The sequence below is a fragment of the Centropristis striata genome, chromosome 17, assembly GCF_030273125.1.
Source record: "Centropristis striata isolate RG_2023a ecotype Rhode Island chromosome 17, C.striata_1.0, whole genome shotgun sequence".
Taxonomy (NCBI): Eukaryota; Metazoa; Chordata; class Actinopteri; order Perciformes; family Serranidae; genus Centropristis; species Centropristis striata.
This window is the reverse complement of record NC_081533.1, coordinates 6745575-6801305: the sequence shown is the minus strand read 5'-3', so window position 1 is coordinate 6801305 and position 55731 is coordinate 6745575. Positions and strand designations below refer to the sequence as shown.

General features: G+C 42.0%; 1 protein-coding gene and 2 long non-coding RNA genes across 4 annotated transcripts; 2 read left to right on the top strand and 1 right to left on the bottom strand.

Moving 5' to 3' along the window:
- Nucleotides 1-834: 834 nt before the first annotated feature.
- Nucleotides 835-12047, top strand: mogat3a (monoacylglycerol O-acyltransferase 3a). The gene is made up of 9 exons (XM_059355621.1): nt 835-1064; nt 1237-1415; nt 1488-1548; nt 1641-1784; nt 3117-3247; nt 8950-8993; nt 9104-9194; nt 9309-9417; nt 11682-12047. The coding sequence occupies exons 1-9, from the start codon at nt 971-973 to the stop codon at nt 11834-11836; spliced, it is 1008 nt and encodes a 335-aa protein (XP_059211604.1). The 5' UTR covers nt 835-970; the 3' UTR covers nt 11837-12047.
- A 6310-nt stretch (nt 12048-18357) lies between these two features.
- On the bottom strand, nt 18358-19206 carry LOC131989830 (uncharacterized). Of its 2 annotated transcripts, none has more exons than XR_009395993.1 (3): nt 18936-19206; nt 18734-18791; nt 18358-18660 (listed from the first exon to the last, which is right to left on the bottom strand). It is a non-coding gene; the product is annotated as an uncharacterized LOC131989830 (long non-coding RNA). The 2 variants fall into 2 exon arrangements; XR_009395992.1 differs by having other exon boundaries at nt 18358-18791; nt 18936-19051; nt 19133-19177.
- A 1919-nt stretch (nt 19207-21125) lies between these two features.
- LOC131989808 (uncharacterized) lies at nt 21126-25369 on the top strand. Its single transcript, XR_009395990.1, has 5 exons — nt 21126-21270; nt 22222-22262; nt 22554-22623; nt 22846-22923; nt 24118-25369. It is a non-coding gene; the product is annotated as an uncharacterized LOC131989808 (long non-coding RNA).
- Nucleotides 25370-55731: the final 30362 nt, after the last annotated feature.

The window sequence follows — 55731 nt, the reverse complement described above, 5'->3', positions numbered from 1 at the left end:
TGAAAACTCACTTTGTTGTTCCTTTCTATTTCTTGTTTCTGAACATTTAATATTTATATATATTTGATGCTGTTTGTGATCTTTTAAGCTTCTGTCCAGATTACACCAGAAACATTATAAACAGATGAGACTGTCCCATGTTTGACTTTCTGACGGTCGCTGAACGCAACACTTGAAACAAACACTTCAGGAAAACAATTCAGTTAAAATGTTATGTTGTAATGTTGTATCTCTTACAGATACATACAATGTATATTTCAAGGATGCAGAGGGGAGGCTTTGTTGGAAATGCAAAGCAATTCTATGAAAGTTAACCTTTGATAATGCTGAGAAATTGATTTCTGGTCAAAAAGAACCAAAGACCACTGGAGGGTTAACAGAGGTTAAAAGGATTCTTACTAGCAGAGCTACAAACACTTTTTAAAATTAATTTTAACAACAATAACAATAATAATAATAATAATAGTAATAATAGTAATAATTATTATTATTGTTATGATAATAAAATAATGATGATAATAATATATATAATAATACATTAATATATAATAATAATATTAATAGTAATACTAATACTAATAATAGAGGTGATGATTTCAGTGAGTCACGAACAGTTTCTTCAGATTCCGTTAAGTTTTGACATTTCAGTAAAAGTTGTGAAACAGAAAAAAAAACTGGAGCAGGAACCCGTGCACGCGCCTGCCTTCAGGCTCGCCCGTGACATGTTTCGTACTAAGCTCTGATTGGCCGAGAGGATTCCACCCATCAGGGAGGGTCCGGTACGCATGCGCAGTGGGGGAGGGAGGGGGCGCGTGTTTGTAAAGTTTGGGGAGAAGTTCACTCCGAAATCTGGTTATTCTGCAGACGGGCAGGTCACAGAGACACGCAGTAGGACTCCAGCTCCGACCTCCAGGAGACACACCAGGAGGTCGCAGCGCTCCGAGCCGACCCGAGGAGCCTGACCGCCGGCATGAAGGTGGAGTTCGCCCCGCTGAACATCCCCCTTAGGAGAAGACTACAGACCGCCGCCGCGCTGCAGTGGGTCTTCTCCTTCCTGGGACTAGGTACCTGTCTGTCTGTCTGTCTGTCTGTCTGTCTGTCTGTCTGCAGTGGGTCGTCTCCTTTCTGGGACTAGGTACCCGTCTGCCTGTCACCTGCCTGTCTCTCACCTGTCTGTCCCTCAGCTCAGTGCTGTTTGTCTCTCACCTGTCACTCTCTCACCTGTCTGTCTCTCAGCTCAGTGCTGTCTTGCAGCCTTCGTGCTCCTGGCTCTCTCTGATTGGTGGATTGTGGCGTTGCTGTATGGTGGTTGGCTGTGGCTGGATTGGGACACGCCCTCCTCTGGGGGTCGGAGGTCACCATGGATCAGGAGCTGGAGGGTCTGGGAGTACTTTAGGGACTACTTCCCACTGACGGTGAGACGGATCCCTCAGATCTGATCTCTGATCTGATCTCCCTGATTATTGATCTCTGAATTTTGTTTCCAGTTGGTCAAAACTGTCGATCTGGATCCAAAGAAAAACTACATCTTCGGATTTCATCCCCACGGTGAGAAACACGTCTGTCTGTCGTCTGTGTGTCTGTCAGGCGTGCTGGTGGCCGTGTTGACCTGTCTCTCTGTAAACCTGTCTGTCTGTCAGGCGTGCTGGTGGCGGGGGCGTTTGGGAACTTCTGCACAGAGGCGACGGGGTTCTCTCGTCTGTTTCCTGGACTGAAGCCTCACCTACTGATGCTGCCGTTCTGGTTCAGAGTCCCCTTCTTCAGAGACTACATCATGTGTGGAGGTGTCTGTCTGTCTGTCTGTCTGTCTGTCTGTCAGATCAGGTCAGATCAGGTCTCTGTGTCTCAATCAGCTGTCTGTAAACACTGGGTCACAGGTCAAAGAGCTGTGCTCTGATTAGCTGTTGGAGTGAGATGGGTTCAGTTTCATCACTGATCCTCAGAGAGCTCTGAACCTGTCTGTCTATCTGCCTCTATAAACATGTCTGTGTGTCTGCATGTCTCTCTAAACCTGTCTCTCTCTCCCCTGTCTGTCTGACTTCATGAACCTGTCTGTCTCTCCACTGTCTGTCTGACTTCATTAACCTGTCTGTCTCTCCCCTGTCCGTCTGACTTCATGAACCTGTCTGTCTCTCTCCTGTCCGTCTGACTTCATGAACCTGTCTGTCTCTCCCCTGTCCGTCTGACTTCATGAACCTGTCTGTCTCTCCCCTGTCCGTCTGACTTCATGAACCTGTCTGTCTCTCCCCTGTCCGTCTGACTTCATGAACCTGTCTGTTTCTCCTCTGTCTGACTGACTTCATGAACCTGTCTGTCTCTCCCCTGTCTGACTGACTTCATGAACCTGTCTGTCTCTCCCCTGTCTGACTGACTTCATGAACCTGTCTGTCTCTCCCCTGTCCGTCTGACTTCATGAACCTGTCTGTCTCTCCCCTGTCCGTCTGACTTCATGAACCTGTCTGTCTCTCCCCTGTCCGTCTGACTTCATGAACCTGTCTGTCTCTCCCCTGTCCGTCTGACTTCATGAACCTGTCTGTTTCTCCTCTGTCTGACTGACTTCATTAACCTGTCTGTCTCTCCCCTGTCTGACTGACTTCATGGACCTGTCTGTCTCTCCCCTGTCTGACTGACTTCATGAACCTGTCTGTCTCTCCCCTGTCTGACTGACTTCATGAACCTGTCTGTCTCTCCCCTGTCTGACTGACTTAATTAACCTGTCTGTCTGACTGACTTCATGAACCTGTCTGTCTCTCCCCTGTCTGACTGACTTCATTAACCTGTCTGTCTCTCCCCTGTCTGACTGACTTAATTAACCTGTCTGTCTGACTGACTTCATGAACCTGTCTGTCTCTCCCCTGTCTGACTGACTTCATTAACCTGTCTGTCTCTCCCCTGTCTGACTGACTTAATTAACCTGTCTGTCTGACTGACTTCATGAACCTGTCTGTCTCTCCCCTGTCTGACTGACTTCATGAACCTGTCTGTCTCTCCTGTCTGTCTGACTTCACGAACCTGTCTGTCTCTCCCCTGTCTGTCTGACTTCATGAACCTGTCTGTTTCTCCACTGTCTGACTGACTTCATGAACCTGTCTGTTTCTCCCCTGTCTGTCTCTCAGGTCTGGTGTCCTGCAATAAGTCCAGCCTGTCTCACCTGGTCAGTCGTCCTGCCGGGGGGAACGTGGCGGTGGTGGCGGTGGGCGGAGCTACGGAGGCTCTGGACGCTCGACCCGGAGCTTTGACTCTACAGGTCAGATCAGTTCCTGTTTCTGTCAAAATTAAACACACAAGTCTTTGAATCCCACAGTCTATAATAACAATACAGGGAGTGCAGAATTATTAGGCAAGTTGTATTTTTGAGGATTAATTTCATTATTGAACAACAACCATGTTCTTAATGATTCCAAAAGACTCATTAATATCAAAGCTGAATATTTTTAGAAGTTGGAGTGGGGCTTTTTTAGTTTTAGCTATTTTAGGAGGATATATGTGTGTGCAGGTGACTATTACTGTGCATAATTATTAGGCAACTTAACAAAAAACAAATATATTCCCATTTCAATTATTTATTTTCACCAGGGAAACCAATGTAACAGCTCAACATTCACAAATGTACATTTCTGACATTCAAAAACAAAACAAAAACAAATCAGTGACCAATATAGCCACCTTTCTTTGCAAGGACACTCAAAAGCCTGCCATCCATGGATTCTGTCAGTGTTTTGATCTGTTCACGATCAACATTGCGTGCAGCAGCAACCACAGCCTCCCAGACACTGTTCAGAGAGGTGTACTGTTTTCCCTCCTTGTAAATCTCACATTTGATGAGGGACCACAGGTTCTCTATGGGGTTCAGATCAGGTGAACAAGGAGGCTGTGGCTGTGACGCTGTGGAGTACTTGGATGCGTGTGATGGAGCATTGTCCTGCATGAAAATCATGTTTTTCTTGAAGGATGCGGACTTCTTCCTGTACCACTGCTTGAAGAAGGTGTCTTCCAGAAACTGGCAGTAGGACTGGGAGTTGAGCTTGAGTCCATCCTCAACCCGAAAAGGCCCCACAAGCTCATCTTTGATGATACCAGCCCATACCAGTACCCCTCCTCCACCTTGCTGGCGTCTGAGTCGGACTGGAGCTCTCTGCCCTTTACCGATCCAGCCACGGGCCCATCCATCTGGCCCATCAAGACTCGATCGCATTTCATCAGTCCATAAAACCTTAGAAAAATCAGTCTTGAGATATTTCTTGGCCCAGTCTTGACGTTTCAGCTTGTGTGTCTTGTTCAGTGGTGGGCGTTTTTCAGCCTTTCTTACCTTGGCCATGTCTCTGAGAATTGCACACCTTGTGCTTTTGGGCACTCCAGTGATGTTGCAGCTCTGAAATATGGCAAAACTGGTGGCAAGTGGCATCTTGGCAGCTGCACGCTTGACTTTTCTCAGTTCATGGGCAGTTATTTTACGCCTTGGTGTTTGGCAGGCTTTTGAGTGTCCTTGCAAAGAAAGGTGGCTATATTGGTCACTGATTTGTTTTTGAATGTCAGAAATGTATATTTGTGAATGTTGAGCTGTTATATTGGTTTCCCTGGTGAAAATAAATAATTGAAATGGGAATATATTTGTTTTTTGTTAAGTTGCCTAATAATTATGCACAGTAATAGTCACCTGCACACACATATATCCTCCTAAAATAGCTAAAACTAAAAAAGCCCCACTCCAACTTCCAAAAATATTCAGCTTTGATATTAATGAGTCTTTTGGGTTCATTAAGAACATGGTTGTTGTTCAATAATGAAATTAATCCTCAACAATACAACTTGTCTAATAATTCTGCACTCCCTGTACATTTCAAAATAAAATCCCTCAGGTTAAATATCATGACATGGAGACAGACAGACTGGTGTCTCTGTTGGAGACAGGCAAACTGATGTCTCTGCTGGAGACAGACAGACTGATGTCCCTGCTGGAGACAGGCAGACTGATGTCCCTGCTGGGGACAGACAGACTGATGTCCCTGCTGGGGACAGACAGACTGATGTCTCTGCTGGAGACGGGCAGACTGATGTCTCTGCTGGAGACGGGCAGACTGATGTCCCTGTTGGAGACGGGCAGACTGATGTCTCTGCTGGAGACAGACAGACTGATGTCCCTGCTGGAGACAGACAGACAGACAGACAGACTGATGTCCCTGCTGGGGCCGGTATTTATAAAGTGATCAGATAGGATTATCCTGGTCGGACAGGATTAAATCTAGATCTGATCTGAAAACTGGGTATTTCAAACTCGGATCCAGATAATCCTGATCCTGAAGATCACTCCGGTAATCCAATCCTCCCTTGAATCCAGATAAAAGGCTGGATTTGGGGATTTCAAAACTTGAGGCAGATATTTGGATCAACTTGATACCAACATTTCTGGATCATTCTGATCCCACCTCAGAGGTGGATTTCACTTGGATTGACAAAGTCTCAGCTCCACTTCTCCTAGATATTTTTACTCAAGATGTACACTACACATAATCAAGTGTTCAAGGTATATTTTCATGCTTCTGATTTATTGAAGACAAATTCTGTCAGAAACTTAAAACTGCACTTTTAAAATGTCTGGAAATAGCTTGAATGTGATTTTTAAAACATGCAGTAAGGTGTTCGTGTAAAAAACTGATTATTCTACTTCATCAAATCAGATGCTATTTTGCTATAAATGACCATAATTATGTTTAGTGAGAGTCTTCTATATAAGGGAGACAAATTAGGGTGAAAAAATGTTTCCAATTGTGTCACTGTCCAAGCTATATAGCATGAAAGTAATGCAATTACAATTTCAAGCAGTTTCCAGCACTTTATTCAGAATCCAATAACTTAAACATTGAACAAAAGTGTTTCCAAGGATTTCAAGCACTCATATGGACCAGTTGTCCTTAATAGCTGAGGGGTCCATGTCTGTGAGTGACTCTGAAAGTAGAAGAAAGAGAAGGTGTATGAGTATATCTTTAGGTACACAAAGCATGACATCATCACTAGCATTACTGGAGCATTCTGACACTTGTGAATGAACCGTATAGTTAATATTGTAAAGTTACATTTCCTAACTACGTCCTGCAGCAGTCTGCTTTGTTCACATAGATCAGGGTTGGGCAACTTAAATGCTGCAGGGGGCCACAATTTTTCATTGACACTACCACAGGGCCACATATAGGACCGTGCACTTAACCAGATATGATGAAACTGCAATTTTAAATAAGTTAACAGTGCAGTAACTTAACATATTTCATGCTGAAATGCATGTATAACAGTATAAATAGGAATACAAAAGGTTTGAAGTAGGGCTGCAACTATTTTCATTATCGATTTATCTGTCGATTATTTAAATGATTAATCAATTAGTTGTTTGGTCAATAAAATGTATAGAAATATCAATCAGTGTTTCCCAAACCACAAGATGATGTCCTCAAATCTCTTGTTTTGTCCACTAACCAAAGAGATATTCAGTTTATTGTCATAAAGGAACAAAGAAACCATAAATATTCACATTGAAGAAGCTGAAATCAGAGAATTTGAACTTTTTGTCTTTAAAAAAAACTGCTCAAACCAATTATTCTATTGTCAAAATAGTTGACGATTAATTTAATTATCGATAATTGTTCGATTAATTAAATAATTGTTGCAGCTCCAGTTTGAAGCAAATAAAAAAATAACCACTTGCTGAGCACTGCAGAAGTAATTTTGTACATTTTTACACTGCACTTTTAAGATTTCATGCTCAAATGCATGTAGTTGTACTGAGGGCTACTTCAAGTGAGGGTGCGGGCTGTATGCGGCCCCCAGGCCTCCAGTTGCCCATCCCTGACATAGAGCATATTTTTTAAGTCTGCTGTGTTGCCAATGACGTAACGCTAATAAACTCTGAACAGGTTGGTGTTAGTTTAAAGAGTTATGGTATGATGTACGTCTGATTAGTTCCTTTTGTAAATTAAACCATAGACTAAAATTAATCAACAAAGCAGCTACCTCATTGGCCAGCTAGCTGCTTAACACACAAGTCAATGATGCGGAGTTAGCTACCGTTAGCACGGTCGCGTCTCAATTAGAGATAGGCTGGTTTTAATTAGGTGACAATTCAAGAAGTTGGCTAGCGTGATATGTTGGTAGGCGTTCACATGGTCTTAAAACCGCTACACATTAGAGGACGTAAACTTACACTTTTGACGTGAAGTCCGTATCTGCCCAGATCGACATCACGGTGATCCGTCCTGCCAATGTTTTGAAATACTCAGCAGGGGAAAAGGCTCCTGGGGCCGGTATTTCAAAACCTGTAATCAGATCAGGATAATCCGGATAACGAAATCCTCCTTTTCTTAGTCATGGATCAAGGGAATCCTGCTGCCTTTATCTGAGTATTTCAAAACATTGGCGGAGTGGATCACCTTGACGTCGATGTGGGCGGATCTGGATTTCCTCAGCCTCTGGGATCGAAACATGGCGGACTACCTGATGAAAGGAGCAGGGAGCACCACTTTCACGTCAAAAGTGTAAGTTTACGTCCTCTAATGTGTAGCGGTTTTAAGACCATGTGAACGCCTACCAACATATCACGCTAGCCAACTTCTTGAATTGTCACCTAATTAAAACCAGCCGATCTCTAATTGAGACGCGACCGTGCTAACGGTAGCTAACTCTGCATCATTGACTTGTGTGTTAAGCAGCTAGCTGGCCAGAGAGGTAGCTGCTTTGTTGATTCATTTTTGTCTATGGTTTAATTTACAAAAGGAACTAATCGGACGTACATCATACCTTGACTCTTTAAACTAACACCAACCTGTTCAGAGTTTATTAGCGTTACGTCATTGGCAACACGGCAGACTTAAAAAAAAAAAAAAAATCTGCTCTATGTGTACAGGGCAGACTGCTGCAGCAGTACTTAGGAAACGTAACGTTACACGGTACAAGTATTAAGTATACGGTTCATTCACAAGTGTCAGAATGTTTCAGTAATGTTAGTGATGATGTCATGCTTTGTGTACATAAAGACATAATCATACATCTTCTCTGTCTCCTTCTTTCAGAGTCACTCACAGCCATGGACCTCTCAGCTATTAAGGACAACCAGGTCTCTATGAGTGCTGGAAATCCTTGGAAACACTTTAATTATATTGATCCATTCAATGTTTAAGTTATTGGACTCGGAATAAAGTGGTTGAAACTGCTTGAAATTGTAATTGCATTACTTTCATGCTATATAGTTTGGTCAGTGACAATTAGAAACTTTTCATCCTAATTTGTCTCCCTTATATAGAAGACTCTCACTAAACATAATTATGGTCATTTATAGCAAAGTAGCATCTGATTTGTTGAAGTAGAATAATTAGTTTGTTCACAAACACCTTGCTGCATGTTTTAAAAATCACATTCAAGCTATTTCCAGACATTTTAAAAGTGCATTTTTAAGTTTCTGACAGAATTTGTCTTCAATAAATCAGAAGCATGAAAATAAACCTTGAAATGCTTGGAAAGTGCTTCAATGTGCAGCATGATATATTTACAGTAGTTTCAGAAAGTGGGTTCAAATATTTTACTATGCTTTAAATTTCTTTTAAATTAGGCTACTTTAATTATTAAAAGTAAAACACTAACACTTGATTAAGTGTAATGAACATCTTGAGTAAAATTATCTATGAGAAGTGGAGCTGAGACTTTGTCAACCCAAGTGAAATCCACCTCTGAGGTGGGATCAGAATAATCCGGAAATGTTGGTATTAAGTCGATCCAGATATCTGCCTCGTATTGAAATACCCAGTTTTCAGATCTAGATCTAATCCAATCCAACCAGGATAATCCTATCTGATCACTTTTGAAATACCGGCCCCTGGAGACAGACAGACAGACAGACAGACTGATGTCTCAAACTCGTCCTCAGTGTTTGGGACGTTGATTTAAAGCTGTGTTTTGTTGTTGCAGGTCCTGAACAGAAAGGGCTTCATCAAACTGGCTCTGAAACACGGGTAGGTGGAGCTAAAGGAGTGGGTGGGGCTCTGAGGGGCAGAGCTACAGACAATAACTGACGCTGTGTGTGTGTGTGTGTGTGTGTGTGTGTGTGTGTGTGTGCGTGCAGAGCTCAGCTGGTTCCCGTCTTCTCCTTTGGAGAGAACGAGCTCTTCGATCAGATGGAGAATCCGTCGGGCTCTCCTCTGAGGAGGCTGCAGGTCAGAGGAAGGTCAGAGGTCAGAAACGCCTACACCTCAATGACAACAAGTTTCATTTTGTGTGTGTGTGTGTGTGTGTGTGTGTGTGTGTGTGTGTGTGTCCATGTCCAACAGAACCGGCTGCAGAGCATAATGGGTGTAGCGATGCCGCTGTTTCACGCCAGAGGAGTTTTCCAGTACAGCTTCGGACTGATGCCCTACAGGAAGCCTATCCACACCGTTGGTATGACCACAACAACTACATGTCAACAACAACATCCACACATCGTTAACCCGATATTACAAACATCAACACATCAATAACCCGATGATACCGACGTCAACACGCCGTGAACCCGATATTACAGACGTCAACGCGGCGTCAACCCGATATTACCAACGTCAACGTGCCATCAACCCAATATTACCGGCGTCTACACGCCGTGAACCCGATGTTACAGACGTCAACGCGGCGTGAACCCGATATTACCAACGTCAACGCGCCATCAACCCAATATTACCGGCGTCTACACGCCGTGAACCCGATGTTACAGACGTCAACGCGGCGTGAACCCGATATTACCGACGTCAACGCGCCGTGAACCCGATATTACAGACGTCAACGCGGCGCGAACCCGATATTACCGGCGTCAACGCGCCGTGAACCTATTACCGACGTCAACGCGGCACGAACTCGATATTACCGACGTCAACACGCCGTGAACCCGATATTACCGACGTCAATGCGCCGTGAACCAGGCTTGGAATTTCGTCATTTTAGGGGCAAGGCCATTTCGCCTTCCCGTTCACATTTTTTTAAGGGCACAAAGGCCACATGACAGGGCACAAAGGCCGTTTGGTTAAATTACGCTGGTTTTACCTTTCAGATTAATACATTAACATTCTCATTCTCACCAAGACACATTAATTATGTATTAAAACATTTGTTTTAATTTAAAAACATTGAAAAACATATCATATTGTGAATGTGAGAGATAATGTGAGTGAGAGGCTGAAACAGTGTTAGAGCCTGGCCATAGAAGTGAGAAGGTACAGACAAATACTACTACAGAAAGACAACAGCCAACACTGTGACCTAAACACAGAAGTATCAGAGATACACTTTCTCCTGACACAGTGCAGTGCACAATATATTAAATATATTAGAAAGAACATTTTTGGGAAATGACAAATGAACCTGTTTTGAAAAGATGGCAAATACATATATTTTGAAAAGATGGCAAAATGAATCTCCTGCCTGAGTTCATCTAAGAGTAAGGAAAGAGAAATGCCTTCTCCTTGTCATTAAAAAGGAACCTGCTGAGGTGAAATTTACATCAGCTAAATATCGACCGCTTGTCCCTGAGGTACGGAAGACGTTAGCGATATCCCAACTAGCTAGCTATCGCTAGTTTTCATGACGCAAAAATGTAACGTTAACGAGACGACATAGTTCAGTTACAACATATCAAAACAGCTTGTCCCGCTAGCTTACCTGTGCTGCGCATCAACACATGGCTCATTTTAATATTCAAATGAGCCATGTGTTGATGTGCGCATGTCTTGAAGGACGGAGAGTTGGTCGGAGTTTGACCACTAGGATGGCTGTATAATTCCATAAGCCCACCACGCGTCACTAGCATTGTGTTTATACTGGAACTTTTTTACAGGGGCGCAAAGGCCACCTTGGCCGTAAATTGAAAATTTTTTCACAGGGCATCAAGGCCAAAGTGCGGGGCAACGACAGCCATGGCCGTCGTGAAATTCCCACCCTGCCGTGAACCAGATATTACTAAAGTCAACGCGACATGAACCTGATATTACCAACGTCAACACGCCGTGAACCCAATATTACCAACGTCAACGCGCCGTGAACCCAATATTACCAACGTCAACGCACCGTGACCCGATATTACCAATGTCAACGCGCCGTGAACCCGATATTACCAACGTCAAGATATCGTTATCCAGATATTACCTCACATTAACTAAACATGAACCTGCCCGTGACGTCACTCTACGCGGCACGTTTAGCGCCGGCAGCGCGGAGACGAGGTGTCCACCGGCAGCCGCGCCCGACTCATACGGGCCCGATGAGGGCATCCACCCACCCGGTTTCTCCCCTGGTGCATCTGAGATGTTCTGCACCCCTACTGGACAGTGATAAGGCCAATATACTGAGGTGACCTGCCTCCATCATGTTTGTTGTTGTTGTTCTGTGGCAATTATATGACGTCAGACGCTCTGACGCCGTTACTATGGCAACCTGTCAGATCAGTCAAGAATGTGGCCCAGTCTGAACAGAGCCATATCCGATTTGGACACTTGCTAAAAACAGTGTGGACAGTCAGCCCTAAAAATCGGATTTGAGTAGGAATCTGATTTGAATCAGATTCGCCTGCAGTGTGAACGCAGCCTTAGTCTTACTTTAACAGTAATCTACCATTAACCTGATATTGATTATTGATGGAACAGTAATCTCACATGCAGCTCCTCTCTGTGTTTCAGTGGGGAAGCCGATCTCGGTGGTGCAGACTCCCAGTCCCAGCACTGAGGACATCCAGAGTCTTCATAATACTTACATGCAGAGTCTGACTGAACTGTTTGAACAGCACAAACACAACTACGGCCTTGAGGAACAGCAGCACCTGACCTTCATCTGACCTTCATACACACACCTGACCTTCATTGGACCTTCATATACACACCTAACCTCTATATAAAAGGCAGTTTACTGTTTTTTAAATACTTACTGAAACGGTTTGACGGAGAAAAAGAGCGTGGTAAACTTTCTGATCTGTTTCTCTGTAATGATCACATGATGATTGACAGGTGTGACATCACAGTGACAATAAAGATAGATGAAAAGTTGAACTCTGATTGGTTCATTTACATTTGGAAACAGAGCGAGGCTGCAGTGACGCTAACAGACCACCAGAGGGCACCACAATCAAAGAGCAGAGCTCAGAGCTAATGGTCCGTTAGAGACGTGACAGTTCCAGAAGTCTCCCTCATATTGATTGCAGCTCCCTGACGTCCACAAATGAGATCCAATCTCCTGGAATCTGGAGCAAGACCACAACAACGCGAGCGTGCGTGCGTGCGTGCGTGCGTGCGCGTGTGTGTGTGTGTGGCGCGCACGTGCGTGCAAAGTGTCCAGTAGTGTTCAATATAAAAGCAGTCCAATTAATCCAGGTTTTTAGTATATTTTTTATTGCTACATGACAAACAAGGTACCAACCATGTAGCATGTCAGTAGGTGCAGTAGATTCTCTGAAAACCAACAAGACCCAGCATTCATGATATGCAGCTCTTGAATCTTATTATTGAATCATTCATTACCATTAACCGCTTATCCGCAATCGGGCTGTGGGCGAGAGGCAGGGTAGACCATAGAGACAGACAACCACAATCATTCACATTCACACTCTAAATTGCCCGTAGCAATTTAGAGTCACCAATTAAACCTAAGTGCATGTTTTTGGACTGTGGGAGGAAGCCGGAGAACCCACGCTGACACGGGGAGAACATGCAAACTCAAAAAAGAAAAAAAGAAGAGCCGCAGGCGGGAGGCGAACCGGTGACCATCTAGCTGTGGGGTGAGAGCAGCGGAACAGATTATAAGTTTTCCCCTCTCCAATCAACTTTTTAAAGAGGTGCAAACACTTATAGGCTGTTCAGCTAAAATGATCTCCAATGCTTTAAAATGGAGAGCAAAACCAGAGACACGTGGCAGAAAACGGAAGACAACCATCAAAATGGATGGAAGAATAAGCAGAATGGCAAAGGCTCAGCCAATGAAAAGCTCCAGGATGATCAAAGACAGTCTGGAGTTACCTGTAAGTGCTGTGACAGTTAGAAGACATCTGTGTGAAGCTAATCTATTTACAAGAATCCCCCGCAAAGTCCCTCTGTTAAAATAAAAGGCATGTGCAGAAGAGGTTACAATTTACCAAAAAACACATCAACTGGCCTAAAGAGAAATGGAGGAATATTTTGTGGACTGATGAGAGTAAAATTGTTCTTTTTGGGTCCAAGGGCCGCACACAGTTTGTGAGACGACCACCAAACTCTGAATTCAAGCCACAGTACACAGTGAAGACAGTGAAGCATGGTGGTGCAAGCATCATGATATGGGCATGTTTCTCCTACTATGGGGTTGGGCCTATTTATCACATACCAGGGATCATGGATCAGTCTGCATATGTCAAAATACTTGAATCAAATCAAATCAAATCAATTTTATTTATATAGCCCAAAATCACAAATCACAGATTTGCCTCAAAGGGCTTCACAGACTGTACATGGTACGACACCCTCTGTCCTTAGACCCTCACATTGAAGAGGTCATGTTGCCTTATGCTGAAGAGGACATGCCCTTGAAATATGTGTTTCAACAAGACAATGAGCCCAAACACACTAGTAAACCAGCAAAATCTTGGTTCCAAACCAACAATATTGATGTTATGGCGTGGACCTTAATCCAATTGAGAACTTGTGAGGTGACATCAAAAATGCTGTTTCTGAAGCAAAACCAAGAAATGTAAATGAATTGTGGAATGTTGTTAAAGAATCTTGGAGTGGAATAACAGCTGAAAGATGCTACAAGTTGGTTGACTCCATGCCACATAGATGTGAAGCAGTTATAAAAAACTGTGGTCATACAACTAAATATTAGTTTAGTGATTCACAGGATTGCTAAATCCTAGAAACAAAAAAGTTTGTACAAAATAGTTTTGAGTTTGTAAAGTCAACGGCAGACACTGCTATTTTTTTTTAACACACCCCTTTCAACTAATTGCCCAATTGCACAGCCTTAAGAGTGTGCATATCACAAATGCTGGGTCTTGTTGGTTTTCTGAGAATCAACAGCACCTACTGGTAAATTGTTTGCCATGTAGCAATAAAAAAATATACTAAAAACCTGGATTGATCTGGTTAGTCACATTGGACTGCTATTATTTTGAACACTACTGTAGCTGTGTGTTGGCTATTATTAGACTGATCCGCCCCACTGTCCCCCCAGAAGGAGACAAACATCTCCGGTATAACAGGATTAATGTTACCATAGTTAGACTCATTTACATTACATCAGTGGTGGAAGAAGTATTCAGATTACTTCTACACACACTGTTAAATTACTTCCACTCCTGCATTCAAAACGTATTGAAGTAAAAGTACAAAAGTATATATGTTTGCAGTTTATACAAACATATATATACAAATTCACATTTAGTCTGCTGTTTTTCATTTGTGATCTGCTTAATACAGCATTAAAGCATATACATCAGGTCAAATATGTATAAATGATATGGTTAAACAAAAGTAACACAAACAAACAAGAAGTAATTAAATAATAAACTGTGTAAATGGAAATAAGTCAAATTAAATGAAGTGAAATAAAGTAAAATAAAATAAATAATAAATAATAAAACATGAGATTATTGCATTAATATGGTCATGGCAGGTCTCCATCTGTTAACAAATACATCTTTTTGAAGCCTCAAGGAGTTAGAAGTTATTTGTTCCATGTGATAGATTTCCCAGACCTTCTCAATCCACATATTGGCCCTCATTTATCAAGTGAGCGTAGAAACGAGCGCAGATCTGAGTGTATATTTCGTCTTAGGACAGGGTCCACGTGTGATTTATCAAACGATCGTATCTCTCCAATCACAGCGTAAGAATGATCGGCTGTTGATAAATGTGGCGGCTCGAAACAATCGTCATTTAAATACCACGCCCTAATATATACCAGATTCAGAAGGCTCGCCTTCAGAGTTTACGACACCGAAGGGCGCAATACGGCCAAAAAGGGTTTTTTCACCCCCTAAAGTGAACTTTATTAGCAAAGTGCACCGTTACAAATGACAATAGGGGCAATATAGACATATTACAGAAATACGCAGCGACGGAGGTTTATGAAATAAAAGTACTTACAGTTATAAACTCAAACAAGTTCACTGAATATTTTACATTTGGAGCACGGACTTAGAAGTTTTCAGCTTTTTGGTTGAAGGAGGTAAACAATGTTTTAAAGTAAGTTTTAATTAAAAAAAAGAGGAATTTCTCAATCAGAAAGTGAAACGCTGACGTCCAACAGCTGCAACACAAACTGGTTTTGTTTGGCAGCATAAAAAGTGAAAAAGAAGGAAATCAGTGGTGCTGTCAGCAAAGTAGCGGACTATTAAACTCCCGGCGAGGTTTGAGTAATTCCATGGTGTTTTTAAAGCCTAACAATCTATATAATATCCGAATATTGCTATTATTATGATGGAGATATATTATTCACCTCTTTACATTTACTAATAATGATGTCCTAGTCAGAGGAGCGCGTGGCAGCGGTGATTGGAAATGTTTCTATTCGGGCAGCACCGCTGGTAAAAGAGACGACGACGCTCCGGTGTGGGAGCTGGATAACAGTAAACAGCAGTAGACAACAACATTTAATATCCTCGGCTGGTATTCTGTTTCAAGAATTTCACGATCGCAGGGTGTATTTATTTTTGGATTATGTTTTAATGATAAATTATGTAGTCTAAACATGTTTTGCTTTGTCACCATTAAAAATCAAAACACCAAAGAGTTTTATCAGCTCCAGGCATCGATACTATAGTCTAAGATCAATTCTCCGACTCAGACGTGTGGACTTCACGCTGACTCAAACCTGTGTACACGAGCTGAGAGCAGACTGAGATCTGATCGTACCCTCCGCTCACGTCCACATTGATAAAGAGGCTTGCGTAGAAATCATCTTACGCCCACTTTACGCTCACTTTCTGACGTACGCTCGTTTGATAAATGAGGGCCATTGTATGTTGGAGGGTTTTAACCATTTAACAGTATTACATTTAAGAGCTGAAATCAGTAACATTTGTAAAATATATTTTCCCCCCTTTCAGTTATGTAATTTGGTATTAGTCCAAACATTACCATCTTGGGATCTTTATTAAAACTTTTCTGGAATACTGTTCCAAGTGCATCAAAAACCTCATCCCAGAATTTTTTCAGTTCAGGGCATGTCCAAAATATATGAATATGGTTACCAATGTGTGTACCACAACTTCTCCAGCATTTATCTGAGTGTGTGAGCCTCATTTTAAATATGATTGCTGGTGTCTGTGGGAGCGGGGGAATATACTAAGGTTGCCTTAGTCCTAAAATTATGACCTGGGTTACTCACTGACAGGACTGGGTCATTTAAGGATAGGAGAGGTCAGAGTTCAGGGAAGGTATGCATGGGGGAGAAGCAGAATAAGCAAGGACAGGATGTGAAAGCTTCAGTAGACAACAAAACACACACATAAAGTTTGAAAGATCAGTGAGATGTACGATCTCCAGATGCTTGGTTAAGGGGTGGTAACCAATGCATATTACAAACAAATTGACCAATTGCGTTAAAGAGCCCACCCACTGGACGGAGTTTCGCCAAAATACAGCAGTACTGTACCAGTGCAATTAGATTCTTTTCAAAATCGTGTTCATTTCATAATCATTTATAAGTTAATTTACATGGAAACAAGGTGACAATGTGACAGTGGGCTCTTACAGGGCTGCAGAGCAAGGGTCCTTCCTCATCTCACATTTGGAACTCTGCGATAATTCCCATAACTTGTTCTCAATTTATTCCAAAATGATCATCATTCATCAAATCGGTCATTCGCTCCATTCCAAGGAGATCAAAAAATTCAAGTAACCATGTTTCTTTTGAAAAACAATTTGTCTTACGTGTCTTTCAATTCATCAAAATCATTCTTTTAGCAACCAAAAAGCCTAGGCCTGCTATTTTCCTATCTCTCTTTGACCTGAGTTGTGCAGCCCTGTACCCCAACAAACAAATGAGAGGACGAGGACAGAGTTCCATCTTCAGCATGACTGACATTGAATGGACCACATCCTCCCAGAAGGATTTAACTGCCGGACAATGCCACAACATGTGGATCAGAGTTCCTACCTGACCATTTGTATTCTTCAATTGTAAAAATGTTAAGCTTATATATGGCAATGAAGCACTTCATTTTAACATAGTCATGGAAAAAATGTTTTCTTCAGCATCTTGTTCATTTTAATGCCTCGTACAACTAAAGGTACATTTGTTTGGACAAATAATGACAAAGATATATATTAATTTAAGAGCTGATATCTAGACATTTTTCATGTTTTCTTGATAACCATGATTCAGGGTCTTTTTACCACTGTGACCAAAGTCTCTATTTCAGTCTTCACCAGCAGCAGAGAAAATTTCCACTACAATTTGGTGTAATCCCAAAGTGGGATCCCTTGAGTGATCGTCTTGGATGGGACGCGGACATTGACGGGCCATCCTGGAAGAAAACACTTTCAGTCTCCAACCTCGAAAATCCCCTTCTGAGAAGGGAGAACTGACCGCAAACGCCCCGGATCGTCACTGATGGGATTTCCAAGAACGCAATTCAGCTAAATTCATCAGGTGAGCACTGAAATATTATTTTTTTTTTTTATTATTACAGGTTATGAAATTACAAATATTAACAGCTTCATCACATATTCAATTCATCCTGCCACATTTATGCATTTTTTACAAGAGGCAATGCAAAAAGAAGTAAATAAGATATTCATTTTTAATTGTTTGCTTATTCAATGAATTGTTTCATTAAAAGAAAAAAAACAAAAACACAGGGGGGGTGGAAGACTCCACGCACCGTTCTAGTTTTCCCCACTCCATTTACTCCAGTTTTTTTAAATTCTTCTTCTGTTTCTTAATGTGTAGGTGATTCTTTCCATTTCCTTAATCTCATCTACTGTTATTTTCCATTTGTTGATGGATGGTGAATTAACATCCAACCAATTTCGTGTGATCTGTTTTAATGCAGCTATACAAATGTGACCAGGGCAACTATAAGCCCCCCGACACTGGATGTGACAACGCCACCCTGGGAGTTTCACCCAGGGAAATACACACTTACTATCTAGGTTCTTAATAAAAAGGAGGAGCAGAGACGTGCGTTTCCAGGTATAGACAAATGAGATTTTATTTAAATATAAAATAATGCACACAATACTAAAAATGCGCAACAGTGACAGGCTAAAATGGCTACCAGTACAAGGGAGGGGGTATCAGGGAAGTCTGCAGGAGGGAGTGAGTGAGGGGAAGGGGGAACCACCACCACCAGGCCGGGATAAAGGGAAGTCAAATGCACTGCAACACAAAAGACACGCAATAAGTTTCACACAAAATCAAAATAATCATGCAAAATGCGGTAAATTAGACATGCAAAACACAGGCAGGGGAGAAGCAGACAAAAAGGAAGACCTCCACCATGTGACCCACCGCCTACAGAAATATGGCAGCCCACCTGTACTGGCACCAACAACAACTATATATTAAAAAAAAAAAAAAAAAAAAAAAAAAAATCACTCACAGGTAGTATAATAAAGCAAAATAACCCAAAAAAATATACAAAGTAAATTAAGTAGGGACAAAAACAGCAGTAGGTCAGAGCTCCTCCTAATAGGGCAAAAATAAACCATATTAACAAAATAAATAAGCCACAAAATTGCTACTGAAGGTATTGCATTACCTTGGCAATTGTCTTACAGCAATTAGGTCATGCAGCAATCACCATCATCATCTCAATCCTGCCACGAGAGGTAAGTAGTTACATTAAACATGATGGCACACAACTCAAATGTGAATGTAAAAGCTAACATTTGTTAAAAGGAGGAGGAGTATCTGAAACACAACCATGGTTAAAAAAAAAATATAACAAATTACCATTTTACCTGAGAGTTACAGGTTACTGTCTGCATGTGATCTGGAATACAAATGCACTAAGTGCTACACAGCGCAAGGAGGGGAGGGGAGCAGCCACTGCGTCCACATATAGCTCTGATCCTTCCTGCAACAATTTACATGAATAAAAAAATACTTAAGTCTGTGCTAAAAACATACTTCATACCCATGACAGTGCGCACCTTACCGGGACAATATTGCTCCACCAGGACGGTCAGGTAGAGAGCGCAAGGCCAGCCTGCTGCAGGCTGCTTGCAGCTACATTTAAAGGGACTGTGAGGTGATTAGCACTCACCTGTTATCAGTTAGGCTGATTAAGGGGTGTGGCTGCACTGACAAGAGGAAGGGGAGAGCCCTACTCATCACACGTATCACTGTATACAGATATTTATCTCCTTTCTTCTCAATTTTGGATGGAATAATACCTAAAAGAATATTAAGTGGTTTTAATGGCTTCTTTAAATAAAATGTACTGATGATTTTCTCCTGAACTGCCCTCCAGAATGTTTCTAACACTGGACAGAAATAAAAAATATGTGCATGGTTAGCTTCTTGTTCCAGACATTCCCTCCAGCATTTTGCACTTCCTGATGGACTATATTTTGATTTAATGATTGGTGTTACGAAGAGCTTCATGTTAATTTTCCAGGCAAATTCTTTCCAATACTTTGATTGTGTTGTCTTAAATATTCTTTTACATGCTTCTTCCCATTCTTCTTCTGATATTGTTATTGCCAGTTCCTTTTCCCATTTTTCTTTAGTGTTATCTACAGATTATTTTGTTTCCTGTAGAGTTTTATACAGTTTAGAGATTCCAGTATTAAAGCTATTTCTATTTTTGTTGATGAATTCCAATAATGTATGTTTTCTCTGAATCTGTTCTCTCTGCTCTTCCATGAGATAGCTCCTTATCTGGAAATATTGAAATAAATCCTTATAGTCTAAATTAAATGTTTTTGCTATTTTATCAAAGGGGTCTAGCACAGTATTTGTCATCAATTGTGAGTACAATTGTAACCCCTTCTCTGCCCAGCCTTCTAATACTGTATACATTTTACTAGGCAAAAAGTCTGGATCATTCACCATCTCTCTAAAGTAAACACATTCTTTATCAAAATTATACATTTTCCGAATACATCTCCAATTTTTTAATGTGCTCTCTACACATCTGTTGTTTTTATTGTATTTGTGCATTTCTTTTAAACTTAGGAAGGGTAGTGTTCCAATTTATATTGATGTTGATTGTTTTTCTATTAATTTCCATTTACCTTTTACCCCATTGTTCATCCATTTCATTATAATATCTATTAGAGTAGCATGAAAGTAAGTCATTAAATCTGGGAAGCTAAGCCCACCCTTTTCTTTAGGTTGGGTTAACGTACTTAGTTTTTTCCTTTTCCTTTTGTAATTCCAGATATAATTTGACAATATTATATTCCACCTTTTAAAGCTGCTTTTGGGGATATATATTGGTAAGGTTTGAAATAAAAACAAAAATTGTGGTAAAACCATCATTTTTACAACCTCTACTCTGTTCAATATTAATTTGGTATTGTTTTCCATCTACTGAGGTCTTGTTTGAGTTTATTTTCTAAAACTTGATAATTATCTATGTATAGACTATTTAAGTCTTCGGTAAGGTAGATTCCCAAGTATTTAATTTTCTTTAAATCCCATTTCAATTTATATCTCTCTTTAACTTCTGGCGATATTGAATTTTGAAACGTTAATACTTCACATTTACTTTCGTTCAGTTTGTAGCCTGAATATTTACTGTACTCAGAGATTGTTTCCATTAAGTTTGGTAGAGATTGATCTGGGGAAGTTAAATAAATAATCACATCATCTGCATGTAATGCCAATTTATGTTGTTCTTCTTTTATAACTACACCTTTAATGTTATTATTTCTCCTTATACTTTCTGCAAGTGCCTCTATGCAAATTGCAAATATAATTGGTGAAAGAGGGTCTCCTTGTCTTGTCCCTTTATGGATTGAAAACCTTCTAGACAGTGTGCCATTCACCTTCACTCTAGACATTGCACTATAAAAAAGGATTTTTGTGGGTAGTAAATATAATCCATTCAAATTGTCTAAATTATACCCAAAAAAATCGGTCAGCACGTGAACTGTATTATATTGGGTACATTTGACCTTCTCTACCCATTTTTTAACAGTAACAATTTCCACACAAATAAACTGAATAATATCTACCCAGAGATTTTGGGTGTGCACTGAAGGGTGCGCATGCGTGGTCACTTCTTCTTTGCTGTGGACCGTTGGTTGGCGGGACGTCTCCGGTTGTGGTTTGGCATCGTGGTTGAAGGTAAGATTGATATAGATCATAAAACTGTGTTTCTTTTGATGAATGACAATGTGAACACATGTATAATTCTGATAAATCGCAAGATTAATCGGGAACGCTCGGTATTAAACACGAAATTACGGCTAATTGAGCACAAGCAAGGTCTTCTGGAACGCAATATGAAAGATGCTAGTAAGAATGTTAATTTCTAAGCTAAATTAGCTACATAGTGGATATGATATGATGTTTAATTGGGGGATACGCTTACAGTAAACTTCATTTTCTAACTAACTTGGCCCATATTGTTACGGCATAATGTCGCATTTTTCACTGCATGTCCCTCGTCGGACTCGTACACCGTTGCCACCGTTACTATGGTGGCTCTTCTTCTTTTTTTTTTTTTTTACAGCATACGGCATGGGGTTCTCGGGGGACACAAATAAGTGATGCACATAAATTATATGTACCCAGCGTTAGCTTTAAGCACGGTACAATGATACAAACACAGAAAGACGGGAGAAACATTGAAACAGGTGTATAGAGAGTTGATACCGCTCATAACAAACAGCTCTGTGCGTCGCGAGTTACGGAGACAAGCTGATGTTTACACTAACGGACAGCTGTCCGACCGGAGCAGAAATAGGAGGTGAAGTAACGTTAGTATTATGCAGTGTTTATTTCACGTTGTCAACCAAATAGCACAACAGGTACTTAAAACTCATTCGAGTCTGTGTGTATTGCCTTCTTCTGGGCAAATGTTAAGGTTCAAATACTTTTACTCAATTATTAGAAGCTAAACCATGAGTCTCCAATTCAAAGGGTTAATGTAAATACGCAGCACGTGTGTAATGTAGGTGCATCAACATGCTGCTTATCTGTTATGCCAAACTGTCATTAGGCATTTTATATCTTTTCTAAATCTTAAAGTTTTAACAATCAAATATTCTGTGTTTCTTTCTTTTGATTTTACAGCAGGATCTATGAAAACGTGGAGACCAATTTGAAAGCATAAGGTATGTCAATTTAAACGAAAGATAAATATGCTTTAGATACATCAACTGAATGCAAAGCCTTCTGATTTAAAGGAAATATATGTGTATACTTGTTTTTAGCCACATTACATCACTCTAATTTTAATAGCTGAAGAAAATATCTCTTTTTTTTACTTATTAAAATGCTGTTCACGTAATGTGTGTGTTCTTATGTGCTAAATTACATTGATCACATTTTCTGCCTATTTATTGATAAATTAGCACTTTTTAAATGTGTAGAATATTGTCTGACATTCTGTTAATCTTTCACAGCTGGATCTATATTAAGCCAATGAACGGCTACTTGACCAGCCCACAACCTCATCTGTTTGAATACAAAAAGGTACGGTTTCATAACATGATTTTAACGGACCATAATTGAACGCTTTATGGACACATTCAACTCAGGAATATAAGGGGCATTATACCTTACTCTCAATGAATTGGTTGTGCAAAACATGTAGATTTTGTACATCAAAACGCTTGGACCTTCTGAAACACTATCGATTACAACATGAAAACTGTTTGCAGACATGAGTAGTAACTTAAATTCATGTCATTGCAGTTCCTCAGGGATGTGGTTGTCAGTTGCCTCATCGAGTACCTTGGAGAACAAAAGGAAGATCTGTTCCAAGACTGCCAGGTATGGTATTAAACAATAGTCAACTCGGACACAATTTTTACATTTCAGAGAACTTAATTTTATTAAATGGATTGAGTATGACTGAATATATTTTTTTATTTAAGTATACCCATATCCAAAGACCTCTGGATTGCCTTAGTTTGTCACCTGCTTGTAATGAACAGGGATTAAAGTTCTCCGTCGCTATGACGAACTTCCGTCAATTTCAAAATTGCAATATTTTTTGTCTGTCAATCAGACACAGCAACAAGCAAAATGCTATTTTTAGGTTATAAAATATAGTACTACATGAATTTATAGAAGTCTTTGGGTTTGTTTGCTAGTTACTTCTCAGATTCAGATTTATAATGAAAAATAGGATGAATACACTTTTTGCCAAAATATCTTTAATATATTCCCTGGGAATTCACAAGGTATCCAGCCACAGTTATGTAAATAGGATTAGTTCCAACTGTAGCAATGACAATAACATGTGGAACACATCAATGCATTAAAAATTTATACATATAATTTATATTCTGTAAAAGGTACATTTTTGCAAAATAACTATATTTTATCTGTTACTCCAGACTACAGTCTTCTAACTTGTTTGAAGGTATGTCTGTGTTGTTATGTGACTTTATGCAGCTTTATGTCAAGAGTAGAGTAGGCTTCTTATTCCACTGTCCTAATTAATATATAATTACTTATTATCTATCTCAAAATGCTCCAAAAAGCTTAATTTTAATGTTAGAATAGCTAGATTTTTCCACTGGGAGACATTCCCCGAGACCCCCCTAACTTTATTGACTTTTTTATACTCTAACTTATTCAAAGTTTTATATAAAACACCTGTTGCACCTGTTACTCTATATAGGCATAAATTTCACTTTACTGTAGGTCAAATTTGTTAAAAAGAGGCAAGTTCATATCTGTCAGCCCAGATCTTTAGCTTCAAAAAAGAGAAACATGTCAGTTTTATTCCTAAAAAAGAAAACACTTCTGTTGTTTATACATTGAACATTTTTAGTCAAAATGTTTTTTTTGTTGTTTTTTTTTGCTTTAATCCCTGAATAAATTACTGATCAACCTAAATATCCGTTTTTTTCTTCCGTTTAAAAAAAAAAAATTCACAATGAACACTTTAATGCAAGCACTCTACTTGTATGCGTAACTTAAATAAAAGTCCTTATTCTTTGTTTTTGTTTTTTTCAGGAGGACATAGCTGAGGACCACACAGACTAAACCATGAAGGTGCTCGTGATCCATAACCCCATAGCTGAGGTGGATCCAGCGGATGTTTCTATCGTGATAGAGGGCGACAAGGTACTGAACGGATGTGGAAATCGAACCAAGGCCTGTATGCTGTTGATGGGTTTGATTTACGCTCTGAACCTTGAGTATCCCAAGAGTCTGAAATACATCTTTGAAGTATTCCAGAAACTATTTTTGGAGCTTGATGGAGCAAAGCTGCTGAAGAAGGTGCACAGTCTCAAAAGTAAGCTTGTAGAATGAAATTTTGTACATGCCTTTTTGTGCTAATGAATTCTCAAACCTGATTGGAAGAGATGTGTCCTGTGAATTGAGATCAGCCTTTTTTTTTTCTGGGAAGCAGGGCCGCGTTATATTTATCTCGATTCAGACAATGTTTCTCTTTTTGTTTGTTTGTTTCTTAGAGAAAAGTTTTGTTTAGCTTTAATTTTGTCTTCAGCAAGAAAATACTTGAAAATCATTTTTGTTTTTTGTTTTTTTCATATTCAGAAAAGCAGCACCTCAATATTTGTCTAAGATCATCCTTTTTGTTTCTCAGGGGAAAACGACTCAGATATTTGCCTGGTCTAGTATGTTTGATTACTGAACACAAAAAAGAAGCTAATCAAACACATTTCATGTTTTCAATATTGCTCAGGTAGATTGCTTATGTAACCTGATTCCATGACCAATATTGTTTCAGTTTAATCATTACATGTTTTAGATCCCATGACAGAAATAATTGTGGACACTTGTGTGCTAGCTCTTGATTGAATTTTACTTTTATTTATTAAATTTGCACACTATTTTATTTTATCAAACTATTTAGCTTAACATTTTGCCACATAACATATTTTTGGGGGTCTCATTACCAACTTCTATGGTGTAGCACTTTATGTTTCACCTAAATTGTATCTTAATTCTTAAAAGATACTTGACTTGTACGTGTGTTCTTCAATAATCAGGTTATACTGTACTTCAACTCATACTTTGAGGGGGAGAAAGTTTTGTTTGTTTATGTTAAATATTTCGGGCTCAATGCTACTTGTCAAATGTTTAATGTGATTTTTAAAAAAAGGTCAATTAATAAAGCAATTGACTGGATCAATATTGCCTCTTGTGTCATTAACGTTTGGGTTAATCAAGCATGCTTTTTAAAAGTATTAATTGATTAGTTATTTTAATTAATATGTACTAAAAAAAATTAGGTAAAAATAATAAATATCCCCTACTACAAATACTCTACAATCATGAGTAAATATTACTCATTTGTAATAGGTATTTAGATGTAAAATCTATTTCAAAAGGTTAAGTAGACTTTACCCAAATTATTTGAGGATATAATTCTTGATACATTTAGGTAGAACGTACTCAAAAAAAATGGGTAAAATTTACACAATCAAACTGAGTGCAAATTGTTACCTCAATTTTATTGAGTAGATTCTATAGATTCTTTTTTATAGTGTGGGTTTTTATACATTCCTTTGATCCACTTACAAAACGTTTCATGAAAACAAAAACTATTTAGAATCTCAAACATAAATGGCCACGAAACTCGATCAAAGGCTTTCTCTGCATCTAACGTTAAAAGTAAAAGATTTATATCACTGTTCTGTGCATAATCTATTATGTTTAAAGTATGTCTGATGTTATCAGACAACAATCTACCTGGTATGAAACCACATTGATCATCATCTATTATATCAGGCCCAATATCTTTCAGTCTATTAGCTATAATTGAGGTTATTATTTTATGATCAGTGTTTAAAAGTGATATAGGCCTGTATGAGGAGAATTCTGTAGCATCTTTACCTTCCTTATAAATCACATCAGTTATTATAGATGAGTTCCAAGTAGTTGCCCGTGTTCCAGTTTGTAAAGCAAAATTATATACCTGTAAAAGTAATGGTAACACCTGTATTTTAAGAGTTTTATAGAATTCATTAGTATACCCATCATCTCCAGGTGTTTTACACGTTTTTAGTTTATTTATCTGTTGTGATATCTCCTCTGCTGTGATTTCTTTGATTAATCCATGATTTGCCTTCCCTGATACCTGTTTTAAATTAAGTTTGTCTAAAAATACTTTCATTCGATTCCTGTCTAAATCCGCTACATCATTTTCGTATAGCTTTTCATAATATCTTGCAAATTCTTCAGAGATTTTTTCCTTTTCCGTTACCATTTCTTGGTTGCCTCCTGTCTTTAATTTTGTAAGATAAGCTGCCTTACTCTGTTTTTTAAGTCTATATGCCAAGAGTTTTAATGAATTTGGCCCTCCATCATAGTATTTCTGTTTTGCATGTCATTAACTTCTCAACTTCCTCTGTACGAATCCCATCTAACTCTTTGTATTTCTTTTTCAATTCAGTTTTAAACTCTATTTCATTTGTATTTTTATGTTTTTCTTCTAAAAGTTTTATTTGTTGTTCGAGTGTCTTCTGTTTTTGTTGTTTTTGTCTTTTCTTAAATGAAGAATATGCTATTATGTGTCCGCGTAGAACGGCTTTAGCTCCTTCCCATAAAGTGATTGGATTAATATCCCCAGTATTATTAATCTCTATATAATCTTGGAGTATATTGTTCATCTTATCTACAAATATTTTATCCTGCAAAAGACAGTTGTTTAACTTCCATGTTTTTTCTCCTTCCTTTATATTAAGGTTTATATTTATACTCACTGTGGCCTGATCTGATAAGTCCTTTATCCCTATTGTACATGTTTCAATTAACTCTACATCTTTTTTGAACATAAAAAAATAATCTAGTCTATTATAGGTTGAGAATCTACCTGAATAATATGTGTACATTTTTTTTGTTTGATTTAACATTCGCCATGCATCAACCAATCCAAGCTCTGAAATTGCTCCCCTTAGTATTGTCAGCTCTATGTGGTTTATTGTTTGAGGAGTCCAATCTCGGATTTATTGTAAGATTCAGATCTCCTCCCATTACTGTAATTCCTTTACATTTTGTCATTAACAGTTCAATTATTTCTGACATGAATTCTGGGCCTATTTCTGGCGGGTAGTATACATTCACAAAGGAGACCATAATTAGGGACCGAGCACTAACGGTGCGAGGACCCTATTGTAATTGGTCTGTCTATTATTAGGGACCGAGCACTAACGGTGCGAGGACCCTATTGAAATTGGTCCGTTTTTTATTATTATTATTATTAGGGACCGAGCACTAACGGTGCGAGGACCCTATTGAAATTGGTCCGTTTATTAGGGACCGAGCACTAACGGTGCGAGGACCCTATTGAAATTGGTCCGTTTTTTATTATTATTATTATTATTCCCAAAAGTAAATCGCCTTTTTGGGGGCTTTATCATATTCAAAAACGTCCCATATTTGGAATATACATAAATCTCTGGTGAAATTTACGTATTCTAGTGGTCGCGGGAATGGGCGTGGCAAAATGACTCAACAGCGCCCCCTTGAAAGTCAAGAAAATTCAGCCCCTCGCACAGGAATGTCGTAGAGATACGAAATTTGGTATGTACATGTATCATGGCAAGATGCACCAAAAAGTCTCAAGAACCCATACCCTAAAACGTACAGGAAGTCGGCCATCTTTGATCGAAAATGGCGTTTCCTGTTGTTTTTGCCCATTTCCATGCCGCATACTTTAACGAACTCGTCCTACAGATTTCACCCGATCGACTTCACATTTGGTCAGTACCATCACAAGGCCTTTGGGATCAAAAGTTGTATAAAGCTTTACCGCCGGTCAAACTATGTGGGCGTGGCATGGCGGCAAAAAATGGCGTCTCGCCATAAAACACGAGATCGTTATAACTTCCACATACTTTGTCCCATCTGGTCCAAACTTGTCATGCTTCATCAGAGTCCAGCCCTTAACACTTCCACACAACAATATTTCATAAAGCCCCGCCCGTTATGCTTTATCCACGCCCCCTTTCACAAAATAACCACGTTGCGTACTTTACATAACTCCTCCAACAGATTTCATCCCATTGACTTCAAACTTGGTCAGTACCTTCACAAGGCCTTTGGGATCAAAAGTTGTATAAATCTTTACCGCCTGTCACACTATGTGGGCGTGGCATGGCGGCAAATTTTGGCGTCTCGCCATAACACACAAGACTGTATAACTTGACCATACATTGTCCAATCTGTCCCAAATTTCACATACGTGATTAGGGTCCAGCCCGGGACACACCCACGGGTCAATAGTGACACACAGTCATAGCGCCCCCTGCTGGCTACAGGAAGTAACATGTTTTACACCTACCACAAGCACAGTGGTAGGAGACACGCAATTTGGTACGCATAGGGACTGAACCAACAGTGCCACGTCCGACGTGCCCTCCCCTGACGGCGCCTCCCCCGACGGCTCCACTTTGCGAGGGCCCGTTCAGTACTGCGCGCAGTCCTAGTTATTATTATTTTTAGGGAAAGTAAATCGCTTATTTGAGGCCTTTAGCATATTCAAAAACTCACCATATTTGGAATATACATAAATCAGATTTGAAATGTACGTATTCTGGTATTCGCGGGAATGGACCTTGCAAAATGACTCACTAGCGCCCCCTCAAAATTTTCAAAACATCCTCACAATATAGGTTTTTTTCACGTAGACACACAAAAGTTGGGACATATGTGTATCATGGGAATACGCACCAAAAAGCCTCAAGAACCCATACCCGAAAACGTACAGGAAGTCGGCCATCTTGGATTGAATATTGCACTTGTCATCGTTTTTGGCCATTTCCAGGTCGCATACTTTAACGAACTCCTCCTACAGATTTTATCCAATTGACTTCAAACTTGGTCAGTACCATCACAACGACTTTGGGATCAAAAGTTGTATAAAGCTTTACCGACGGTCACACTATGTGGGCGTGGCATGGCGGCAAAATATGGCGTCTCGCCATAAAACACAAGATTGTTATAACTTCTCCATTCTTTGTGCCATCTGGTCCAAACTTCTCATGCTTCATCAGAGTCCAGCCCTTAATACTTCTAAAAGACAATATTTCATAAAGCCCCGCCCCTTATGCTTAATCCACGCCCCCTTTCATAAAATGACCACGTTGCATACTTTAACGAACTCCTCCGACAGATTTCATCCGATTTACTCCAAACTTGGTCAGTACCATCACCAGGGCTTTGGGATCAAAAGTTGTATAAATCTTTACCGCCTGTCACACAATGTGGGCGTGGCATGGTGGCAAAATATGGCGTCTCGCCATAACACACCAGACAGTATAACTTGCCCGTACATTGTCCCATCTGTCCCAATTTTCTCACAGGTGATGAGGGTCCAGCCCTGAACACACCCACATGTAAATATTGACACACAGTCATAGCGCCCCCCGATGGCAACAGGAAGTAACAACTTTAACGCCTCGCCCCAGCAGTAGGTTTCACGTAGAGATACGAAATTTGGTACACACGTGCTTCATGTGGAGACGCACCAAAAAGCCTCTTGGACCCATACCTCAAACCCAACAGGAAGTCCACCATCTTGGATTGACTATCGAACTTGTCATCGTTTTTGGCCATTTCCAGGTCGCATACTTTAACGAACTCCTCCTACAGATTTTATCCAATTGACTTCAAACTTGGTCAGTACCATCACAAGGCCTTTGGGATCAAAAGTTGTATAAATCTTTACCGACCGTCACACTATGTGGGCGTGGCATGGCGGCAAAATATGGCATCTCGCCATCTAACACCAGACTGAATAACTTGACCATACATTGTCCAATCTGTCCCAAATTTAACACACGTGATTAGGGTCCAGCCCGGGACACACCCACGGGTCAATAGTGACACACAGTCATAGCGCCCCCTGCTGGCTACAGGAAGTAACATGTTTTACACCTACCCTATTGAAATTGGTCCGTTTATTAGGGACCGAGCACTAACGGTGCGAGGACCCTATTGTAATTGGTCCGTCTATTCTTATTATTATTATCCTGGAATTGGAATCGCCTTTTTGGGGGCTTTATCATATTCAAAAACTCACCATTTTTGGAATATACATAAATCTCCGCTGAAATTTACATATTCTAGTGGTCCCGGGAATGGGCGTGGCAAAATGACTCAACAGCGCCCCCTTGAAAGTCAAGAAAATTCAGCCCCTCGCACAGGAATGTCGTAGAGACATGCAATTTGGTGCATACATATATCATGACCAGACGCACCAAAAAGTCTCAAGAAGCCATACCCTAAAACGTACAGGAAGTCGGCCATCTTGGATCGAAAATGGCGTTTCCTGCTGTTTTGGGCCATTTCCACGTCGCATACTTTAACGAACTCCTCCTACAGATTTCATCCAATTCTCTTCAAACTTGGACAGTAGCCTCACAAGGCCTTTGGGATCAAAAGTTGTATAAAGCTTTACCGATGGTCACACTATGTGGGCGTGGCATGGCGGCAAAATATGGCGTCTCGCCATAACACACGAGACTGTATAACTTGACCATACATTGTCCAATCTGTCCCAAATTTCACACACGTGATTAGGGTCCAGCCCGGAACACACCCACGTGTCAATATTGACACACAGTCATAGCGCCCCCTGCTGGCAACAGCAAGTAACATCTTTTACGCCTAGCCCCAGCAGTAGGTTTCACGTAGAAACACGAAATTTGGTACACACGTGTTTCATGTGGAGACGCACCAAAAAGCCTCTTGGACCCATACCTAAAACCCTACAGGAAGTCCGCCATCTTCATTTGAATATCGCACTTGTCATCGTTTTTGGCCATTTCCAGGTCACATACTTTAACGAACTCCTCCTACAGATTTTATCCAATTCTCTTCAAACTTGGTCAGCACCATCACAAAGCCTTTGGGATCAAAAGTTGTATAAATCTTTACCGACGGTCACACTATGTGGGCGTGGCATGGCGGCAAAATATGGCGTCTCGCCATGAAACACAAGACTGTATAACTTGACCATACATTGTCCAATCTGTCCCAAATTTCTCACACATGATGAGGGGCCAGCCCTGGACACACCCACGTGTCAATATTGACACACAGTCATAGCGCCCCCAGCTGGCTACAGCAAGTATTATGTTTTACACATACCCCGAGCACAGTGGTAGGAGACACGCCATTTGGGACGCATAGGGACTCCCCCGACGTGCCCTACCCCGACGTGCCCTCCTCCGACGGCTCCACTCTGCGAGGGCCCGTTCAGTACTGCTTGCAGTCCTAGTTAGGGACCGAGCACTAACGGTGCGAGGACCCTATTGAAATTGGTCCGTTTATTATTATTATTATTTTTAGGGGGAGTAAATCGCTTATTTGAGGCCTTTATCATATTCAAAAACTCACCATATTTGGAATATACATAAATCAGATTTGAAATTTACGTATTCTGGTATTCGCGGGAATGGACCTTGCAAAATGACTCACTAGCGCCCCCTCAAAATTTTCAAAACATCCTCACAATATAGGTTTTTTTCACGTAGACACACGAAAGTTGGTACGTATGTGTATCATGGGAAGGCGCACAAAAAAGCCTCAAGAACCCATACCCGAAAACGTACAGGAAGTCGGCCATCTTGGATTGAATATCGCACTTGTCATCGTTTTTGGTCATTTCCAGGTCCCGTACTTTAACGAACTCCTCCTACAGATTTTATCCAATTGACTTCAAACTTGGTCAGTACCATCACAAGGCCTTTGGGATCAAAAGTTATTGAAAGCTTTATCGACGGTCACACTATGTGGGCGTGGCATGGCGGCAAAATATGGCGTCTCGCCATAAAACACGAGATTGTTATAACTTTCCCATTCTTTGTCCCATCTGCTACAAATTTCTCATGCTTCACCACAGTCCAGCCCTTAACACTTCTACATAACAATATTTCATAAAGCCCCGCCCCTTATGCTTTATCCACGCCCCCTTTTACAAAATGACCACTTTGCGTATTTTACATAACTCCTCCAACAGATTTCGTACCATTGACTTCAAACTTGGTCAGTACCAGTACAAGGCCTTTGGGATCAAAGGTTATTGAAAGCTTTACAGACGGTCACACTATGTGGGCGTGGCATGGCGGCAAAATATGGCGTCTCGCCATGAAACACGAGACTGTATAACTTCACCATACATTGTCTCATCTGGCCCAAAATTCTTACACGTGATAAGGGTCCACCTCTGAACACACCAACATGTCAATATTGACACACAGTCATAGCGCCCCCAGCTGGCAACAGGAAGTAACAACTTTAACGCCTAGCCCCAGCAGTAGGTTTCTCGTAGAGACACGAAATTTGGTACACACATTAATCATGTGGAGACGCACCAAAAAGCCTCTTGGACCCATACCTCAAACCCAACAGGAAGTCCGCCATCTTGGTTTGAATATCGCACATGTCATCGTTTTTTGCCATTTCCAGGTCGCATACTTTAACGAACTCCTCCTACAGATTTCATCCTATGGACTTCAAACTTGGTCAGTAACATCACAAGGCCTTTGGGATCAAAAGTTATTGAAAGCTTTACCGACGGTCACACTATGTGGGCGTGGCATGCCGCCAAAATATGCCATCTCGCCATAACACACGAGACTGCATAACTTGACCATACATTGTCCAATCTGTCCCAAATTTCACATACGTGATTGGGGTCCAGCCCGGGACACACCCACGGGTCAATAGTGACACACAGTCATAGCGCCCCCTGCTGGCTACAGGAAGTAACATGTTTTACACCTACCACAAGCACAGTTGTAGGAGACACGCAATTTGGTATGCATAGGGACTGAGCCAACAGCGCTGCGTCCGATGTGCCCTCCCCTGACGGCGCCTCCCCCGACGGCTCCACTCTGCGAGGGCCCGTTCAGTACTGCGCGCAGTCCTAGTTAGGGACCGAGCACTAACGGTGCGAGGACCCTATTGAAATTGGTCCGTTTATTATTATTATTTTTAGGGAAAGTAAATCGCTTATTTGAGGCCTTTATCATATTCAAAAACTCACCATATTTGGAATATACATAAATCAGATTTGAAATGTACGTATTCTGGTATTCGCGGGAATGGACCTTGCAAAATGACTCACTAGCGCCCCCTCAAAATTGTCAAAACATCCTCACAATATAGGTTTTTTTCACGTAGACACACAAAAGTTGGGACATATGTGTATCATGGGAATACGCACCAAAAAGCCTCAAGAACCCATACCCGAAAACGTACAGGAAGTCGGCCATCTTGGATTGAATATTGCACTTGTCATTGTTTTTGCCCATTTCCATGCCGCATACTTTAACAAACTCCTCCTACAGATTTCACCCGATTGACTTCAAACTTTGTCAGTAGCATCATAAGGCCTTTGGGATCAAAAGTAGTATAAAGCTTTATCGCCGCTCACACTATGTGGGCGTGGCATGGCGGCAAAATATGGCGTCTCCCCATAAAACACGAGATCGTTATAAGTTTTCCATTCTTTTTCCGATCTGGTCCAAACTTCTCATGCTTCATCTTAGTCCAGCCCTTAACACTTCTAAGTAACAATATTTCTGACAGCCCCGCCCCTTTTGCTTAATCCACGCCCCCTTTCATAAAATGACCACGTTGCATACTTTACATAACTCCTCCAACAGATTTAATCCCATTGACTTCAAACTTGGTCAGTACCATCACAAGGCCTTTGGGATCAAAAGTTGTATAAATCTTTACCGACGGTCACACTATGTGGGCGTGGCATGGCGGCAAAATATGGCGTCTCGCCATAACACACCAGACAGTATAGCTTGCCCGTACATTGTCCCATCTGTCCCAATTTTCTCACAGGTGATGAGGGTCCAGCCCTGAACACACCCACATGTAAATATTGACACACAGTTATAGCGCCCCCCGATGGCAACAGGAAGTAACAACTTTAACGCCTAGCCCCAGCAGTAGGTTTCACGTAGAGATACGAAATTTGGTACACACGTGCTTCATGTGGAGACGCACCAAAAAGCCTCTTGGACCCATACCTCAAACCCAACGGGAAGTCCGCCATCTTGGATTGACTATCGCACTTGTCATCGTTTTTGGCCATTTCCAGGTCGCATACTTTAACGAACTCCTCCTACAGATTTTATCCAATTGACTTCAAACTTGGTCAGTACCATCACAAGGCCTTTGGGATCAAAAGTTGTATAAATCTTTACCGACCGTCACACTATGTGGGCGTGGCATGGCGGCAAAATATGGCATTTCGCCATCTAACACCAGACTGAATAACTTGACCATACATTGTCCAATTTGTCCCAAATTTCACACGCGTGATTAGGGTCCAGCCCAGAACACACCCACGTGTCAATATTGACACACAGTTATAGCGCCCCCCGATGGCAACAGGAAGTAACAACTTTAACGCCTAGCCCCAGCAGTAGGTTTCACGTAGAGATACGAAATTTGGTACACACGTGCTTCATGTGGAGACGCACCAAAAAGCCTCTTGGACCCATACCTCAAACCCAACGGGAAGTCCGCCATCTTGGATTGACTATCGCACTTGTCATCGTTTTTGGCCATTTCCAGGTCGCATACTTTAACGAACTCCTCCTACAGATTTTATCCAATTGACTTCAAACTTGGTCAGTACCATCACAAGGCCTTTGGGATCAAAAGTTGTATAAATCTTTACCGACCGTCACACTATGTGGGCGTGGCATGGCGGCAAAATATGGCATCTCGCCATCTAACACCAGACTGAATAACTTGACCATACATTGTCCAATTTGTCCCAAATTTCACACGCGTGATTAGGGTCCAGCCCAGAACACACCCACGTGTCAATATTGACACACAGTCATAGCGCCCCCTGCTGGCTCCAGGAAGTAACATGTTTTACACCTACCACAAGCACAGTGGTAGGAGACATGCCATTTGGTAAGCATAGGGACTGAGCCAACAGCGCCGCGTCCGACGTGCCCTACCCCGACGTGCCCTTCCCCCGACGGCTCCACTCTGCGAGGGCCCGTTCAGTACTGCGCGCAGTCCTAGTTATTATTATTTTTAGGGAAAGTAAATCGCTTATTTGAGGCCTTTAGCATATTCAAAAACTCACCATATTTGGAATATACATAAATCAGATTTGAAATGTACGTATTCTGGTATTCGCGGGAATGGACCTTGCAAAATGACTCACTAGCGCCCCCTCAAAATTTTCAAAACATCCTCACAATATAGGTTTTTTTCACGTAGACACACAAAAGTTGGGACATATGTGTATCATGGGAATACGCACCAAAAAGCCTCAAGAACCCATACCCGAAAACGTACAGGAAGTCGGCCATCTTGGATTGAATATTGCACTTGTCATCGTTTTTGGCCATTTCCAGGTCGCATACTTTAACGAACTCCTCCTACAGATTTTATCCAATTGACTTCAAACTTGGTCAGTACCATCACAACGACTTTGGGATCAAAAGTTGTATAAAGCTTTACCGACGGTCACACTATGTGGGCGTGGCATGGCGGCAAAATATGGCGTCTCGCCATAAAACACAAGATTGTTATAACTTCTCCATTCTTTGTGCCATCTGGTCCAAACTTCTCATGCTTCATCAGAGTCCAGCCCTTAATACTTCTAAAAGACAATATTTCATAAAGCCCCGCCCCTTATGCTTAATCCACGCCCCCTTTCATAAAATGACCACGTTGCATACTTTAACGAACTCCTCCGACAGATTTCATCCGATTTACTCCAAACTTGGTCAGTACCATCACCAGGGCTTTGGGATCAAAAGTTGTATAAATCTTTACCGCCTGTCACACAATGTGGGCGTGGCATGGTGGCAAAATATGGCGTCTCGCCATAACACACCAGACAGTATAACTTGCCCGTACATTGTCCCATCTGTCCCAATTTTCTCACAGGTGATGAGGGTCCAGCCCTGAACACACCCACATGTAAATATTGACACACAGTCATAGCGCCCCCCGATGGCAACAGGAAGTAACAACTTTAACGCCTCGCCCCAGCAGTAGGTTTCACGTAGAGATACGAAATTTGGTACACACGTGCTTCATGTGGAGACGCACCAAAAAGCCTCTTGGACCCATACCTCAAACCCAACAGGAAGTCCACCATCTTGGATTGACTATCGAACTTGTCATCGTTTTTGGCCATTTCCAGGTCGCATACTTTAACGAACTCCTCCTACAGATTTTATCCAATTGACTTCAAACTTGGTCAGTACCATCACAAGGCCTTTGGGATCAAAAGTTGTATAAATCTTTACCGACCGTCACACTATGTGGGCGTGGCATGGCGGCAAAATATGGCATCTCGCCATCTAACACCAGACTGAATAACTTGACCATACATTGTCCAATCTGTCCCAAATTTAACACACGTGATTAGGGTCCAGCCCGGGACACACCCACGGGTCAATAGTGACACACAGTCATAGCGCCCCCTGCTGGCTACAGGAAGTAACATGTTTTACACCTACCACAAGCACAGTGGTAGGAGACACGCAATTTGGTACGCATAGGGACTGAGCCAACAGCGCCGCGTCCGATGTGCCCTCCCCCGATGGCGCCTCCCCCGACGGCTCCACTCTGCGAGGGCCCGTTCAGTACTGCGCGCAGTCCTAGTTAGGGACCGAGCACTAACGGTGCAAGGACCCTATTGTAATTGGTCCGTTTTTTATTATTATTATTATTATTATTATTATTATTCTTCTCCCAAATGAATTGCCTTCTTGGGGGCTTTATCATATTCAAAAAGTCACCAAATTTGGAATATACATAAATCAGATTTGAAATTTACGTATTCTGGTATTCGCGGGAATGGACCTTGCAAAATGACTCACTAGCGCCCCCTTGAAATTTTCAAAACATCCTCACAATATAGGTTTTTTTCACGTAGACACACAAAATTTGGTACATACGTGTATCATGGGAAGACGCACCAAAAAGCCTCAAGAACCCATACTCGAAAACGTACAGGAAGACGGCCATCTTGGATTGAATATCGCACTTGTCATCGTTTTTGGCCATTTCCAGGTCGCATACTTTAACGAACTCCTCCTACAGATTTTATCCAATTGACTTCAAACTTGGTCAGTACCATCACAAGGACTTTGGGATCAAAAATTGTATAAATCTTTACCATCGGTCACACTATGTGGGCGTGGCATGGCGGCAAAATATGGCGTCTCGCCATAAAACACGAGATTGTTATAACTTCTACATTCTTTGTCCCATCTGGTCCAAACTTCTCATGCTTCATCAGAGCCCAGCCCTTAACACTTCTACATAACAATATTTCATAAAGCCCCGCCCCTTATGCTTTATCCACGCCCCCTTTCATAAAATGACCACGTTGCATACTTTACATAACTCCTCAGACAGATTTCACCCCATGGACTTCAAACTTGGTCAGTAGCATCACAAGGCCTTAGGGATCAAACGTTGTATAAATCTTTACCGACGGTCACACTATGTGGGCGTGGCATGGCGGCAAAATATGGCGTCTCGCCATAACACACGAGACTGTATAACTTGACCATACATTGTCCAATCTGTCCCAAATTTCACACACGTGATTAGAGTCCAGCCCTGAACACACCCACGTGTCCATTTTCACAGACAGTCATAGCGCCCCCTGCTGGCTACAGGAAGTAACATGTTTTACACCTACCACAAGCACAGTGGTAGGAGACACGCAATTTGGTACGCATAGGGACTGAGCCAAAAGCGCCGCGTCCTATGTGCCCTCCCCTGATGGTGCCTCCCCCGACGGCTCCACTCTGCGAGGGCCCGTTCAGTACTGCGCGCAGTCCTAGTTATTATTATTCTTCTTCCCAAATGATCGCATATTTCACTGCCTGAACATACCCCAAAACTCATGAAACTTTAAATATAAGTCACACCTGGTGAAAAATTTTATAATCTATTGTCATCCTGAATTTCCACCACTAGGTGGCGCTATAATAAAGGAAAGTGTGTTTTGGCTAATAACTCCCACATACTTTATCGCACATTCAAAAAACTCATATCCACGCGTTCACTGAGTTGTGCTGAATCTCGTGATATAGGCCACTCCCATTTTCGCCTACCGTTTTTTTTCGCAAATTCGCGAAATGTCGCAAACCTACTTTTTCGAACTCCTCCTAGGCAATTTCATCGTTTTGCACCAAACTTTGCACACAGCATCTATGGACCCTCATGACAAAAAGTTATTAAAAGAATTTTGATTACCCAAAGAATACTCAAGTTATTAGATAACAACTTCCTGCAGGTGGCGCTATTATCAACACAAAACACGAAGTGTTGCATATCTCCACATTGGTGTGTCTGAATGACATGAACCTCAGGTTACTACTTCCCCATGAGCCCCTGAGGCTCTCTGCAAAATTTTGGACGATTACCACTAGGTGGCGCTCTTTAAATTGAAGTATTTTATATCTCCAAATCCGTTGGTTGGATTAACACCAAACTTGGTATACTTATTGTCAATGCCCTCCTGAGGATAACCCTTAAAGATTTTATTGATCGGCCCCTAGGTGGCGCTCTGGCGGCAGTTTAATTTAATAAGTGTCACTGTGCCCAGACCATAAGACTTAAGGCAATGAAATTCATAGGGGTGGTGTAGACTGGCCCCTGTAACGCACAAACCCCAACGGTAGCATGCCCCGACATGCGTGTACTGCGAGGGCCCGTTCAGTACTGCGCGCAGTCCTAGTTAGGGACCGAGCACTAACGGTGCAAGGACCCTATTGTAATTGGTCCGTTTTTTATTATTATTATTATTCTTCTCCCAAATGAATTGCCTTTTTGGGGGCTTTATCATATTCAAAAAGTCACCAAATTTGGAATATACATAAATCAGATTTGAAATTTACGTATTCTGGTATTCGCGGGAATGGACCTTGCAAAATGACTCAGTAGCGCCCCCTTGAAATTTTCAAAACATCCTCACAATATAGGTTTTTTTCACGTAGACACACGAAATTTGGTACATACGTGTATCATGGGAAGACACACCAAAAAGCCTCAAGAACCCATACTCGAAAACGTACAGGAAGACGGCCATCTTGGATTGAATATCGCACTTGTCATCGTTTTTGGCCATTTCCAGGTCGCATACTTTAACGAACTCCTCCTACAGATTTTATCCAATTGACTTCAAACTTGGTCAGTACCATCACAAGGCCTTTGGGATCAAAAGTTGTATAAATCTTTACCGTCGGTCACACTATGTGGGCGTGGCATGGCGGCAAAATATGGCGTCTCGCCATAAAACACGAGATTGTTATAACTTCTCCATTCTTTGTCCCATCGTGTCCAAACTTCTCATGCTTCATCAGAGTCCAGCCCTTAACACTTCTACATAACAATAATTCATAAAGCCCCGCCCCTTATGCTTTATCCACGCCCCCTTTGATAAAATAGCCACGTTGCATACTTTACAAAACTCCTCCTACAGATTTCACCCAATTTACTTCAAACTTGGTCAGTACCATCACAAGGCCTTTGGGATCAAAAGTTGTATAAATCTTTACCGACCGTCACACTATGTGGGCGTGGCATGGCAGCAAAATATGGCGTCTCGCCATAACACACAAGACTGTATAACTTGACCATACATTGTCCAATCTGTCCCAAATTTCACACACGTGATTAGGGTCCAGCCCAGAACACACCCACTTGTTTATATTGACACACAGTCATCGCGCCCCCTGCTGGCTACAGGAAGTAACATGTTTTACACCTACCACAAGCACAGTGGTAGGAGACACGCAATTTGGTACGCATAGGGACTAAGCCAAAAGCGCCGCGTCCTACCTGCCCTCCCCTGACGGCGCCTCCCCCGACAGCTCCACTCGGCTCGGTCCCGTTCAGTACTGCGCGCAGTCCTAGTTAGGGACCGAGCACTAACGGTGCGAGGACCCTATTGTAATTGGTCCGTCTATTATTATTTTTCTCCTTCTCCCAAATGAATTGCCTTTTTGGGGGCTTTATCATATTCAAAAACTCGCCAAATTTGGAATATACATAAATCTCACGTGAAATTTACGTATTCTGGTATTCGCGTGAATGGGCGTGGCAAAATGACTCAACAGCGCCCCCTTGAAAGTCAAGAAAATTCAGCCCCTCGCACAGGAATGTCGTATCGGCATGAAATTTGGTACATACATGTATCATGGCAAGACGCACCAAAAAGTCTCAAGAACCCATACCCTAAAACGTACAGGAAGTCGGCCATCTTGGATCGAAAATGGCGTTTCCTGCTGTTTTTGCCCATTTCCATGCCGCATACTTTAACGAACTCCTCCTACAGATTTTATCCAATTGACTTAAAACTTGGTCAGTACCATCACAAGGTCTTTGGGATCAAAAGTTGTATAAATCTTTACCGCCGGTCACACTATGTGGGCGTGGCATGGCGGCAAAATATGGCGTCTCGCCATAAAACACGAGATTGTTATAACTTTTCCATTCTTTGTCCAATCTGGTCCAAACTTCTCATGCTTCATCAGAGTCCAGCCCTTATCACTTCTAAATCACAATATTTCATAAAGCCCCGCCCCTTATGCTTTATCCACGCCCCCTTTCATAAAATGACCACGTTGCATACTTTACATAACTCCTCCGACAGATTTCACCCCATGGACTTCAAACGTGGTCAGTACCATCACCAGGCCTTTGGGATCAAAAGTTGTATAAATCTTTATCACTTGTCACACTATGTGGGCGTGGCATGGCGGCAAAATATGGCGTCTCGCCATAACACAAGACACTGTATAACTTGACCATACATTGTCCAATCTGTCCCAAATTTCACACACGTGATTAGGGTCCAGCCCGGAACACACCCATGTGTCAATATTAACACACAGTCATAGCGCCCCCTGCTGGCTACAGGAAGTCACATGTTTTATACTTAGCCCTCGCAGTAGGCTTCACGTAGAGACACGAAATTTGGTACACACATGAATCATGTGAAGACACACCAAAAAGCCTCTTGGACCCATATCTCAAACCCAACAGGAAGTCCGCCATCTTGGTTCGAATATCGCACAATTCATAATTTTTACCCATTTCCACGCTGCATACTTTAACGAACTCCTCCTACAGATTTTATCCAATTGACTTCAAACTTGGTCAGTACCATCACAAGGCCTTTGGGATCAAAAGTTGTATAAATCTTTACCGACCGTCACACTATGTGGGCGTGGCATGGCGGCAAAATATGACATCTCGCCATCTAACACCAGACTGAATAACTTGACCATACATTGTCCAATCTGTCCCAAATTTAACACACGTGATAAGGGTCCAGCCCGGGACACACCCACAGGTCAATAGTGACACACAGTCATAGCGCCCCCTGCTGGCTACAGGAAGTAACATGTTTTACACCTCCACAAGCACAGTGGTAGGAGACACGCAATTTGGTACGCATAGGGACTGAACCAACAGTGCCACGTCCGACGTGCCCTCCCCTGACGGCGCCTCCCCCGATAGCTCCACTTTGCGAGGGCCCGTTCAGTACTGCGCGCAGTCCTAGTTATTATTATTCTTCTCCCAAATGAATTGCCTTTTTGGGGCCTTTATCATATTCAAAAACTCACCAAATTTGGAATATACATAAATCAGATTTGAAATTTACGTATTCTGGTATTTGCGGGAATGGACCTTGCAAAATGACTCACTAGCGCCCCCTCAAAATTTTCAAAACATCCTCACAATATAGGTTTTTTTCACGTAGACACACGAAAGTTGGTACATATGTGTATCATGGGAAGACGCACCAAAAAGCCTCAAGAACCCATACCCGAAAACGTACAGGAAGTCGGCCATCTTGGATTGAATACTGCACTTGTCATCGTTTTTCGCCATTTCCAGGTCGCATACTTTTACGAACTCCTCCTACAGATTTTATCCAATTGACTTCAAACTTGCTCAGTACCATCACAACGACTTGGGGATCAAAAGTTGTATAAAGCTTTACCGCCGCTCACACTATGTGGGCGTGGCATGGCGGCAAAATATGGCGTTTCGCCATAAAACACGAGATCGTTATAACTTCCACATACTTTGTCCGATCTGGTCCAAACTTCTCATGCTACATCAGAGTCCAGCCCTTAACACTTCTACATGACAATATTTCTGAAAACCACGCCCTTTATGCTTTATCCACGCCCCCTTTTATTATATAGCCACGTTGCATACTTTACATAACTCCTCCAACAACTTTTATCCCATGGACTTCAAACTTGGTCAATACCATCACAAGGCCTTTGGGATCAAAAGTTGTATAAATCTTTACCGACGGTCACACTATGTGGGCGTGGCATGGCGGCAAAATATGGCGTCTCGGCATAACACACGAGACTGTATAACTTGGACAGACTTTGTCCAATCTGTCCCAAATTTCACACACGTGATTAGGATCCAGCCCTGAACACACCCACGTGTCAATATTGACACACAGTCATAGCGCCCCCTGCTGGCAACAGCAAGTAACTTGTTTTATACTTAGCCCTTGCAGTAGGTTTCACGTAGAGACACGAAATTTGGTACACACGTGCTTCATTTGGAGACGCACCAAAAAGCCTCTTGGACCCATACCCTCAAACGTACAGGAAGTCGGCCATCTTGGATTGAATATCGCACTTGTCATCGTTTTTGGCCATTTCCAGGTCGCATACTTTAACGAACTCCTCCTACAGATTTTATCCAATTGACTTCACACTTGGTCAGTACCATCACAAGGCCTTTGGGATCAAAAGTTGTATAAAGCTTTACCGACGGTCACACTATGTGGGCGTGGCATGGCGGCAAAATATGGCATCTCGCCTTAAAACACGAGATTGTTATAACTTCTCCATTCTTTGTCCCATCTGGTCCAAACTTCTCATGCTTCATCAGAGTCCAGCCCTTAACACTTCTACATAACAATCTTTCATAAAGCCCCGCCCCTTGTGCTTTATCCACACCCCCTTTCATAAAATGACCACGTTGCATACTTTGATGAACTCCTCAGACAGATTTCACCCCATGGACTTCAAACTTGGTCAGTACCATCACAAGGCCTTAGGGATCAAACGTTGTATAAATCTTTACCGACGGTCACACTATGTGGGCGTGGCATGGCGGCAAAATATGGCGTCTCGCCATAACACACAAGACTGTATAACTTGCCCATAAATTGTCCAATCTGTCCCAAATTTCACACGCGTGATTAGGGTCCAGCCCGGGACACACCCACGTGTCAATCGTGACACACAATCATAGCGCCCCCTGCTGGCTACAGGAAGTAACATGTTTTACACCTACCACAAGCACAGTGGTAGGAGACACGCAATTCGGTACGCATAGGGACTGAGCCAACAGCGCCGCGTCCGATGTGCCCTCCCCTGATGGCGCCTCCCCCGACGGCTCCACTCTGCGAGGGCCCGTTCAGTACTGCTTGCAGTCCTAGTTATTTTTCTCCTTCTCCCAAATGAATTGCCTTTTTGGGGGCTTTATCATATTCCAAAACTCACCAAATTTGGAATATATATAAATCTCATGTGAAATTTACGTATTCTGGTATTTGCGGCAATGGGTGTGCCAAAATGACTCAACAGCGCCCCCTTGAAAGTCAAGAAAATTCAGCCCCTCGCACAGGAATGTCGTATCAGCATGAAATTTGGTACATACATGTATCATGGCAAGACGCACCAAAAAGTCTCAAGAACCCATACCCTAAAACGTACAGGAAGTCGGCCATCTTGGATCGAAAATGGCGTTTCCTGCTGTTTTGGCCCATTTCCACGTTGCATACTTTAACGAACTCCTCCTACAGATTTCACCCGATCGACTTGACATTTGGTCAGTACCATCACAAGGCCTTGGGGATCAAAAGTTGTATAAAGCTTTACCGCCGCTCACACTATGTGGGCGTGGCACGGCGGCAAAATATGGCGTCTCGCCATAAAACACGAGATCGTTATAACTTCCACATACTTTGTCCCATCGGGTCCAAACTTCTCATGCTTCATCAGAGTCCAGCCCTTAACACTTCTACATAACAATATTTCATAAAGCCCCGCCCCTTATGCTATATCACGCCCCCTTTCATCACATGACCACCTTGCATACTTTACATAACTCCTCCAACAGATTTCATCCCATTGACTTCAAACTTGGTCAGTAGCATCACAAGGCCTTTGGGATCAATAGTTGTATAAAGCTTTACCGACGGTCACACTATGTGGGCGTGGCATGGCGGCAAAATATGCCGTCTCGCCGTAACACACGAGACTGTATAACTTGACCATACATTGTCCAATCTGTCCCAAATTTCACACACGTGATTAGGGTCCAGCCCGGAACACACCCACATGTCAATATTGACACACAGTCGTAGCGCCCTCTGCTGGCTACAGCAAGTAACATGTTTTACACCTACTTTCAGCTGAGTAGTAGGAGACACGCAATTTGGTACGCATAGGGACTGAGCCAACAGCGCCGCGTCTGATGTGCCCTCCCCTGATGGCGCCTCCCCCGACGGCTCCACTCTGCGAGGGCCCGTTCAGTACTGCTTGCAGTCCTAGTTTATTATTAGGGCCCGAGCAGGCAACGACCTGCGAGGTCCCTATTGTATTTCGAATGATTATTCTTTTTATTTTTATTTTTCTCGTGACGAAATGATCGCACATTTCACTGCCTGAACATACCCCAAAAGTCATGAAACTTTAAATATAAGTCACACCTGGTGAAAATTTTTATAATCTATTGTCATTCTGAATTTCCACCACTAGGTGGCGCTATAATAAAGGAAAACACGTTTAAGCTAATAACTCCCACATACTTTATCGCACATTCAAAAAACTTATATCCACGCGTTCACTGAGTTGTGCTGAATCTCATGATATAGGCCACTCCCATTTTCGCCTAGAGTTTTTTTTCGCAAATTCGCGAAATGTCGTAAACCTACTTTTTCGAACTCCTCCTAGGCAATTTCATCGTTTTGCACCAAACTTTGCACACAGCATCTATGGACCCTCATGACAAAAAGTTATTAAAATAATTTTGATTACCCAAATAATACTCAAGTTATTCAATAACAACTTCCTGCAGGTGGCGCTATTTTCAGCACAAAACACAAAGTGTTGCATATCTCCACATTGGTGTGTCTGAATGACATGAAACTCAGGTTACTACTTCCCCATGAGCCCCTGAGGCTCGATGCAAAATTTTGGGCGATGACCACTAAGTGGCGCTCTTTAAATTGAAGTATTTTATATCTCCAAATTGGTTATTCGGATTAACACCAAACTTGGTATACTTATTGTCAATGCCCTCGTGAGGATAACCCTTGAAGGTTTTATTGATCGGCCCCTAGGTGGCGCTCTGGCGGCAGTTTAATTTAATAAGTGCCACTGTGCCCAGACCATAAGACTTAAGGCAATGAAATTCATAGGGGTGGTATAGGCTGGTCCCTGTAACGCACAAACCCCGACGGCAGCATGCCCCGACATGCGTGTCCTGCGAGGGCCCGTTCAGTACTGCGCGCAGTCCTAGTTATTTTTATTCTTTGTCCAAAATGATCGCATATTTCACTGCCTGAACATACCCCAAAACTCATGAAACTTTAAATATAACTCACAACTGGCGAAAAATTTTATAATCTATTGTCATCCTGAATTTTCACCACTAGGTGGCGCTATAATAATGGAAAGTGCGTTTTGGCTAAAAACTCCCACATACTTCATCGCACATTCAAAAAAACTTATATCCACGCGTTCACTGAGTTGTGCTGAATCTCGTGATATAAGCCACGCCCATTTTCGCCTGGAGTTTTTTTTCGCAAATTCGCGAAATGTCGCAAACCTACTTTTTCGAACTCCTCCTAGGCAATTTCATCGTTTTGCACCAAACTTTGCACAGAGCATCTATGGACCCTCATGACAAAAAGTTATTAAAAGAATTTTGATTACCCAAAGAATACTCAAGTTATTAAATAACAACTTCCTGCAGGTGGCGCTATTTTCAACACAAAACACGAAATGTTGCATATCTCCTCATTGGTGTGTCTGAATGACATGAAACTCAGGTTACTCCTTCCCCATGAGCCCCTGAGGCTTGCTGCAAAATTTTGGACGATTACCACTAGGTGGCGCTCTTTAAATTGAAGTATTTTATATCTCCAAATCGGTTGGTTGGATTAACACCAAACTTGGTATACTTATTGTCAATACCCTCCTGAGGATAACCCTTAAAGATTTAATTGATCGGCCCCTAGGTGGCGCTCTGGCACCAGTTTAATTTAATAAGTGCCACTGTGCTCAGACCATAAGACTTAAGGCAATGAAATTCATAGGGGTGGTATAGACTGGCCCCTGTAACGCACAAACCCTGACGGCAGCATGCCCCGACACGCGTGTACTGCGAGGGCCCGTTCAGTACTGCGCGCAGTCCTAGTTATTATTAGGGACCGAGCACTAACGGTGCGAGGACCCTATTGAAATTGGTCCGTTTTTTATTATTATTATTATTATTATTATTCCCAAAAGTAAATCGCCTTTTTGGGGGCTTTATCATATTCAAAAACGTCCCATATTTGGAATATACATAAATCTCTGGTGAAATTTACGTATTCTAGTGGTCGCGGGAATGGGCGTGGCAAAATGACTCAACAGCGCCCCCTTGAAAGTCAAGAAAATTCAGCCCCTCGCACAGGAATGTCGTAGAGACACGACATTTGGTACGTACATGTATCATGGCAAGATGCACCAAAAAGTCTCAAGAACCCATACCCTCAAACGTACAGGAAGTCGGCTATCTTTGATCGAAAATGGCGTTTCCTGCTTTTTTTGCCCATTTCCATGCCGCATACTTTAACGAACTTGTCCTACAGATTTCACCCGATCGACTTCACATTTGGTCAGTACCATCACAAGGCCTTTGGGATCAAAAGTTGTATAAAGCTTTACCGTCGGTCACACTATGTGGGCGTGGCATGGCGGCAAAATATGGCGTCTCGCCATAAAACACGAGATTGTTATAACTTCTCCATTCTTTGTCCCATCTGGTCCAAACTTCTCTTGCTTCATCAGAGTCCAGCCCTTAACACTTCTACATAACAATATTTCATAAAGCCCCGCCCCTTATGCTTTATCCACGCCCCCTTTCACAAAATGACCACGTTGCGTACTTTACTTAACTCCTCCAACAGATTTCATCCCATTGACTTCAAACTTGGTAAGTACCTTCACAAGGCCTTTGGGATCAAAAGTTGTATAAATCTTTACCGCCTGTCACACTATGGGGGCGTGGCATGGCGGCAAAATATGGCGTCTCGCCATAACACACAAGACTGTATAACTTGACCATACATTGTCCAATCTGTCCCAAATTTCACATACGTGATTAGGGTCCAGCCCGGGACACACCTACATGTCAATATTGACACACAGTCATAGCGCCCCCTGCTGGCAACAGCAAGTAGCATGTTTTACACCTACCACAAGCACAGTGGTAGGAGACATGCCATTTGGGACGCATAGAGACTGAGCCCACAGCGCTGCGTCCGACGTGCCCTCCCCCGACGGCTCCACTCTGCGAGGGCCCGTTCAGTACTGCTTGCAGTCCTAGTTATTATTATTATTCCCAAAAGTAAATCGCCTTTTTGGGGGCTTTATCATATTCAAAAACGCGCCATATTTGGAATATATATAAATCTCTGGTGAAATTTACGTATTCTAGTGGTCGCGGGAATGGGCGTGGCAAAATGACTCAACAGCGCCCCCTTGAAAGTCAAGAAAATTCAGCCCCTCGCACAGGAATGTCGTAGAGACACGAAATTTGGTATGTACATGTATCATGGCAAGATGCACCAAAAAGTCTCAAGAACCCATACCCTAAAACGTACAGGAAGTCGGCCATCTTTGATCGAAAATGGCGTTTCCTGTTGTTTTTGCCCATTTCCATGCCGCATACCTTAACGAACTCGTCCTACAGATTTCACCCGATCGACTTCACATTTGGTCAGTACCATCACAAGGCCTTTGGGATCAAAAGTTGTATAAAGCTTTACCGCCGGTCACACTATGTGGGCGTGGCATGGCGGCAAAAAATGGCGTCTCGCCATAAAACACGAGATCGTTATAACTTCCACATTCTTTGTCCCATCTGGTCCAAACTTCTCATGCTTCATCAGAGTCCAGCCCTTAACACTTCCACATAACAATATTTCATAAAGCCCCGCCCCTTATGCTTTATCCACGCCCCCTTTCACAAAATGACCACGTTGCGTACTTTACATAACTCCTCCAACAGATTTCATCCCATTGACTTCAAACTTGGTCAGTACCATCACAAGGCCTTTGGGATCAAAAGTTGTATAAATCTTTACCGATGGTCACACTATGTGGGCGTGGCATGGCGGCAAAATATGGCGTCTCGCCATAACACACGAGACTGTATAACTTGACCATACATTGTCCAATCTGTCCCAAATTTCACACACGTGATTAGGGTTGAGCCCGGGACACACCCACGTGTCAATAGTGACACACAGTCATAGCGCCCCCTGCTGGCTACAGGAAGTAACATGTTTTACACCTACCACAAGCACAGTGGTAGGAGACACGCAATTCGGTACGCATAGGGACTGAGCCAACAGCGCCGCGTCTGATGTGCCCTCCCCTGATGGCGCCTCCCCCGACGGCTCCACTCTGCGAGGGCCCGTTCAGTACTGCGCGCAGTCCTAGTTATTATTAGGGCCCGAGCAGGCAACGACCTGCGAGGTCCCTATTGTATTTCGAATGATTATTTATTAGGGCCCGAGCAGGCAACGACCTGCGAGGTCCCTATTGTATTTCGAATGATTATTTATTATTATTTTTTTTATTATTATTCTTCTTCCCAAATGATCGCATATTTCACTGCCTGAACATACCCCAAAACTCATGCAACTTTAAATATAAGTCACACATGGTGAAAAATTTTATAATCTATTGTCATCCTGAATTTCCACCACTAGGTGGCGCTATAATAAAGGAAAGTGCGTTTAGGCTAATAACTTCCACATACTTTATCGCACATTCAAAAAACTTATATCCACGCGTTCACTGAGTTGTGCTGAATCTCGTGATATAGGCCACTCCCATTTTCGCCTACCGTTTTTTTTCGCAAATTCGACAAATGTCGCAAACCTACTTTTTCGAACTCCTCCTAGGCAATTTCATCGTTTTGCACCAAACTTTGCACACAGCATCTATGGACCCTCATGACAAAAAGTTATTAAAAGAATTGTGATTACCCAAAGAATACTCAAGTTATTAAATAACAACTTCCTGCAGGTGGCGCTATTTTCAACACAAAACACAAAGTGTTGCATATCTCCACATTGGTGTGTCTGAATGACATGAAACTCAGGTTACTACTTCCACATGAGCCCCTGAGGCTCTCTGCAAAATTTGGGGCGATGACCACTAGGTGGCGCTCTTTAAATTGAAGTATTTTATATCTCCAAATCGGTTGGATGGATTAACACCAAACTTGGTAGACTTATTGTCAATGCCCTCCTGAGGATAACCCTTGAAGGTTTTATTGATCGGCCCCTAGGTGGAGCTCTGGCGGCAGTTTAATTTAATAAGTGCCACTGTGCCCTGACCTCAAGACTTAAGGCAATGAAATTCATAGGGGTGGTATAGACTGGCCCCTGTAAAGCACAGACCCCGACGGCAGCATGCCCCGACACGCGTGTACTGCGAGGGCCCGTTCAGTACTGCGCGCAGTCCTAGTTTTTATTATTTTTCTTCTTCCCAAATGATCGCATATTTCACTGCCTGAACATACCCCAAAACTCATGAAACTTTAAATATAAGTCACACCTGGTGAAAAATTTTATAATCTATTGTCATCCTGAATTTCCACCACTAGGTGGCGCTATAATAAAGGAAAGTGCGTTAAGGCTAATAACTCCCACATACTTCATCGCACATTCAAAAAACTTATATCCACGCGTTCACTGAGTTGTGCTGAATCTCGTGATATAAGCCCCGCCCATTTTCGCCTAGAGTTTTTTTGCGCAAATTCGCGAAATGTCGTAAACCTACTTTTTCGAACTCCTCCTAGGCAATTTCATCGTTTTGCACCAAACTTTGCACACAGCATCTATGGACCCTCATGACAAAAAGTTATTAAAAGAATTTTGATTACCCAAAGAATACTCAAGTTATTAAATAACAACTTCCTGCAGGTGGCGCTATTTTCAACACAAAACACAAAGTGTTGCATATCTCCACATTGGTGTGTCTGAATGACATGAAACTCAGGTTACTACTTCCCCATGAGCCCCTGAGGATCTCTGCAAAATTTTAGGCGATGACCACTAGGTGGCGCTCTTTAAATTGAAGTATTTTATATCTCCAAATCGGTTGGTCGGATTAACACCAAAGTTGGTATACTTATTGTCAATGCCCACTTGAGAATAACCCTTGAAGGTTTTATTGATCGGCCCCTAGGTGGCGCTCTGGTGGCAGTTTAATTTAATGAGTGCCACTGTGCCCAGACCATAAGACTTAAGGCAATGAAATTCATAGGGGTGGTATAGACTGGCCCCTGTAACGCACAAACCCCGACGGCAGCATGCCCCGACACGCGTGTACTGCGAGGGCCCGTTCAGTACTGCGCGCAGTCCTAGTTATTTTTATTCTTTGTCCAAAATGATCGCATATTTCACTGCCTGAACATACCCCAAAACTCATGAAACTTTAAATATAAGTCACACATGGTGAAAAATTTTATAATCTATTGTCATCCTGAATTTTCGCCACTAGGTGGCGCTAGAATAAAGGAAAGTGCGTTTTGCCTAATAACTCCCACATACTTTATCGCACATTCAAAAAACTTATATCCACGCGTTCACTGAGTTGTGCTGAATCTCGTGATATAGGCCACTCCCATTTTCGCCTGGAGTTTTTTTTCGCAAATTCGCGAAATGTCGCAAACCTACTTTTTCGAACTCCTCCTAGGCAATTTCATCGTTTTGCACCAAACTTTGCACACAGCATCTAAGGACCCTCATACCAAAAAGTTATTAAAAGAATTTTGATTACCCAAAGAATACTCAAGTTATTTAATAACAACTTCCTGCAGGTGGCGCTATTTTCAACACAAAACACGAAGTGTTGCATATCTCCACATTGGTGTGTCTGAATGACATGAAACTCAGGTTACTACTTCCCCATGAGCCCCTGAGGCTCTCCGCAAAATTTTGGCCGATGACCACTAGGTGGCGCTCTTTAAATTGAAGTATTTTAAATCTCCAAATCGGTTATTCGGATTAACACCAAACTTGGTATACTTATTGTCAATGCCCTCCTGAGGATAACCCTTGAAGGTTTTATTGATCGGCCCCAAGGTGGCGCTCTGGCGGCAGTTTAATTTAATAAGTGCCACTGTGCCCAGACCATAAGACTTAAGGCAATGAAATTCATAGGGGTGGTATAGACTGGCCCCTGTAACGCACAAACCCCGACGGCAGCATGCCCCGACACGCGTGTACTGCGAGGGCCCGTTCAGTACTGCGCGCAGTCCTAGTTATTATTTTTCTCCTTCTCCCAAATGAATTGCCTTTTTGGGGGCTTTATCATATTCCAAAACTCACCAAATTTGGAATATATATAAATCTCATGTGAAATTTACGTATTCTGGTATTTGCGGCAATGGGTGTGCCAAAATGACTCAACAGCGCCCCCTTGAAAGTCAAGAAAATTCAGCCCCTCGCACAGGAATGTCGTATCAGCATGAAATTTGGTACATACATGTATCATGGCAAGACGCACCAAAAAGTCTCAAGAACCCATAACCTAAAACGTACAGGAAGTCGGCCATCTTGGATCGAAAATGGCGTTTCCTGCTGTTTTGGCCCATTTCCACGTTGCATACTTTAACGAACTCCTCCTACAGATTTCACCCGATCGACTTCACATTTGGTCAGTACCATCACAAGGCCTTTGGGATCAAAAGTTGTATAAAGCTTTACCGCCGCTCACACTATGTGGGGGTGGCACGGCGGCAAAATATGGCGTCTCGCCATAAAACACGAGATCGTTATAACTTCCACATACTTTGTCCCATCGGGTCCAAACCTCTCATGCTTCATCAGAGTCCAGCCCTTAACACTTCCACACAACAATATTTCATAAAGCCCCGCCCCTTATGCTATATCACGCCCCCTTTCATCACATGACCACCTTGCATACTTTACATAACTCCTCCAACATATTTCATCCCATTGACTTCAAACTTGGTCAGTAGCGTCACAAGGCCTTTGGGATCAATAGTTGTATAAAGCTTTACCGACGGTCACACCATGCGGGCGTGGCATGGCGGCAAAATATGCCATCTCGCCGTAACACACGAGACTGTATAACTTGACCATACATTGTCCAATTTGTCCCAAATTTCACACACGTGATTAGGGTCCAGCCCGGAACACACCCACGTGTCAATATTGACACACAGTCATAGCGCCCCCCGCTGGCTCCAGGAAGTAACTTGTTTTAGACTTAGCCCTTGCAGTAGGTTTCACGTAGAGACACGAAATTTGGTACACACATTACTCATGTGGAGACGCACCAAAAAGACTCTTGGACCCATACCTCAAACCCAACCGGAAGTCCGCCATCTTGGTTTGAATATCGCACTTGTCATCGTTTTTGGCCATTTTCAGGTCGCATACATTCACAAACTCCTCCTACAGATTTCACCCGATTTACTTCAAACTTGGTCAGTACCATCACAAGGCCTTTGGGATCAAAAGTTGTATAAAGCTTAACTGACGTTCACCTTATGTGGGCGGGGCATGGCGGCAAACTATGGCGTCTCGCAATGAAACAAGAGATTGTATGACTTGACCATACATTGTCCAATCTGTCCCAAATTTCACACATGTGATTAGGGTCCAGCCCGGAACACACCCACGTGTCTATATTGACACACAGTCATAGCGCCCCCTGCTGGCTACAGCAAGTAACATGTTTTACACCTACTTTGAGCTGAGTAGTAGGAGACACGCGATTTGGTACAAATAGGGACTGGGCCCACAGCGACGCGCCTGACGTGTCCTCCCCCGACGGCTCCACTCTGCGAGGGCCCGTTCAGTACTGCTTGCAGTCCTAGTTGACTCTATTTTACCAACAACTAAAATGAACCTACCCTCTTTATCAGCTATATAGTTTTCCACTTGAAATGCTATGTGTGGTTGTATGATTATAGCTACTCCCCTCTTTTTTGAGCCAAATGAACTAGAGTAAATTAGTCCCTTTGTCATTTTACCTAGTTTTTCATGCTCATTTCTCTTCAGATGGGTTTCTTGAAGGAAGAGCACATCTCCTTTTGCTTTCTTCAACTACAGAAGATTTTTTTTTTCTTTTAAATTTGATTATTTAGCCCATTTACATTTAATGAAATTATTTTCAATTTTGTCATGCCCTTTGTTTAAAATTAACTGGAGTTCCTTTGAATGAAATTAGTGGTAGTGGTGTTGGTGTTGAGGGTATGTGTCGGTGGGAGGGGGCGGGGGCAGAAAAAAAAAAACAAAATAGACAAAACAAAAAACACCTGCACAGGTTCCATTTACTCCACCTTAAAATCAGGTGGAAGTCATTAGCGACCACTGTTCCAAGCTGGTCTTTAGGGCGCACTATATCAGCCGCCAGTATCATTTTTACATATCAAACTTCCCATTATCCTCAACGTCATTTATCGCTCCTCCATTCCCCTACTTCTGTCACTGAACTTCTCTGAAGCTCTAACACCAGAATTGATCTACATATCTACAAGAAAGTATAATCAACTTAATTAATTCTTAATTATTTTATTTTTTCCTCTTCACCTTTAAGTCATAGTTACCAAGAAATACAGTCATATACCTGAGAGACACACTCTAGGATATCATATTTTACAGAAAATAAAAAAGAAACAAAAACAGACAAAAATCATTATTAATATACTTCCAAAAAGACCAGTGATTCTTTCAAATGAGCTTTCCCCAACCATGTAAACCCTTCATATATCCATAGAACCCATATTGTTTCTTTGATATATTCTAAGTGCTAACTAGCTATATATCCATTTTCAGGTAGGTCCTAATTAAGGTTCCAACTTAAATCCCCCCTTGTCTCTACCGCTATTGTCTATCCTAAATCTTCTATTCATAAGCAAGCCATCTGCACTCAGCCTTCACCATCATTCTTATTCCTTAGCTTCTTTTGTTCAGACAAGGTAAGCCATCAACAAAGGAAAACAACAGGTCAATAACAAAGACAACAAACCAAGAGAAAGAAAATCAAAACACGCACAAAAAGCCGACAGCAAATACACAGACGTGGTGACAGTTCCATACATCAGAGGGATAACAGAACCCATACAAAGAGCAATAAGAAAACACAACATACACACAGCGGTCAAACCACACATCAAACTCCGACAGCTACTGGTTCATCCAAAAGACGCAATAAAAAAAGGACAATAAATGCAACGTCATATACGAAATACCGTGCAAATCATGCAAACACACATACATCGGGGAAACGGGAAGGAGCTTCAACATAAGGAAAAATGAACACCAGAAAGAGTGCGAAAAAGTAACAGCAGGACGACTCACAAGAACAGAAAAACACAAAGCAGAACAGGAACACCTCAAATCAGCAATATCGGACCACTGCAAGCGACAGAATCACATCATGGACTGGGACAACACAAAGATCATCACATCAGAAAGCAATAAACACAAAAGATTCATCAAGGAGGCAATAGAGATCAGAAGACGGGGGAATACAACCATAAACCGGGATGAAGGAACATACATGCTCTCACACACCTGGGACGCTCTACTGCAAGGACCGTATAGACACTATAGACATATATATATGTCTATGGTTGTCAGGTTGACCACGCCTCATGAGGAACTCCACAAAAAGACACGTCACAGCGATCAGCTGATACCTCTGAAGAAGACTGAAGTTGTCAGTCGAAACATGTCAGGTAAAAACATCTCCTACTTACCTTGTCTGAACAAAAGAAACTAAGGAATAATATTCAGATGCAGACAAAATGAAATTGCTGGAAATTCACCATCATTCATTCATTCATCCATTCCCCTCCTGATCAGTGATCACCTTCTCTCCTCTCACTTAAGCTAAATCACACACTCACACACACACACACACACACACACACACGCACGCACACACACATGCACTTTCCCAATTAACCTTCACCACTACACCTTGCATCGGCTGCATATGAAACTTATGTTTAAGTTGAGGTCAAGTCAAAGGTGTTAAAGAGTGGTGACTAAAGATTAACACAAAAGAGAAGCACAACATTTTAGAGTCTTCATGAAGATATTTCTTCATACTTGCATCGTTGTTGTCAAATATAATTTCCTCTCCCTCCTTTCATTTATCAGTTCAGCTTCTCTATAAAATAACTAAACCCAATAATTAATATAGCTTAACTTATAGTCTACTAGTGTTTTGGTACCTTATAGTCCATGTGGCTGTTCTTTCGCGGACTTTTGTTACTCATCTCCACTAGAAATTAGTCATTTTTCTTCCCAAAGTCTCACAGATC

Bases quoted from the DNA above. Each gene is read 5' to 3' on its own strand.
- mogat3a (XM_059355621.1), top strand. From the start codon at position 971: ATGAAGGTGGAGTTCGCCCCGCTGAACATCCCCCTTAGGAGAAGACTA. The intron at 1,549-1,640 runs GTGAGAAACACG...TCTGTCTGTCAG, and splicing joins CTTCGGATTTCATCCCCACG to GCGTGCTGGTGGCGGGGGCG. The intron at 9,195-9,308 runs GTCAGAGGAAGG...CATGTCCAACAG, and splicing joins CTCCTCTGAGGAGGCTGCAG to AACCGGCTGCAGAGCATAAT.